The sequence below is a fragment of the Perissodus microlepis genome, chromosome 8 (assembly GCF_051167445.1).
Source record: "Perissodus microlepis isolate ML-2025 ecotype Zambia chromosome 8, ASM5116744v1, whole genome shotgun sequence".
Lineage (NCBI taxonomy): Eukaryota > Metazoa > Chordata > Actinopteri > Cichliformes > Cichlidae > Perissodus > Perissodus microlepis.
Genome location: NC_140468.1, coordinates 21,814,875 through 21,875,822, shown reverse-complemented (window position 1 = coordinate 21,875,822; position 60,948 = coordinate 21,814,875). Strand labels below are relative to the sequence as shown.

At 41.3% G+C, this 60,948-nt stretch overlaps 5 protein-coding genes across 11 annotated transcripts; 3 read left to right on the top strand and 2 right to left on the bottom strand.

Moving 5' to 3' along the window:
• The first annotated feature begins 1,287 nt into the window (after positions 1 to 1,287).
• Positions 1,288 to 4,020, top strand: phf5a (PHD finger protein 5A). The gene is made up of 4 exons (XM_084938237.1): positions 1,288 to 1,436; positions 1,705 to 1,728; positions 3,551 to 3,717; positions 3,825 to 4,020. Exons 1-4 carry the CDS (start codon positions 1,385 to 1,387, stop codon positions 3,912 to 3,914), a joined length of 333 nt encoding a protein of 110 aa, XP_084794363.1. The 5' UTR covers positions 1,288 to 1,384; the 3' UTR covers positions 3,915 to 4,020.
• A 1,552-nt stretch (positions 4,021 to 5,572) lies between these two features.
• tefa (TEF transcription factor, PAR bZIP family member a) lies at positions 5,573 to 15,970 on the bottom strand. Of its 3 annotated transcripts, none has more exons than XM_084938235.1 (5): positions 15,793 to 15,970; positions 9,335 to 9,727; positions 8,692 to 8,912; positions 7,648 to 7,859; positions 5,573 to 7,145 (listed from the first exon to the last, which is right to left on the bottom strand). In XM_084938235.1, exons 1-5 carry the CDS (start codon positions 15,866 to 15,868, stop codon positions 7,124 to 7,126), a joined length of 924 nt encoding a protein of 307 aa, XP_084794361.1. In that variant the 5' UTR covers positions 15,869 to 15,970; the 3' UTR covers positions 5,573 to 7,123. The 3 variants fall into 3 exon arrangements, with proteins under 3 accessions (XP_084794361.1, XP_084794360.1, XP_084794362.1); XM_084938234.1 differs by lacking the exon at positions 15,793 to 15,970 and adding an exon at positions 10,522 to 10,927; XM_084938236.1 differs by having other exon boundaries at positions 5,573 to 7,859; positions 15,793 to 15,968.
• Positions 15,971 to 17,301: 1,331 nt separating this feature from the next.
• Positions 17,302 to 32,607, bottom strand: zc3h7bb (zinc finger CCCH-type containing 7Bb). Of its 2 annotated transcripts, none has more exons than XM_084938231.1 (21): positions 32,370 to 32,607; positions 31,510 to 31,571; positions 31,375 to 31,411; positions 30,868 to 31,065; positions 30,488 to 30,646; positions 30,205 to 30,345; positions 30,080 to 30,122; positions 29,753 to 29,991; positions 29,351 to 29,636; positions 28,860 to 28,915; positions 28,652 to 28,751; positions 28,278 to 28,439; positions 27,961 to 28,166; positions 27,758 to 27,858; positions 27,399 to 27,580; positions 27,090 to 27,169; positions 25,425 to 25,678; positions 25,199 to 25,304; positions 24,927 to 25,035; positions 21,930 to 22,063; positions 17,302 to 21,395 (listed from the first exon to the last, which is right to left on the bottom strand). In XM_084938231.1, exons 2-21 carry the CDS (start codon positions 31,566 to 31,568, stop codon positions 21,360 to 21,362), a joined length of 2,688 nt encoding a protein of 895 aa, XP_084794357.1. In that variant the 5' UTR covers positions 31,569 to 31,571; positions 32,370 to 32,607; the 3' UTR covers positions 17,302 to 21,359. The 2 variants fall into 2 exon arrangements, with proteins under 2 accessions (XP_084794357.1, XP_084794358.1); XM_084938232.1 differs by having other exon boundaries at positions 29,753 to 29,988.
• Positions 32,608 to 35,831: 3,224 nt separating this feature from the next.
• rangap1b (Ran GTPase activating protein 1b) lies at positions 35,832 to 42,588 on the top strand. Its single transcript, XM_084938230.1, has 16 exons — positions 35,832 to 35,938; positions 36,285 to 36,403; positions 36,529 to 36,656; positions 36,930 to 36,989; positions 37,461 to 37,640; positions 37,892 to 38,026; positions 38,172 to 38,330; positions 38,425 to 38,538; positions 38,625 to 38,724; positions 38,867 to 38,951; positions 39,041 to 39,224; positions 39,344 to 39,427; positions 39,530 to 39,632; positions 40,268 to 40,356; positions 41,282 to 41,403; positions 41,526 to 42,588. Exons 2-16 carry the CDS (start codon positions 36,292 to 36,294, stop codon positions 41,602 to 41,604), a joined length of 1,734 nt encoding a protein of 577 aa, XP_084794356.1. The 5' UTR covers positions 35,832 to 35,938; positions 36,285 to 36,291; the 3' UTR covers positions 41,605 to 42,588.
• An 8,335-nt stretch (positions 42,589 to 50,923) lies between these two features.
• On the top strand, positions 50,924 to 58,999 carry LOC146381992 (uncharacterized). 4 transcript variants are annotated; one of them, XM_084938228.1, is made up of 11 exons: positions 50,925 to 51,103; positions 51,857 to 51,948; positions 52,131 to 52,193; positions 54,659 to 54,817; positions 55,442 to 55,636; positions 55,763 to 55,918; positions 56,035 to 56,180; positions 56,292 to 56,487; positions 57,490 to 57,635; positions 57,740 to 57,917; positions 58,651 to 58,999. In XM_084938228.1, the coding sequence occupies exons 3-10, from the start codon at positions 52,131 to 52,133 to the stop codon at positions 57,882 to 57,884; spliced, it is 1,206 nt and encodes a 401-aa protein (XP_084794354.1). In that variant the 5' UTR covers positions 50,925 to 51,103; positions 51,857 to 51,948; the 3' UTR covers positions 57,885 to 57,917; positions 58,651 to 58,999. The 4 variants fall into 4 exon arrangements, with proteins under 4 accessions (XP_084794355.1, XP_084794354.1, XP_084794352.1 ...); XM_084938229.1 differs by having other exon boundaries at positions 50,924 to 51,103; positions 51,857 to 52,193; positions 55,538 to 55,636; XM_084938226.1 differs by having other exon boundaries at positions 51,857 to 52,193.
• The last annotated feature ends 1,949 nt before the right edge of the window (positions 59,000 to 60,948 follow it).

Below are 60,948 nucleotides of genomic sequence, written 5' to 3'. Positions count from 1 at the left end.
GCTGCTCTGGAGCACATGCAGGTGATTAGCAAGCCATAACGCTTTAAGGCAGTGTTGGAAAATAATGGTTGCCACACGAAATATTGATATTTTGGGGACAGTTTGGACATTTTCACCTAGGTGTGTACTCACTTTTGTTGCCAGCGGTTTAGATGTTAATGACTGTATGTTGAGTTATTTTGAGGCAACAGCAAATTTACACTGTTATTAGAGCTGTACACTGACTACTTTACATGGCATCAATGTGTCATATCTTCAATTTTTTCGATCGTGGCTCAAGAGTTGGCAGTTCGTCTTGGAATCGGGAGGTTTCCGGTTCAAGCCCTGGTTTGGACAGTCTCGGTTGTTGTGTCCTTGAGCAAGACACTTCACCTGTTGCCTACTGGTGGTGTCTGGCAGCCTCGCCTCTGTCAGTGCGCCCCAGGGCACCTGTTGCTACAATGTAGCTTGCCATCACCAGTATGTGGATGTGTGTGTGTGAATGGGTGGATGACTGAATGTAGTGTAAAGCGCTTTGGGGTCCTTAGGGACCAAGTAAAGCGCTATACAAATACAGGCCATTTACCATTTACCATATTTTCCCATGAAAAGATCACCCCACAATGGAAACAATTAAACCTTGTTGGCAGAAGGAGGTGAAGGAGTCAAAGAGTTTTGGATGGACAGCAACCCGGAAAACAATAGAAATCCAAATAGATCAAATTAATATTAGGCTGCTAAAGGAGATCAAGTTTACCTATCAGTATTAGCAAAGCTGAAATGAAGAGCACGATAAAACAGATAATGTGGGAAATAGGGCAAAAAGCTGTGGGAGGAGGAGAGGACAGGGAGATGGTTTTATTCTATTCAAAGGAAAACAAGAAACATGAGAAGCACAGGGAGGACCAGGAGAGAGGAGACAATAATATCTTGATTCAGATTTGGCCACACTGGATTAAACAGTACACTGTTCATTGTAGGGCAACGTCAAACAGGGAAATGTAATCGCATTGGAATAAATTAAACCAAAATCAAAATTATCAGGAAGAAAGAACACAAGTGATTCAAAATCTGGTGGGGATTAAGCTAGATATAAAGGATTTATTGCAAAGGAATTCTAGATGTGAACGTTTTATGGCTTTCTTTCAGTTTCTAAAAGAAACTCATTTGTGTGAAAGGATATGAGGATATATATATCCTGTAGTATTTATTTATTTATTTATTTTATTTTCCGATTATTTGATATGAGCGAATTCCGGCCCACACTCCAAGCCAGTTGGTGGCGGTAATGCACCACATCGTTGTTTGCCAACCGCCAAAAAACGACAAAGAAGGAGAAGAACCAGCTGCAGCAGCAGAAGAAGAAGAAAAAGAAAGAGAAGCGCTTTACCTACGTAAATCGAAGATGGCTAAACATCATCCAGATTTGATCTTCTGTCGAAAACAAGCTGGTGTTGGTAAGTTTGGACTCATTTTACGTTTCAGTATTCGGCACAGTGGATTTTGCTGCAGCCTGGAAGTCCCTTGTTGTTGTTTCGTAGGTCATAGCGTTAGCATCCATGCTAACATGGCGTGGATTTCATTGAAAATGTGTTAGCCTGGAAGTGTCTGCAGGTCTGTGGGCTCTGGTGGCTAGAAGGGTATCGTAACTAGAAGAAAGTGGGGTTTGTTTTTTGTGTGAATTCCTGTCACATTGACTGACTTTGTTTCGTTTATATCCCGCAGCAATCGGGAGACTCTGCGAGAAATGTAAGTGTTTTATCTGTGAGGAATATCTGGAACAACTAACGGCATGTATTTTAAACTAGTGTTAAAGTCTGTTTATGTCATATTTTTGTTTAATTTATTTAACTTCAAGTTTAATCACCTAATTTTATTTTTATAACCACGTTCATAACAATCCGTATTTAATCTGTGTGTGTTTTTTATTTATTACACCAGTAATATTTCCTTTTTTAATGTATGTTTATTGAAATTTTTTTGATACAAAAAAAGACACAAAAGACACAAAAACAATCCCCCACCCCAAAAAAAACCAATAAAACAAAAAAAACAAACAAACAGACAACACAACAACAAGGGCAAAAACACACAAATAATGCAAAAGATTACACTGCAACAACAAAAATACTACTTCAACACTGGCAATAAACAGAAATAAAACGCTATGGTGGTAGACTGAATTATTTGCGATTGATCAAAGAGAGCTTTGTTTTAATACATGATCTAAAAATGGCTGCAACACAACAAAGAAATTACTAAGATTGTCCGCTAATGTGTGCCTAATCCTCTCCATGTGCAGTAGAGCAGTCAGTTCTATTAGCCACATTTTGAATTGAGGTACAATATCCGACTTCCAGAGAGTCAAGATAATTTTCTTAGCAATTACTATTCCGAACAAAACTGTAGTTTGTGCAGCAGAGCTGAGGTGTAAAAGGGAAGAGGAAGATCCAAACAATGCAGTTATTGAGTCCGGATCTAATGTGCAATTGTAGATATCAGAAAAACATTTAAAAATGTCCAACCAATAGTTATGCAGTTTGGGGCAAGTCCAAAATAAATGAGTGAGAGAGCCTTCTCCAAGTTTACAACGATCACATATCGGACTGATAGAAGGAAAAATCCTATGCAGTTTAGTTTTTGAGTAATGAAGTCTGAGAATTACTTTGAATTGAATTAACTGATGCCTTGCATTTATAGAGCAAGAATGGATCTTACTCAGACTCCTCTCCCACACCTCATCTCCAATTTGCAAACCAAGCTCCTCCTCCCATTCCATCTTCAAAAAGTCAGATTTAAAATTTAAATACTCTGAAAAAGCTTAAACAAAACCAGAAACCAACTTTTTAGAATCCGGGGAACTCAGGAGTGCAAAAATTGACCCCTCTTCCGGAAGAGATGGAAAATTAAGTACACTCTGACGAACATAGTTTCTTATCTGTAAATAATGAAAAAAATGTGACGCAGGGCGAGAGAACTTGTTCTGCAACTGAGTAAATGATGCAAATTGCCTGTCAATATACAAGTCTTTGAGAGTAATAATACCTTTCTGTGTCCAGACCTCAAAAGAGGCGTCTAAACATGAGGGTGGAAATGCATGATTACAATATATTGGTGTATGGATCGAAGTGTCTGGTAGAGCACAACCTTTTTTGATCTGACTAAAGATTTTAACGCAGTTCGAAACTATAAAATTATTGACCTTGGTTCGCTGATTAGAGGACGAAGAAAGAAGAGCAGGGAGGGAACTATTCTCAACCCCACCACTCTCTATGACCACCCAGGGGGTGTATCGGCAGACATGACCTTTTTGCACCCTTCCTTGCCAGTAAGCAAGGAAGGGTGCTTTTGAAAATAAGTCAGAGTATAGATGTTAATCTCTAGTTTTAATCATTAATTTTATTGCTGTTGTTTTATTTGTAAACTCTACAGTCAACATAGTCACTATATCTGTAAATTCTTATTGTCTCAGCTATTTAGTCCAAAAAACCCCAAAATGCACAAACAAGTCTAAACTCAAATTCCTCCAGTATAAGTTTAAACCTTTCTTCTTCCTCTCTTCTCTGTCCAGGTGATGGAAAGTGTGTCATCTGTGATTCCTACGTCAGACCCTGCACACTGGTGCGTATTTGCGATGAGTGTAACTACGGCTCCTATCAGGGGCGCTGCGTCATATGTGGGGGACCTGGTGTGTCCGACGCCTACTACTGCAAAGAATGCACCATCCAGGAGAAAGATGTGAGTTTCCCGCTCCTCTCTTCACTTTGACACTGGATACTGAAGCAGCAGCATATCCAAGAGACTTGTTCTTTAAGATAAAAAATGTCTTTCTCTTCTCTCTCCAGCGAGATGGATGTCCTAAGATTGTAAACCTGGGCAGCTCCAAAACAGATCTGTTCTATGAACGAAAGAAGTACGGCTTCAAGAAGAGGTGAACGCGACCACGACGACCCAGTGCAACGTTTAGTCTTTCAGATTTTCTTTAAAACTCACAAAAAAACTTTTGTTTGATTTGTCAATAAAACTCAATTTTGTACTTTTTTTCTATGACTGCTTTGTTAGCGTTCAAGGTTTTTAAATAATCAGTGAACACGTCACAAAAATGGGCAAATAAAGAGCTGGAAAGACCTGAGCTGTTACCATTAATGGTATAAATACTCCCACTTTCTGTGGACTGCTGAACACAGGGGGCGAGAGCCAAAATGAAATAACATTTTCAGTGTAAAAAAAATATCGTTTTTTTTTTTGTTTTGTTTTTTTCAAACGTAAATCTGTTTTAATAATCATTTAAAAAGGTACAGATGGGTGGCGAATAAAAGAAACCCCCTTTAACCCTTGACCCCTTTCAGTGAGGGGCTTCAGTCTCTCTCTTATATTGTGGTTTGGGTCCATGTACAGCTGAGGAGTATTAGTTACCTTACACGAAAGCAATGATTGCGATGATTTCCTGTTTCTTACACTCTGATTATGCGTGCATACATGAAACTCCACTAAACACATCTGGTTTAAAAAAAAAAAACCCCACTCTTTATAGGAAACGACACAAAATTTAAAGAGTCGCTGAAACCAATACAAGATGTCAAGCCTGTTAAAAACCAAATAAGAAAATATCTATTTTTTAACAATGGTGATCAGCTCTTCGGTAGAATTAAATTTTATTCATACAGCGCCAAATCACAACAACAGTTGCCCTATAGTGTAAGGTAAACTCTGTACAATAGCCCCAGCCATCAGATGAGCTAGCACTTAGCAACAGTGGGAAGAAAAAACTCCCTTTTAACAGGAAACCTCCAGTTTCAGCTGTGGGTGAGGGAAGGAAAAAAGACAAAGGAATCAATCTGACATACTGCAGTAATATGTGAGATACGGAACATGTTTACTGACATTTCCTGTAGTTTCTCTCAGCAGCACCACCTGGGTTGCTTTAGGACGGGGTGGGAAATCCAGGCCTCAAGGGCCGGTGTCCTGCAGGTTTTAGATGTGTCCTTGATCCAACACAGCTGATTTTAATGGCTAAACTACCTCCTCAGCATGTCCTGAAGTTCTCCAGAGGCCTGGTAATGAACTAATCATTGGATTTAAATGTGTTAACCCAGGGTGATATCTAAAACCTGCAGGACACCAACCCTTGAGGCCTGGAGTTCCTGACCCCTGTTTTAGAACATCCACCTCCTCAAACTACTCTTGAGATAAGCAGATTAGTTTAGAGGCTCAGTGCGTCACTATTTCAACAATAGCTTTAAATCTGTGAAGAATCAGAATAGTCATTTTCATTCACTCAAATCCATGGATGACCAAAAAAAATCCAGTGAACTTTGGTCACTAATGTGCCCCCTGTTCCTGAGGTATGGCCTTAAATAACATCAAGAAAACTTGATTTTAATTATTTGATCTTAAGAAAATTGTGTGAACCCTTATAATTTATACAAAGTTGTGTTTTATGAGGTCCAGATGATTTTCGAACACCAAGCAGTTCATTCTCGGGTTCAAGTAAACGTTTGTACCAAAGTTGAAAGTTGTCCTTCCAGGTTTTCCTCAGATCCTGCAGTCATGACAATAAGATGGCATAAAAAGAAGCAAGAGACTCAAAGAGTTCGGTCAACAAGGCTTTAATCTTACATAATGTAAATACAAGACAAAAGATTGCCACACTCAAAGATGTTTCTTTACAAAGATGTAACCAGAAAGGTTAAAAAAAAAACAAAAAAAAAACCACACAACAAAGTTAGCTAAATGACCTGTTCCTGAGAAGCTGCAACAACCATTGCAACAAAAAAGAAAAAAAAAGCTTGGAGTGAATCAATTTTCTGTTAAAGAGGTCTGGAATATTTACACAAAAATCCTACTTGTAGTTGTACTTCACAAAAATGCACAGGCCCATTCATTAAGAGGAAGCTGTTTTTTAAAAAATGAAAAGAAAAAAAATTGTAAAGAAAACAATGTTCACTTTTATTTAGGTTACAAAGTGAGAACAGTTATAGATGTGGAAGCCCTGCAGCGAAAGAGAAATAAACAGCTTTCCCTTTTTTGTCAAAAGTGGACAGCAAAGTAACCGGCGGGTAAGTCACAGCTGTAGTTTGGATGCAAAGTTAACTGTACACTGGCAGACTGCTCGCTGCATTGAAATGGCTTTAGACGTAGAAAACACTCAAAGGGTTTAAAGAGGCGTCCCACAACAGTCTATGTTACGGAGACTGAAGAGACACTGTGTGTTTCGACAGAAAACCTGTAATACGGAAGCAGGTGTAAATGGTAAATAAAGATTCTTCAAAAACTCAAATAGCACTGTATGTATGGTCTATGATGCTAAATACATTTTTAATGTATTACATTAGCCTGAGTTATTTACAGTGCATGCATCAGTAGACTCTACACAGACACTTCTGAAGTGTTGCTGACAGAAAATGGACGAGTCCACATCGACAACCCGCAGAGAGGCAACAACTCTGTGAGGGACACAGCACGAGGGCGACAAGCACAGAAACAGGGAGGACCAAGCGTTTACGTACAGCTCTGAGCCGCCGCTAGTAGAAAGCTCATACATGAAGAAAAGTGAACATGGCTGCTTTTTTTTGTTTGTTTGTTTTTTCCTGCCAAGTCACAGAAATCCCCTGAAGAAGCTTTTAGGTTATTGGAAATGTCACAGTCAAAAAAAAGAAGTCTTTGTGGGTAAAGAAAAGCCCAACTCTTTGCACAATCTCTTATATTATGATATAAAACTGCTATGAAAACTGCTGGAAGCACCCTGCAAACCCCAATAAGGAAGCCATGTAGCCTAAACCATTACATGTGCCACCTAAAAAACAAAACCAAACCTACTGTGTGTAGAAATCAAAGCCCGAACATCACAAACAATCTCATCTCAGCATCAGTCGTACAAAACATGATAAAAAAAATGACACCTCAGAAGCGAGGTGCACCAAAGAAGCACTTGAATATCCTCACACACCCCTCTCACTTGCACAGATGCTAAATATAATACTAATGATGAAAAAAAAAAAAAGATATCTTAACATGCTATAACATCTCGCTGGCAGCATCGGCCCTCACACATGCTCGTCTGTTCTTCATCCTCTTCTTCCACGTAACAACCAAAGGATTTATTTATTCATTAGGAAAAATAAATGAATAAATCAACTGTTGTCTATTCGTCATCTGGCACCGCTCTTAAAAGAGAAGAGAACAAGGATGAATGACAATGGAAGGAAGGGGGGAGAAGAGAGGCCAGTATTAAGCAACTGGCAGCTCTGAAGGCTGGTGTGTGGGACTACCAAGAAGTTATTGTAAAGTAGAATATCCAACATGAGTGAGGCTTTAGGCTCCTCTCCCTTTACCTTCTTAGGTACCACATGGAAGGAAAGCCTCTGCTGTTTTACTCATTCTCACGTTATTGTGACTCAAATGTAAGCAGGTTTGTTCACCAAATACACTCACAATTATTCAAATCAACCCCCCTGACGGACTTTCATCACAGTGTAGGCTATACAGGGGTCTCATTCTCCCCTCTTCCAGCTAAGGTCATCCCTCTCTTCAGCGGTACGGTAGGTTTGTATCCGGTCACATGGCAAAAGATCAGGTCTTAAAAATATCTATCTTTCTAAATATTGACGCTGTCAGGTTTGCATGTCCTTTTGTGTATTTCGCATGTGTGTTTTCCTCGTCCCTTACAGTGGTCCGTATTTGTTTTCATATCGCCCCACAACGTTCTTGTAGCGGCCGCATTCCTTCCGCAGCTCGGCCACCTCCGTCCGCAGCGCCGTGTTCTCACGCTCCAGGAACGCAGCTCGGACAGTGATCTGGTTCTCCTTCAGCCTGCGGGCGTCGCGGGAACGTTTAGCCGCCACGTTGTTCTTCTTCCTCCTCTGCCAGTATTTATCATCCTGGGGGAGTAAAACAGGAAAGAAACAGCTTGCTTACTGCGTGTTCTTTATTCTAATCAACGCACTTTAGCCTGAATCTCGCCCATGTTTGCCTAATCCTGCAAATATGGCTGACAGCCAAGCTCCTTTGTCCCTGTAAACAAAACCAGCGTTCTTCTCGAGGAGCAGGAAGCAGGGAAAAAAACTGATTTCAAGATTATAACATCGCTGAGTCATGGTGAGTTGCAGAACTCAACAGCAGATCCTCTTTCAAATCTCCAACACTGATGAAATTCCAAACCGCACAAAAATAAATAGAAAGTTTGTTTGTTTGTTTTTTTTAAAAACATTTCCTGTTTATTTCAGGCAGTGACTGTAAATGTTTTCTAGCATTCCCGCCTTCAAAAATAAATAACATTTTTAAAAACAAGCTCACATGCCTCCCACTTTCATTTTTATCAGTTATTAACAGTAATCCCAAATTACCCCGATACATGAAAGTTGAGAGCGTGTATATTAGACACAGCATTGAATAAAGCGATGAGTGAATGATTAGAAAGTTGACATATAATTGCCAGTCTATTTATCAATTATTTTCCATGTTTTGAATCATATCTATTCCACAGTCACCCTTTCAGTACAAGCCGTTCTTCCGATATATTATTTAACAGCAGTCTAAGAAATGACAGAGTATCAGCAATGTTTCTAGTGTGATTATACAACCCTACATGTTTGAGCTCCAACTGTCTTCCTGTTTTACTGATTTGCCACGAGACACATAAACACAATGAAGCAGCCTGCTAGACTGAAAGCGCATTTTTTTGTGGTCTTCCTCATCCAGTTGCCAGCATACCTTCTGTTCGTCGGGTACAAACACCTTCTTGGCCTTCTTAATCATAGGCTGTGGCTTGAGATCATCTTCAGAGAACTTGTGTTTGCGCGGGTCAAACAGTTCGCCCCCGGGCACGCTCGACAGGACCAAATCTGTAGGATCTGGCTCGTAGTTGACCTCAATCTCAATTTCTTCAGGGCTGATGGGCTCAGGAGTCACCCTGTCCTTGTCAGTGGTCACCTCTGAGCACACAGATAAGAAACAAAAACAGTAATATGAGACACCAACTGTAAAGTCTGCCATCTCCAGTATGCGGCTGCACCAACTTCTATTTCTGCTGTCCCGCCAGAATAGTTACCACCCACAGCTTGTTTCAGGATTAGGTGACATTGTTAGATCACACCATATCCTGTTTCGCTAACATAGTGACACAACCAAATATGAAATATAAGCATGCATTATTACCTCTATTTAGGACAATTCAAGCAGGGATTTTATACTTCTTATACAATTATACTTATCTACAAACTCCTTAGATTTTGTCAGAGTAGCTTTGCATGAATCACAGTTCAAACTAAGCCTTATCTTCTGTAAGCAACTTCCTTCTGGCCCCTATAAACACTCTGCTCTCTCTGACATCATACAGAGCCAACAGGAGCCTCACCTGTAACAACATCACAGATGATGTCAGAATCACTCTTTGTGATGATCACCACTTCCTCCTGACTCTTCTCCAGCTCCTGAATGGGCAGCAGAGTCAATGGAGACACTAGCTTGGTGATCTTTGTCTTTGCAGAGTACATAGCCTTTTTGTTCTCCGTCTTCATGGCGCCTCCTTCTGGCGTGCCCTTTAAGGAGTTCCCCTCTGGTGACGTGGGAATGCCATTCTCCATGAGGAACTCCTCCAGGTCCATGTACTCCAGGTGGAAGCTCTCACCATCATAGGGGATGGTTTTCTCCCAGATAGCTGGGGTCAGAGCGGCCGAAGGACCCATGTCACTCCCTCCTCCACCCAGGTCACCGGTGTCTCCAAGACACAGCTTTTCCTTGTCGGTGTCTGAAACAGGAAAGATACACATGAATATACACACAGACACACACATTTGGAGTTTTCACAAATATTATACTATATATATTTTGCTTTGACATAGAAAACATGGCTTTATAGTGTATTCAGTGCTGAGAAAGAAGATCTTTTCTTCTCTCTGTTTCTACCCCAAACTATCCAGTGTGTTACAGTAAAATCTCCTTCCCCTCCCACTATCATCTGTCACTGTTCTGTAGAAAACTATTTTAAGGAACCTGACACCACTACATCCAGTATATAGTAGCAGCAACAGTGGACACCATTTAAGATGACTATGATTCAGTTATGCGGTTTTTAAACTGAAGGACTCATATCCACAGTGAACACACAGTGAGGGGAAAAAACAACCAGGCCGAGAATGTTATCACGTTTATTTACGTTCTTATTCACTTAAAACCAGGTTTTATCATCAAAATATTACTTTGTTTTCACCCGAGAAAGAGTGCCTCCTGTCAACAACAGCAAAATAATTGCATTTAAACTCAGGGGCGTGTCTAGAAAAGTCTGGATGCTGAGCAGAATCGGACCCAGGAGAAAAGAGGAGGCCTTTCTAGAGTATATAGCGACTGCAGCTAGCGCTGCAAAATTAATATGCCCTCAGAGGTATTAGCACACGCAGCACCAACCGTTTACAGGCTGCTAGACTGTTATGATGAGAAGACTATTTTTAATTATTATTTTTATTATTCGCCAGCCTCTTTATTCGGGTGAACTCGTTTTAGAGCCGACATCCGCCTCTTCCTCTTCGTCAGCTCTGCGCTTACCGTCGTCTCCGTCCAGTATATTCGGCGGAGGCATTTCCATTATTTTCTTCAAAACCAGCGGGAATGAACTCGGGGCCCCAGCGGCAGTCTCCACCGTGACGAGAAGTGGCTCTCCAGACATTTTTTATAATTCTTTTTTATTGTCTCTTTATTATTCAAAGTTCACCGCGGAGCAAGTGCAAAAAAAAGATGCAAACACGGCGGGTTAGCTCGTTAGCTTGATAACGCCAGCTCCTCAGCCCGCTGAACCGCCGTCACAGACTGCTTCAAAATCCACTGAATCCACTCAAACGAATTTTATCCACGAGAGCTTCACTAACCCACTTCCTCGGTAACTGTGACAGTCGAAAGGTTTGGTTTTTTGTTTTTTAGAACAAACCGCGCCTCCTTGTGAAAAAACCTCCTGCTGGCTTTGTGTTGATTGGCCGGCTGAGTCTGACCTCATGAATATTAATATTACAGCGCGAGGGGGCGTGTTCCTGAAAACTATCTGCGCTCTCATTGGTTGACCGAGTTATATACACGTTCACCTAAATAAGATATAAAAAAAACTATTGCAACACGTATTTTAACCGAGTTTTTCCCCACCCTTATTCGGTTATTTAGCTTTCTTTCCAGTTCTTTTAATGTTATACGATCACATACACACAGACAGCGAGGGTTTATAGCACCTTTTCTAAATTTACGAACAGGCAATAACTATAACCATCTAGCCCAAATCAGATATTAATCAGAAATACTTGAATATTATATTAATTGATATACTCTGACAGAAAAACCAAAAAGAAGAAAAAACTGCACAAAAAGTGGGACAAACAGCTCGGACAATGTCCTGACTAGGAAAGCCTGCCCAGCTCACATGCAAACACACGTGCAGGTGCCGCTCTTACATATCGCCCGGTTTCGTCCAATGACGCCGCGATGTGTCTCTGTGGCTCATGCGCAGGCGTGAGCAAGAAGGGCGGCGCTGCAGTGCCAAAGTGTTATTGGGCTGAGGAGCAGCACCTTGAGGTTTAGTTTGTGTGGGCTATGCTGCTGCAGCTAAGCAGAAGACCCAGGGGCAAAGATGTGCATGTCTGTGCTGTACCGCAGAAAGCTTAATCACGATCGTGGTCGCTGATAATTGTCCCACATCGCCTTTAAGCATACAGTAAACAACTTTTTTTTACTCCTGGTGAAAAAAGTGGTGGTAAAAAATAAATAAATAAACAATAATCTGAATGATGTGGAGATTGAAGCAAATCATATCCTGCGGAGAAAGAAGGAGGATTTTTGCATTTCACTCATGGAAAACAAACTGAGCGCGCTTGGACACAAAACAGGATGTGCGTTCATTTGATTTTCATCATAAACACGGTTAAAATCTACATCCTGTTTTCTTATGCAAAAAGGCATTTAAATAGACACATGTTATTGCCCTCCAAAGTGTGCACTAACATGAAGCATTCAGTAAGGCAACCTGTGAAAGGCAGCTACATGCATGCTTTCCTCACACAAGGCACAGTTTTATTGTCTTTAGTGGGAGAGGGAGTTTTTCTCCGTGTTTGTGTCACAGCGATAAAAACAAATACAATCCCCCAAGGTCATCTGCTATAGGTGGTCACACTGAACTTTGTCCCACTTATTATATATGACACTTAACCACAATGATAAACTATTAGCTGCATTAACAAGTAGAACTAAAATCTTGTCTGTGCAAAATTAGGGAAACAAATTAGGAAAGTATCTGTTTGTGGTCTGTACAGCTCCATGTGATTTTAGACTAGAGAGTTTGCATTGGAGCTGCTGGACAAGACCCTATAAGAAACTAGTTTATTTGACCTTCATGTCATGTCCTCATGTAGACAACTCCTACAACTTCCTAATCTAAAACATACCCCAGCTAAGAGTGGGAGAGAATAAAAGCATCTTTGCAGTCCTCGCATCAAAATCTTTGGCTTTGGAGCAACACACACCAAGACAAATGTGAGATCTGATCCATCCTGGTCATTTGCATCTGTCTCATGGTACACACGGGTTCTATTTATGATCAGTATGTACGACAGAACGTTATTATATATGTCATCATGAAATTTCTACGTCCATATAATGATCTGTTTTATACTGACCCTTAGTGCAGTCCTTCATCATCCTCACTCTGCCCCTCTGGTCATGTTAAATATTAAAATACACTATTGTAACAGTGTATATAGGACAGAAAGTTTGAAAAGAATAAAAGGCCCAGCTAAAAGTTTGAGGTTTTCAAAAATGTAGCAATGAACCAAGGCTCAATTAATTTACACACAGCATCAATAATGCCTGTGCATAAACCAAAACGCTCTCTTTCGGTCTTTCAACACTTGGCGGAAGAATTTTCGAGCATGAAAGACATCAAAATTTTACTCGTAAGTCACACATGAGTTTACAAAGAAGAAAAAGAAAAAAACGTGAGCTGACCGAGCATGACGCCTGACATGAAAGCAGTAAATCACCATCAAAGGTATTTTAAAGAAGGAACACAGCCCCTCTAGCAAGGAACAGCTGGAGAGTGGCTCATTCCCTGACCACGATGGTGGGGAGGATTTAGTCTCTGATCAAAACTAAAGGTGGAAAATATGGAGCTCCTGAATCTCTCTAATGAAAGGTGCTCTGACTTGAGCTGCATTAAACTACTTAATTGGACACAGAACAGCAGAGTACTCTCGCCTGCTGTAAATTTACCACTTGCTCTCTCATGGTCTGCAAAGACTGAACACCATTTTCTTCTACTTATCCAGTTCAGGGAGCTTGAGGTGGGGCTGCAGACTATCTCAGTTGTCACAGGACAACAGGCAGACTACTTGACAACCATTCACACCACATTCATTACCTATGGACAAGTTAGAGTCAACTGTCAACTAGAGATGGACCGATCCGATATCACGTATCGGTATCGGTCCGATACTGACGTAAATTACTGGATCGGATATTGGAGAGAAATAAAAAATGTAATCCGATCCATTGAATATTAAAAAAGCACCTCACAAAACTTGCGACACGGTGTAACTCTGCTCATAACCGTAGCACGTTGGAGCAGTGTGCTCACATGATGGAGCGGCTGTGTGTATTTGTAGCCTGGCTACCAAACCAGCATTTCATCTCCGAGGAAGTTATCCCAGAGAGAAGTAAAGCAAGTGTGTAAGTTCATCTCTGAATGTTTGTAAAGCATTCCCACGTTAAGCTTAACAACCGATATATGGAGCGACTGCGTCTTCTTGCTGCTACTTCAATCGTGAAACTGATTAATGATCAGCTGATCGGCTTTTCTGTCGCGACTCCGTCTCTCTTCTTTGTTTTTGGCCCACCTCGCGCCAGAAAGAGGAAACCAGTGGCTGAACAACAGCAGCACGTTTAACCTTGATAAGCTGTTGTTAGAATTTATTTAATATTACTTTCTACACCAGGATCTTTTTCTATGCAGCTGACGGCTGGTAACTGTGCAGGGGCGGATCTAGCAAAGTTTAGCCAGGGGGGCCGATAGGGCATTAACAGGGAAAAGGGGGCACAAAGACATACTTTTCTTTCTTATTCTCATTTAAAATGTCTAGCTTTTAATAAATAATTATCTGAATCTTACACCCAAAGTTTTAATCTTATGTAAAATATATAGAAGTCCATTACTGTATATAGTAACAGTTAAGTCTAATATACCCCAGTAAGCTATAGTACTTTTTCCTTTGGGAAGATACCATCTGTGCAGTCTGCAATTCTGTTGAAGAAAGATGTTGAATCTATTTAATTATTCTTGAAAAGTAATTTATTTCTGTGCAATTTATTTTTCACACTGCATCAAATTAAAGTTGATTACGTCGATTAAGCATCATGAGGTGGGGGGTGGTTCCCTATTTTTTTTTTTTTTGCTGGGAGTTTGCAACCCTATTAGTTAGGTTGCTTAATATTTCTGCTAAGTACTCTTTAAAATACCAGAATAGGAAGGATTGAGTAGGTTTAAGTTTATTAGATTGATCAGTTTTGCTGAACTATGAAATATTTTGGGTGCAGTGTATTTTTTACATACAGGTATAACAGAATAGCTTTAGTGTTGTTGTTTATTTAAACTTGAGTATGAACTTATACAAAATGCAGCAAGATATTAAAAAAACAGTTTTATAGATTAAAAAACACTATATATCGGATTCATATCGGTATCGGCAGATATCCAAATTTATGATATCGGTATCGGACATAAAAAAGTGGTATCGTGCCATCTCTACTGTCAACTAACTACTGATTCATCATGCTGCATAAAGGGGCAGTTCACCCAAAAATTACATTTTAAAGCACTTGGAGCCATAACCTAATCTAACTTCTCTCCTACAACAACAAGTCAAACATACTGTGCAGCACAGCAACAACAACAACAACAAAAGGACTGCTTTTGCTTCATGAGTCATGTTAGTACTGTGATGGCCCCATTTAAAAACTCAGCCTGAGTGACTACTGTGCAGTCCTGTTAAAGTGGCAGATTTTGTCTCAATTTGAAGATATTATATCTCTGTGATCACTTACACGGAATGAAAACAGAGCCACGCTGAGATTGTTGTGTTGGTGTTAAACACAAAAACAAAACGGTGAGGCATCATCTCCCGAGCAGGCTCACTTAAAGGGCCCACAGTGGTCTCACACACCTGCATGTTTCAGCGGTCACATACCAAACATGCTTTCCTGACTGAGACGTTGTCAAAGTGCAATTGTGCAGCAACAAAACCACCACAGGTCACAGAGGATCAGTGGGTGTTAGACACTGATCTGATTTGCAGGTCGATCTGAGTCTGCTTACTGGAGCTTTCAGTCAAAAGAGGCGTTGTTACTAATCCGTTACAACCATGAATGACAGCATTTTTATTAGCCTGCAACGCAATGATCATTAAAAACAGCAGGTGTTTAGCTTTATCAACATATCTCCTCTTTCACACTGAGCGGTCTTTACCACCGCAATGAAAGGATCAGTACCTGCTTTGTATGTGTTAGAGTATTGTTTTTTAAATTATAAGTGTCTATTTAGTAATTTAGTCCACATTTTCTGTTAAATTCCTCCAACTTTTAGCTTCTAAATCCAGCCAAGGAGAAGCTCCTTGCTGTCTCATGCGGCTCAGCTGACGAGGATTACGCAACAAACACACAGTTTGCGCAAAAGTTCCCGAATTTCCTCAAAATCAGTTTGTCGCTTCAGATAAACGATCTACGTGGTAAATCTGTCTCTTAATTTTCGGAATTTTAACTAAACCAGAGCTACGTTTGGCTGTCACTTACCATTGTCGTCAAAGTTTGGAAGAGCGAACGGATGCTCAAGAAGAGCCCTGAAAATCTCTGGGATTTCAGTGGTCATGTTTTCTCCTGTGAAAGTGCACAATCCTGGAGGGCCGGGCAGTGCTTGAACGGGTGTGAGCGCTCCCGAAAAGCGTCGGGAAATATTAGAACTTAGGCAGGTCTCACACTCTGAACTCGGCCGAAATTACTTAACGCGGCCCGCCCACTCCAGCTCCGCGCAGCCAATCGGCAGCGAGCATTCCCACGCAACCGACGGAAAGAACGCCCATTGGCCATACCTTATGCTAATCACAGCGCTGCCAGCCAATCCTGGGCCGCACCTGTGTTACCTAAAGTTAAAAAAAACAAACGTGACCCATAGCGACCCGTTACGTCGGGTACAACTGGTTTTAACGCCTACATGCTCCCCACGACTGAAGAGACTTTAGTAAGATGTGAGTTCGGTGTTTTTTGTTTTTAAACCTGGCGTATATTATCATAGAGTAACTCGCTTAGGGTCACCGTGTGGGGGACTTAGGAGCAAGCATGAGGCTACGAAGTCCTAAATTTAAGCTAACCCGCATTTACGTTCCAGTTATGTGTCTGGAATAGCAATTATGTAAAGTATAGGCCTTGTAATGCTCGTCTATACACACGTTTTACACCAACTAAGACAGAAACAGTCCAATAGGTGTCAAATATAAGCTCCAGGGGCACGCCTCAGTCCTCAGTGTGGTGTGGCCCGCTGCAGCTTTGGTAAATGTGAGTGGAGGGGTTAAGTATTGGATTTTTAACTGTATTCTGCGAAAGCTGTAGCTTCCCACGGTCATTTATAGTACACCAGAGAAAATGAGTAATAGATTTTAAAAAAAATGACAGAAAAGTCTTTTCCCGTTTTTTCAGCATCTACTCTATAACTTTATCATTGTTACTTTTTCTATAATTTACACATTTATTACTTAGATCAAGTCTAAAGAGTGCTGTGGACATATCTTTCATTTACTAGAGCGGGATCTCTTTATTATGCAGAAAAAGAGAGATGCTGTTGAAATTAAATCTCAGGAATTAAGTGTGTAGTTTTCTATCTTCTTTACTTTCACTGATCCGACCAACTTAAGATCAAAATGAGCTGCATGCGGCTCAGTGTAAAATGAGTTTGACACCCCTGTATTATACTAATTATGAACTTTTATGGAGTCTATTCATGCAGTTTATGTTTGCTGAGAGAAATGTCTAAATTAAAGGGCAGAGGAGAGTCTCCATTTAACTTTCACTGTGGCTCCAAAGTGCATCTAAGGCCTCAGACTGAAGAGCAGGCTCTGCAAAGGGTGTTTTGTAAGATCTCTGTAAGTCACGCGTCGGACTCGTTAAACTCTGAGCGTGGCACAGTCAGACCGGTTTGTAATAAATCCTGTCACCGTTAAGTTTCAGCGTTTCACATTTTGACTGCCACCAATCATACTCATGGATTAATGTCAGGGTGCTTAATTTTAAGGAATAGAATCCACTGGGTTTTGTTTTTTTCTAAAAGTTTATTAAATGCTTTCAAGAGATTTGGTCCACATGTGTGATCATCAACTTCCAACCAGGGAGGAGAAAAGAGAAAAAGTCAAGAAGGAAAAAAAAATAACAACAAAATGTTGTTTTTTTTAAAAAGAAAAACATACAAAACAAACAAATAAACAGAGGCCTTGTTTTTTCCACTTCTTGCATCCCTGGTTTCCTCATTCGAAGTTGCCGAAAACAATAACCCAAAAAATAAAAAAAAATTCTAACCTTTTGAAAACTGATTCGTTCAGTCTTTTGTAGCTGTGTAGGTGTGTGTTGGTGCTGCCAAACACATGACACAAACTTCATCAGAGGGTGGGGGAGCCGGAGTGGCAAAGAGGCAACAGGGGATGGTAGGTCACTTGAATATTTCTTTTTGGAGCAGCAACTGGGCAGCGTGTAACGTCATTTCACTGCAGCAAGATGCATTAAAGTGAAGTGATTGGATCAGGACACTTTATCAGAACACACAACTTTGAAGTCAGGTGACATTCAGAAGAAGCATGCCTGTGTGAGCAACAAAATTCATTATTTGACCCCCTTTACTTTAAGAGGGGGGTAGAGAAAAGTAATTTCTTCCACATATGCGCGAGCAAATCTAGCTGTTTTATCAGATGCTTTGGCACCAGAATCCGTCACACGCTCGATAAGGTTGTGTCATGATTCTTCGGCTTTTAAACGGCACGCACACAACAAGCAGCCCAGACATTTGCTTCTTTGTTTCCCCGACCTCTCTCACAAACACTAGGGAGAGGAGCCTCACCTCAAATGATTTGCTCTCTTATTTAAACAGCAAAAATCTAAATCCAGATCGACAAATTTTAGTCTATGTTGGCCAAATGGGATTTTTAAAAAAACTCAAATTATATTTTCTTTGGGTGAGCGCCACTCTCCTTTATAGCCTGTCCCATTTAACTCTCAAAAGCAAGATGAGAACACATTTCTGACCACAGCACACTTTTCAACAGCCACGGAAAAAAAGACAGCCCATCATCTCTTATTCAGATTACCTTATAAGGGTGTCTAAGTATTATAATAGGTATCAAGTATCATATACTGTATATAGTAAGGAGGGTTATACAATAGGGGTATGTTATCATCTTATAGGTGAAGTATATTGAATAAGGCGCTATACGGGAGTATATAAGCCTCTGTGTATGCGGTCGTTTCCAGATCTGTCCTTGCCCGGTGAATCATCTCAACCAAAGAGGCAAAGCAAAGACAGTGAGCAGTGAGTTCTGCTGGTAGGATCAAACTGAGACACTGCAAGAAGGAAAGACGTTACAGTATATATACTTTAATCATCAACTATCTAGTTTTACCCTTTGGTCCTACCAGAAGATCTCAGATAATTCTACAGCTGTTGGCAGCTGATAAATGAAATCTACCAGAATCTGTGTTTTCTGCTCACTGCCTTCACCCCCAAACAGAGCTGTGCACTAGCAGCATACACAGATGCATATTATATTCATACATGGATACATATATAAAGAGAGAGTTATACATTGCAATTAACATACATATATCAATAGCATATAGAAGAGAAATCGAAATAGCAATCATTATAGTCATCATATTCATCATAATACTAGGAGCAGTAGTAATACGATCCCTCGAAGAAGCTAATAAGAGGGCTGTTCCAGACAAGGCCTGATCTGCTGCCACGCGACCTGCCAGACTGACGTGCGAGCTGCGTTTTTGGTCAGCTCGTTCAGTGGTCAGCAACATCAGAAAACTCATGTAAAGTAAGTATCCTGTGGTTTGATGCTCTTGTTTCTTTAGGTCTCTCCTTTGCTCCTCTTAACCACAGCGTTCTCCCGTACTAGCAGAGTGTACAACTGGAAAATTACAGCATCCTGCAAATCCAGTTTACGCTGGTCTGATTGCGGAAAAAAATAATAACTTCAACTTGACTGACTTGTTTGACTTCTAGCCCTCTGCTCCAAGTGCAAATATTTAACCCTCTCGGTGATCCATCTCTCCATATTCAGCCACTTGTATCTAACCGTGTCTGGAACAACCCACACTGAAGGAAAACTTTTCAAAATAAAAAGAATCTTTAAAAAAAAAAATTTCACTATAGTCATCTAGTTCAGCGATACATGTCATATAGCAATACCTCAATAACAAGAAGTTCTATGTAATCAATACAGGTTTTCAGGTTATATATTTATTAAGCTTAACTGCTAAGTTATCAATTATTATTAGTAGTATAGCATTATTTGTAAATATGTATAATATGTATGTATCTGAACATAGACATACCTTCATCGTGTCTATCCACATTAAAGGCTAGAATAAGATGGCAACAGATATCCTGCCTGTGTGTGTGTGTGTGTGTGTGTGTGTGTCACATGTGGTGCTGTTTATAGGCACAATATGTGGTGTGAATTCTTTCCCCGTCTCAAGCTAGCACGTTTCCCCCAGGCGGGCTATCGTTAGCTATCGGGAACAGATACATTTGGGCTCATATGAGGAACACCGGTCTCCATCTGAAGGATGTGGGAGTGCAACTGGTTTGTGATGAACTCAGCTGGACTGAAGGAATGCCCACTTGCCTTTGCATTCAAATCTTCTCAAACAATACAACTTTAAACTAGAAAAATATAGTTTCAATCATCCTTATTATATCTTTATGTTTAAGTTATTATTCATCTGGATGTCATTCTTTCATCTTGAACAACTACAAAGCTATTTTTTCCCCTCTTACAACTCAAATATTCAGCACAGGCAACATTTTCACTTTGCTTCAGTCCAAGTGAGATCATTACTTTTAAACAGCCACCCTCAGTCTGATCCATTACAGAAGGGCAACTCCAGCTGGGATTGTGAAATGCTGCAGTCACTTCTCGGTAGCTCTCCAACACCAGCTTCACCCGTCTGTCAGCTGCATGCCAGTACAGTATTTTATGAAGAATATAGCCTCGAGGAATCTTAGCCATCAGCCTTGTGTACTTTAAGGGGTTTGATCAACTATGTTGTGAAAGCATAATTTTACCTCCCTCTTTTGTCAGCCTGAGAGAAAACGACATTCAAGTTGACTCTCTGTGGGCAGCAGGTGTAAAGTTACCAAGTAAGAATGTGTCTGTGCTCATCCCACTCAGGAATCGTTGGTATGATAACACAACCAGCTACTAAGGGGCCTTTTTTTCTATAAAAGAGGGACGAGAACTGTAATTAAACCGTTTTTGGGAAATAAACTTACATACATTCCGCCACAGCAACATGTTACATGACTAATCTTCTCTTTATGAAGGCCCATGCAGGCATTACATTCATAGCTTCTACCAATATGGCAGACAATAGAACAAGGAACCGTGTAACTCTCCTTGGAAAACAAAAATGTTGCTCAGAAATCAATTGAATTTATTCTGATCCTCTCACTATATTCCCACAAAGGAAGAAGAGCAGGATTTGGTTGTTGCAGAGCTTAGCGAGGCATGTCCACCAGGAGCCTCTTTCTCCAATGCTTTACAGTTTCTTCACTTTTGATAGCCATTACAGCACTGAGAGCATTTGCCCGCTGGAATGGCGAGCATTTCCTGGGTTTCTGAACTATCAGCGAGAAAAATGTTAGAGCTGCGACCAGCGCGCTCACCCAAGAACTGCTCCAGTGCAACAAGGATTTGGAAAAACAAAGAAACAACCAAAACATTGGATTCTGGTGGACAGAGCTGCTGCATGAAAACACTTGGGAACACTTACTTTAGTCAAAACAAAAAAAGTTGTCTCTGGAATTTCTGGGAACCTAAAGGAGTCATATTCTGACTGCAGCACGATGGGAAAACAAAAGGCTTATGTCCCGCACTGTATTTACAAAGCTTGAATTGGCTCCTGTGATTTGTGTGTAAAATGTTTGTGTGAGGGTTTTTCATGTCAATTTGCTTTCTCGCTGCTGTCGAGATGTTAGAGAAGGTCAGACTGGTAAGATGACAGACTGTTCGGTTGTAGCTGGTGTGGCATGCCCATCTTTCTGATGCAGTTCGGCGGCGATTGGCTGCTTCTATTCAACACAGCTTCGCCTAAAGGTCGTCCCCGTCCGATAACTGCCGGCCTCCCTGAAATGACGCAAACCATCTGTTGTGTCACATGCCAACAAGCTGCACAGATGTGGCGCTTGATGCTGGCTCCAAACAGTCCAGACAGACTTTAACATTAAAAACCAACAGTAAGCACTAATTTGTAGAAATGTGCCATGAGCATTAGCTGATGACTAATAATAATAATAATAATAATAATAATATAATAGCCCTTTTTCACTAGTATCTGCTTAGATCGACTCTGTTTTGGCCGTTTCCATTACAAGTACGACATAATGTGCGTGGCTTGTTATAGCAACAGGGCCAGCTGAATAGGTACTAAAAAAAAGTACATGGAAAAGTACACGGTACCAGGTACTGCCACCTAATGGAAAATCCTAAAATCTAAAACTATACCGTCAAAATGTGGAGACCAGAAACCAAATGTTTTTGCCTTTCATATACAGTCTGTTGTTGCAATCTGCTCATCATCATATTTTGCTCAGTGGAGATTAAGAATAGGAAAATAAGCAAGGTTTGACCTCGGATATTGACGTCTTTTTAAACACTCACCATGGCTTCTGTGTAATCTGCTGTTATGGTGACCTGCTTGTCTTCTGGGGGCGGGGTCACAGCAGAGTTATCTGAGCGTCTGCTCTGATTGGTGAGCTGCAGCCACAGTTCATACATCTGCTGCATGTCTCTCACTAAAAGGATCGAGGGAAGACAGAAAATTAAGATAATATCAGTAACCTTGAAGATGGTTATCAAAAACAGTCAGTGCAAATGGAATGCAAAAAAAAAAGAATTAGAGGCTTTTATAGTGGCTGCAGTTGAGGGCAAAGGGACAGTGGATATGAGAGCATGATAAGAAAATTAAAAACAGATCCAGCTAAACAAAGCCCGTTTTCACTAATGTAGTATTTTTCCCAAACTAAGTGGAAAATAGTGTCTGTTTTTTTAGCATTATCTTTATAATAGTGACTACAGATAAACCTGTTTGTTTTGTTTTCATGAAAAGTGCATCTTGCATATAAATATCCATTAAATTCATTTAAAAAAAGGAAAAGAATGAGAAGATCCAGCCATTTAGGGTCTGGACAGTCTGCCTCGGCTAATTACGCTGAAGAGCAGTGTGACGCAAAACAAAAAGCTGGTATCAAAGAGTCTACGATCAGAGGAGAGTGAACCAGTTTGGCCTGCATGGGAGCCATATTGTATTCTTACTGTAGATTTTTTTAATCTACAGTTTGTTGCAGCTCTTTGACTGGTTTCAACAAGTTAAATAAAATGTGTGTGAAATCCGTGACTCCTTTAATACTGCTGTACACACAAACACTGGCCATAATGTTACTGTGTAGAGTGGGTCATGCTGGGGCCTGGACTTTGGTAGCACTCTTGATGTGAATACATAAGTTTGAGGGGAGTTTTTTCCCCTCATTCAGATCTTGCTGATCATGAATTTACCGATACTACAATCTCATTTTCTGGAAAAGTTGACACCTTGTGTAAAATATAAATAGTGTAATCTTTTTTTCTTTTTTCTTTTTAACTATTTTCGAATAAATAAGGTGTTTGCCAGACAACAGGCTTGATCTGCACGTCATAGTTTTCTATATAGAAACTGAATTGTAGATAAAAGTAATGAGAACAGACATATTCATAACTTTTTCAAGAGGTCACAAGGTTTGTGAGGAGATCACAATTCATCGTATCGTCAAGTGAGTCAGTCAAGTGTATGAAATGTTTACGCTTCCATGTTTCTTCTTGTTTTGTTACAGTGGGATGAACTCAAAACAACAAACAAACAAACAGAAGTTAATGGAGTTATACCTCCTTTAGATAAGTAACCTAATTCCATAATCCAAACAATTTTGGAAACCTGACTGCTAGGGGTGCAACAATACTCGTATCGATATTGAACCGTTCGATACAGTGCTTTCAGTTCGGTACGCATATGTATCGAACAATACAAAATTTTTAATTTATTTTATCAACTTTCCTTCTGACGATGCTGTCTGTGTTGAGCGCTCAGTGGATCTGCGCTTGACAGTGCAGCCTAGGCGGAGTAGTCGAACGCAGATTCACTGAGCGCAGGGCAAGCTAGCAAGACAGAAGTTAAGCTCTCGTTGCAACATGGCAAATTGAACCTCCCCCACCCTCATTCAGATGTGGCGTTTGGAACTACTTTGGTTTTCATGTGATGTATGACCCTGAAGGTAAGTGCGTCATGGACTAAAGTAAAACAGTATGTCGGATGTGCCACGCAATGCTCAATTACATTGGTGGGAACTAGTGTGTTAGCGCAGTTAGCTTGTTAACGTGTTGGCCGTCCAGCCCCACGCACGGGGCGATCCGCGGTAGCTCGTTAACGGAGATTTGCCGTGTTGTGGCGTTAACGTCATTTCAACGAGATTAAAGCTGACAGCACTAGTGGGAACACAACGAATATGACTGCACATTTACGCTGACAGCATCCTAGTGCAAAGACAAGTGGAAGCAGACAAAAACAACAAGCACGCATGCTACAAACTTTACCCGAGTCATTTAGACAGCCGTTAGCACATGATTCTCCTTATGGGGACCTGATATGTTTAATATGCTGCTGAGAATATAGCCCAGAAGAAGCGTATAGTATAGCTTTTATTTTGGAAAGAGCCATTTCTCTGTAATAAACTCTCTTTTCCAAAGATGAGTGATTTCTCGATCAGATAGATTTATTTTTTTATTACTTTGTTGTTTCAGCAACATTAAATTTAAAAACTGTACTTTCGAGTTAAAATATATATTTATAATTTTAATAAATGACAAATTAAACAGGCATGAACATTTTTTTTGTATTGAAAAAATATCGAACCGTGACACCAAAGTATCGAACCGAACCGTGAATTTTGTGTATCGTTGCACCCCTACTGACTGCATTGTACTGCACATTTAGGGTCTTACATTCAGACGATCTAATAAAACAAAATTCAAGGACCTGCAGAAGTCTAGTTCTCAGAAGAAGCATGGGGGTGGAAATGTTATGGTTTGAGGTTTGTCAGCAGCCGCAGGGAATTAGATGGCTGCAGTTATTGAATAAACAACAAATTCTACATCATATCAAAGAGCGCTTGAAGATGATGTGAGGTCTGAATGTTGGATCTCTCATTACTACACTAACTAACCCACCATGGCTCAATAAGGGACGCTGGTGGATAAGGGAATAAGCCCAAATTCAAATCCCATGCAAATGAAGTCATTTTGCATAATATAGTCTTAGTAGTATTGTCATTGTTGTGTGCAGCTAAAGGCTGCAATACTTCTTTTTAGAGTGAAGGGTGCACTTTTCCCAACACAACAATAGTGTTTTTATTGGATAAAGAACCTAATCCTTAAAGGGATTAAATGTTTATTTGTCCCAGTCTCCATTTGACTTTTTCACATGACAAACTCCAACCTGAATCAGCAATCACTTAATCTACATATGAAAGTGTAAGGTGGAGCTCGCACACCGCTGCCTTTGTATATTTACAAGCTCTTAATGGCCTGATCTCAGTACAGTTGTCCTAGGCTGAACCAGAAGCTTACAGCTGTTGTTTTTCATGTACGTCCAGACGTCCCTCTCCTCAAGACTGTGGGCAAAAGAGCAGTTCCCAATATAGTGGCACTTCTTCTGCTTCATCACGTGCACGCACATCTGGGTGAAATATGTAAAGCAAAGATTCAAGTGTGTGAGTTACAAAAACGGCTGTGCCCCGAGGCAAAACCAGTCAGCTGGATTCTACATGTGAGAGGTGGAGGGGCAGAAAGAGGGTGGAGTAAACATGAACTGAAGAGGAAAGAAAAACAGAGGAACTCACATCATATTGCTGTGGATAGGTGCGGGAGAAGGGAAGAGGCCGAACAACAACCCACTTCTTCTTCTCAAATGACTTTACCAGCAACACGCGGCGTTCTTTCGTCCAGCTGAAGAAACAGAGAGCAAACATGGGAGCCTTAAAGATACCGTGACATAAGGTCATCAAACTTGTTAGACCACCTGAGAAAACACGGTCAGCACGTGTGCATGTGTGAATGGGGCCTCACCTGTGCCGTGCCTTGGCAGTACAGTACTTGAGGTTCTTGTCCGGCTCGTTGACCTGACCTTCTCTCCAGCACTGACCGCACACAAACTTCATTTTCAGGTTGAGGGGGCGACCTCTTCCTGCTCCTAACCCACCCACTGGGCTCACACCACTGCCACCTATGCAATCTCCTCCTACTCCCACTCCACCACCGCCACCCATTCCCCCAAGCCCTCCTACAGGAACACTGCTGCTTGGATGGGGTATATGGATGGGCTGAAACAAAACAAATTAATTCATTAAATATGAGAAAACAGAGGAATTAATTCCTGCATTACCCATAGAAAGCTACAAAATGCACAAACTTAAAGACATTTATCCAATTTTGGGTCTAACCAGGAGTCTTAGACATTGTACACATTGGAAGAGAAAGTGAATGATATTCCACGTCGTTAAGTGACTTCGGACAAAATAACCATTGGTGACAAAAACTGGGCGAAACCCAAGAAAAACTTTTCTCAACTTCCAGGCAAGCAACTGAAGTGATTACCAATGAGAGGGAAGAATACCACTGAATAACGTAGTAGTAAATACATTACAAGGTCACCTAGGCCACCAGACCCTGGAGTATCTGCAATAGACCAGCTGTCAACTTCAAAGCAATGTGCAACGGGAAAATCACTTCTAGAGCCTATAAGTGACAAATTAAAGCACCAGTTCTAACCACCAAATACAACAGTTTCTTGTGCCCAGTTTTAGATAAATTAAATTAAATAAATATTAAATAAAATCACTACTGGCAGCATGAGGCGATATCTGGATCCTACAGAAATTGCACAGGTGGTCCAACTCCTTCGGGATAGCACATCATCATTGCCAGAAAGTTTGCTGTTTCTCCCAGCACAGTCTCAAGAGCATAGAGGAGTTTCCAAGAAGCAGGCAGTTACAGTGGGAGAGCTGGACAGGGCCATAGAAGCTCGTTGACCCATCACTAGGACCGGCATCTGCTCTTTTGTGCAAGAAGGAACAGGACGACAACTGCCAGAGCTACAAAATGACCTACAGGAGGACTCTGGTGTAAATATCTTTCACCAAACAATCAGCACATGTCCCAAACATGAAAGGGTCTGGAGAAGCAGTGGAGAAGATTATCCTCCCTGTATCATCGTTTAGAATTAAAGGTTTGTTGGTGGGTTAGTGATGGTCTAAGGAGACATATCCATGAAGAAACACACAGAACTCAACAGAATTCAGGTATCAGGATGAATTCCTTGGATTCACTTTCAGACCCTACCCTGGTGCAGTTTCTTCGTCTGAACTAAATCCAAGTGGACACGTCTGGGATATTATGTTTCGGTCCATCTCACACTGCCAGCCTGAACTTTAGACTCTGCAGAGGAGCTCACGGATGCCCTCATCCATCATCCATCTTCTCATTAGGAGCATGCCCCTACAGTGTCGGGCTGCATGTATCAAATGATGTGGCATTGTTTAATTCCTAACACATTACCCAGTGCATATCAGCGTAGATATCCAACAGGATTTTTTTTCCCCATTAAGATCTGACATGGTTTCAAAGTGTTCCTCTAATTTTTTTTTACCATGCATTTAAAGACATTTAAAACTTTTTAAGGACTGTGATCACCCAAAATGTATCCAAATGTCTCAGGAGCTTTTACAGCCTCACCTTCTGCTGCTTCTGTGCATTCTGCTCCAGTCGTTGCCAGTGCCTCTTGGACTCTTGCACCATCTCTTCATGGGTGATACCTACAGGAAATGTTTGTCACAGCTCAGTGAAAGCATCTTTATTTGATGCTCAGTTAATAACTGCTGGTTAGTGCTGATTGTCATTGTGTTTACAACAGCTGCTTTTCCATAACATTCAAATATGTCAGACATTTGTCAAGAGTGAGCGCTATTATTAATGACTGTTTATTGGATTACATTTAATATCTTGAACAAATTAAAATTGCAGCTAAGTCTGGTTTCTACCTACCTGTGTCCTGCTGCAGAACCCAGCATTTGAGCTCTATGACAGAGTGCGCAAAGGAGCAACTGTCCTCACGCTGGCAGCCATAGCGAACCTCATGCCGACAAATATCAAACTGGCAGAGAGGGTGAAGAGGACGCACCTTACTGTATCGCACATTGGCTGACCTAACCACATGCACCAGGCACCTGCAGGAGAAAGTAAGATTAAAGCACATGATGACACACTTGTCTCTTTTCTGTACAGTGACCAGCTTTTACCATTTAAAGAAAAAAGTCAATCAGAATTTTATTAGAAAAAGCTAAACTGATTAGAAAACCAGTTACTTCAGCAAAGTGAAGACGCGGTAAACCTGTTACACTCACTTGTTATCGTCAAACGGGTGTCGAGCTGTGAGATTTGAACAGACCGCCAAGTTTTCTTTGCTGCGTTTGCTGATGATGCGAGGTTTACTGTCAAAGCATTCCTGTTAAGAAAGAAAGTAAAGGCAGATGAGTGAAGATCCATTTCCACTTTTCCAAACGCCAAAGAATCTAAAGAGGAAATGTGTAGCAGACTGTGGTCTGACCTCACAGAGGAACATGAACATGCCCATGTGGAGCTGCAGAAGTCTGGTGACACTCAGTGCCCGCCTCTCCGTGCTGCCCAGAGGATCAAACAGCAGCTCTCGACTCAGAGCGCCTTTCCTCTCCTGAGTCCACACATCGATCTCCTCCTGGCAGTACGCAAACGTGCAGTTCTCCCCATACTGGCACTCCTGACGCTCCTGTACCTCTGCGGGACCAGGCAGAGAGAGAATACTCAACAGAATATAAATGTAATGGTGATCAAATGTGTATCTGATAGATTACATTTTCCAGCGTTAACTCCCCACGGGAAACATACCCTTACAGAGTACAAAAGCCCCCAGGAAATTGTTCCGTGCAGGCCGGGGCCGAATCCTCTTCCAGGTGGGGTCTTCTGAATTTTTGAGGCGACACAGCAGCACATCTCTTTTACAGCGATGTGCTGCCTCTGGCTGATACTTATAGTCCATCACTCGTGGACCTGAGTAAGAGGAAGAAATAGTTAGATACTGATTATTTCAAAAAGAGCAATAAGTGGTCTTCTGTTAACATTTTGTCAGCAACTAAGTTAAAAATTCCCCAAGAAATGTCCGGCAATTCATACATTAGACACAGTGATGCTGCAACACCCTACTGTGAACATTCAGAAAATTCAGGACAAAGGACAGCATGTCAAAGGCTGGTAATACAAACCTATTCTGCTGTAACAGGCATGACAGGCCTGCCGAAACTCGTGTGTGGCAGCCAGAGGATTCCTGGAGAGCAGAGACAGGTTGGTCCCTGCTGGACCATTCTGAAAAAGAAGAGCAGAAAGAGATGTGATATAAAAGAAAGACAATGTAAATAAACAACTAAAAAAATAAAATGGATTTCTTGTAACAGATATGTGTGTTTTGCTTACTGCATGTGCACTGTGGTTGCGCATTCCAGGAATGAAGCTGTGACACACTCGTCCCCCTGAAGAACACAGACACAAGGACACTGATGTCAGACTTCACATTGTATTGTTGCTGACTCACACTGTCTGCTGATGATGCACATCTCAGGTTAAAGCCAGCTCCCTAGAAACTGTGCTCTGGCAGATAAGCAACTTAAAATCATTGTACTGGGTCAAATGTGCATCCTATTGGTATGGGGTAATATCGTCTATACTGTACTTAAATCACAGTTGGCATGCTTATCGACACGCTTTCATTCCTGCAGCCGCACTAAGTCATTTTAAGTGCAAACCATCAGATCCTAAACTGCATAAGCATCCTTATGCACATAAGCATTCCATGTGCAATTTATTTTAAACCCTTAAATGCTCTTTCTTCACAAAAGTTTTTTACTTAGATCAACGCGTGTTGTCAAGCAGCAAACCATTCATGAAAACTTTCCCTTTCTGCTCACCAGGGAGAGTGTACTCTGACAATGAGTCAAGTCCACCAGCGGCGACTCCTGCCTTCCCTTCTCCTTCCATAGACGTCGTGGAAAAGCCTCCCAGTGCGTCCTGCGCCTGGGTGGAGCCCTGGTCCCGCAGCGACGAGTAAGATTCCAGAGGAGGAATGTCGCTGATCGAAGAGCTAAAAAAGGCTTGGGAAAGCTGGGCTGAAGGGGCTGGAAGGCTGGGTGAGTAAGGAGGCCGGAGACCAACTGCTGTGTTGGGCAGGTTTGTGGGAATAGCACCCACTGGAGTCTGGAGGAGACACAGGAATATGCTGAGTTTAGATCATTCCTGGTGAAATAAAAGGGTTAGAAATACTGTCCAGTTTAGTCACAGTGCCGAGTGATATCGTTTTTTCCTGCACTCACCTCACTGACTTTCTTGGGGATGGATTCTAACAAGCTGTCTAGCTCATCCTTAATGACACTACTGCTGCATTCATCCATGTGCTCTGACACCGGGACCGAGTACTGCATGGGAGGCACCTGGCTGCTGGGGCTCTCTGAGAGGTCAGTGCACGAGGTTACCACAGTGGTCGTTGGGTCATCGCTGACTGGAATAGGAGTAGCCAAAGGAGCGGGGATGCACTGTGCGCTGGAGATGTCTGCTGGGGAGGAGGAATAAGAACATAACTGTCAGAAACAAGAGGGGCTGGGGATGAGCAGGTAAGTTCAACATGTGGCAGCCTGACATACCTGGTGCAATGTCACCCAGAGATTCAATTCCATTGGAGGACATCTAAAGAAAGGAGGAACCCATCAGGCTCTCACTCAGCCGCTTCATTATATTACAAACTTTACACAGTGACAGCAGCACCTACCTCTCCAGTGGGTGTGGAAGTCTCTCCATGACTGTCACCTTCAGTGGCCGTAGACTCCGTTTGTGGGCTGACGTAGGCCTTACGACCCTTTAGTCCCAGTTTGTTGGCTAGATCCTGAGCCAGATCACTCACCTGTCTGTCCTGGAAGATTAATTATTAAAAAAAATGATGCTCAGAATAGGTAAAAGCCATGAAATTATCATATCAGTAGCACAATATTCACACAGTATTCCATTCCGCTTCAAAATTAAATGATAAGTCTTTGTTTTAAGTGGTGGCATACATTTGGTGCTGTGAGGAGACATTTGGTTCCACATGTGTAAGCCTCTCTGAGTTGTCCCATCTCCCTCAGACAGAGCGCTTTGCGGTACAGAGCCCTGCGACTTCCTTCTGACACACACAGTGCGCTGTCACAGTCCTGAACGCCGCGATCGTACTCCCTCTGAGTCAGAAAAACACAGGAAAAGTTATAACCTATACCTCCACCAAAGGTGATTTAATAAGGAACAATTACATGTAATGACAATTCTACACCAATCTTGAAACTTGTATCTACAGGTTTACTTGAGACTTCACTCTCTACAGATTTCGAGTCTTCCACATGAACACATCTTTAAGTACTTTGGGAGGTAACACATCCATCCCACTCCCATTCTTTCTCACCATCTGGTAGTAGGCAGCAGCCCTGTTGACGTAGAGGCTCTCGAGCAGCTCATGGGGGATGACGAGAGCCTCAGCCTGGGCATAGCGAGCAACACTGATCCCCTCTCCATACTGCTGGGTCGCTTGATGCCAGTCTCCATCCCGAAAACAAGAATTCCCTTCATCCAGCAAGTTACACACCAACTGAGTGAGAAATGCCTGAAAGGGATGTGTAAGAAGTGGGTAAAATGATTGAATGAGCATTGAAATGAGGAGACATAAACAAAACAAAAAAAGACAGGCAATATTAGACAGAAAGAAAAGTAAAGGAATGTGGAATAAGAAGAGGAATGCGTAACAGATTGAGGACAAAATTAAAAAATGTCTGAACTCAAGTTTACACCTTGGCCTGGGTAAAATTAGAACAAAATGTGGGTACTGTCATGTGGCAGTCTGCGTGTAAATATTACATAAACAAAATGGTGATAATGAAGCTCCAAAAAAAGCATAAACCAGATCAACGCATACCTCATAACTCTCTGGCTCTGGGAAAGGCAATGAAGACCTATGGATAGGAAAGGAGAGGTGTCAAACATCTACACGTGCAAAATGTATATACTTTGGTATGAAATCACTGGTGGTCTCCAGATATTTCTCTCTTACTGGATAAAGCTCATGGCCTTCTGAATCTCCTCTCTTCGTTTCTGCCGTTCAGGATCCATATCCTAAATGTGAAGACAAGATTGACTTGCACCTATTTTTGTTTGTTTTTTTCTGAACAGTGTTTACAGCTTTGACAGCGGCAGCCTAAGCATCGCTCTCTGCTACACATCTGTGTCCCGTCCTACGCCAAGGCCTGGCACTACAACAAGCTAGACAAACAGCGGGGTCAGCTCACGGTGAAGCCTGCCATAATTGATGTTAGTGGGGTGAACATTTAGCGTAACCGGGGAATGAGACTCTACGCAAGAAATAATATTAATCGACGTACAAACTGCGGACATTCTTTAAAGGGAGGCATTTAAACGCCCCGTAGATGTTTTCAACGACAACCAAAACAATGTTGGGACTATGATGAGGATAGCTAACGTTAGCGTGTCATGTGAACGTGTTTCTCAGCTCGTACTGAATGTTGCACCATCAGATAAGAATATATATATAAGACATGCAGCTTGAGTCGGGTCAGCTACTAATGCAGTTAACGCTGAAAACCACTACAAGAGTGTTTCTACCGATAGTTGGGATTAGCCAGTGGACGAAACTAGCTAATTCGGCTACATGCTAATCACTGTAACTTAACCGTAGTAAAGAGGAGAAAAGCAAAGGGAGCTTTGAAAACTGTTTAATTCCTATAGAAGTCACTCGCATCGTACAGTCTCGTTTAGCTAGTTAAGGTGACACATATAAAGGGGCATTGGACGAAAGCAGAGTTACCTAGCTACCGGGTAAGTTAGCTGACTTCATTTACTAGTGGAGCTAAAGCTAACAGCTAAACCCTGTCCAGACAGACCACGGCAACTCACCGAGTTCAGTTGCTGCGCTTTTCAAAATCACAGATACCTTCATGCAGCGTTGGCGATAACGATGAGAAAAAGCAGCCAATTATCAATACATAACCTTGCGCATATTTTTACGTTTAATGTTCCTGTCATTGGTGTGTGGACGGAGCGCGACTTTTCCAGCTATTGCTACGGCTGCTGGTAGATACAACTCAACTACTGGCTACCGCTGCTAGCTGTTATGGCCAGTGCAGTATGGCAACAAGTATCCAGACACAAGAGACCTATGACCGCAGGAGGGCAGCAAAAACTGTGTCAAACTGTGTGTGTTGGTAAATTACTACCGTTCCCCTACGATGTTGTGTGCAGAAGTCTTGAGCCACCCCTTATATCTTTGCATTTCCTTCCAGGAGCCAGATCTTCTTGTAACGAGTGATCAGTGATCGTTCATTCACTGCTTTATCACTCATTTCCAGTTCAGTCCTTGTAGCTGACCATTTTCAGAGGAACACATTTATTTGTTAACCCATTTAACACTGACCTGTGAATCATTCAAGCGTACTAAAGGCAACAAACTCAAGAGAAGAGTTAGATTTGTCAACACATAACAGACAATGTAGCAAAGAACCTATTTTAAATTGTACCTTTAGTTACTTTGTTGCTAGCTGAATACCACATATAACTTGTTCTCATTTCTCTAGAGAATTTCTTCTTATTTACTCTTTAAAGAGATAAGAGTAGGTCAGGACTTTTGCATACTACTGTATATAGTTCATGTATCCGGACTTCCTCATCATTAATATTTTAATTTATTAATTAATTATTAAAAATTATTAAAAAAAAACTTTGGTCTTTATGCACAATTCATTAATAATAATAAGTTGTGCATCTAACAAATTAAGTAAAATGCTACAAATCAAGAAACACAGAAGGAATACAGGGCTTTTCCTCTGATCTGGGTGACCTGATTGGGTTGGACCAAATATAAAGAACTATATGCGTCAAATTAATAAACACATATAGTCATACATAAAATACATATATTATTATTTTTTTTTAATTTCAATACATTTTGTTCTCATGGGCTATTTTGTCCAGCATGAGGTCATGCTCGTGACGTCATCACAGCTCATTAAAGGGTTCACCTAGACATTTGGAGTCATGATTTTTGTTTTCTACAGAGAAGCAGTTCTTAGCTGTCTCTGTCTGTGCGGCCCTTTAGATTTTGGCATGAAGGGGACAGAGGTCTGCCTACGTGGGTCACCTTCTTTATCCTGTGAGGAGCTCCCGGGCCTACCGAAAGCTTCTCCACATTGACTCACAAAGCAACCCTATTAGTTATAACGTGAATGAGTCAGGACACCAACCAATTCCAAAGCCTGTCCTGTGAGTTTTTGAACTTCTTTGTAGAAAAAAATAACATTTTCAGCTATTGTTTACTCTTTCAAATATTGAATTACCTTTAATCTTTAACAAGCGTGTTTCCACCACTTGGAAAATAAAAATTGACTCACCAACTCAAATGTTTGTGCCAATAACTCGAAATTAAAAAAAATAATTTGATAATTCGATTTCTTATGTTGGAATTTTGATATAATAACCTGAACGTTTGACTCGTGGAAGGCTTTTTTTCATTGGTAAAAACAATCTTCCTTTACTGGTTTAAGCATAGAGAAGAAAAGACAACGCTCAAACTCCTATGGGCTCAAAATGTGGTCATAAATATTTTGTACTTGTAAAAAAGATTTGTATGTGTAAAAAGAATTTGTGTGTGCGTAAAAAAGATTTGTATGTGTAAAAAAGATTTGTGTGTGCGTAAAAAAGATTTGTATGTGTAAAAAAGATTTGTGTGTGCGTAAAAAAGATTTGTATGTGTAAAAAAGATTTGTATGTGTAAAAAGAATTTGTGTGTGTGTAAAAAAGTTTTGTATGTGTAAAAAAGATTTGTGTGTGCGTAAAAAAGATTTGTGTGTGGACTTAGCCCAAAAAAAACCCTGCAAGTTACAAGTACGAATTTTGACCCTATTTTTCTTCCTTTCACTGATTGGTCAATGTCATGTCAATCACAAATGTAACAATCCAATCAGAGAACAGATGGGTTTGGCTGTCGGAGGGGCGCTTGTTTTGAACTGCAGGTCTTTGAAGGGAATAAATGCCCTTTTACATGCCAACCCAGCGTTTTCCTTCATCACCACGAAGGAAAAGAGTCTGCGGTCGTCCGAGTTTGGTGATTTTTGTGTCACAGGTCTACGTGTTTAATATAGGGACTTCCACAGCCTTTTCAACAGCGCTGCGGACCGCGGGGTGGGGGCGGGCAGTGTTTTGGAAATGACAGTCTTCATTACAAAGCTTTCTTCGTTATGAATTAGCATAGATGTTTTTATTGAACATTTGAAGAACCAGCAAAAAAAACAGAAACTCTTGTAGAGGACATAAAGTCAGAGATAGAAAAGACAAGGAGCAGGTGCATCTAGTACAGGTAGAGCTGCTGCTAAAACCCACAGAGCCCAGCAGCCAGCGCAACAAATTCTGGATCCTTTGCTTTTAGTTAGCAGTTAGCATTAGCAGCACATCCTGCGTCCGATGTGAAAGGACTTTTATGCTGCGCACTGTGACTCACAGCAATGGTCCCGGGTCAGCCCTGACTTTGTGTTAAACTAATCCTAAAGTAATAATGGTATTTCTAACCACTGATATAGCACAACTTTATCCTTTCAACAGCTGCTGAAAGTTAGGGGACCTAGCTGCTATCGGATATTTATATAGTGATCCTCCAGCTTCAAACTGTATTACCCTTCAAGGACCTGCAGTTCAAAAACGCGCCCCTCCGACAGCCAAACCCATCTGTTCTCTGATTGGATTGTTACATTTGTGATTGACATGACATTGACCAATCAGATGAAAGGAAGAAAAATAGGGTCAAAATTCGTACTTGTAACTTGCAGGGGGGTTTTTGGGCTAAGTCCACACACAAATCTTTTTTAGGCACACACAAATCTTTTTTACACATACAAATCTTTTTTACACACACACAAATTCTTTTTACACATACAAATCTTTTTTACGCACACACAAATTCTTTTTACACATACAAATCTTTTTTACGCACACACAAATCTTTTTTACACATACAAATCTTTTTTACACATACAAATCTTTTTTACGCACACACAAATCTTTTTTACACATACAAATCTTTTTTACACACACACAAATTCTTTTTACACATACAAATCTTTTTTACGCACACACAAATCTTTTTTACACATACAAATCTTTTTTACGCACACACAAATTCTTTTTACACATACAAATCTTTTTTACGCACACACAAATCTTTTTTACACATACAAATCTTTTTTACAAGTACAAAATATTTATGACCACATTTTGAGCCCATACAACTCAAACCGAGGCCTCAAACGGCAGAGACAAGAGGAAAACAGCAGATGGCGATAATACTGAGACGCTGACAAAATCCACGAAGAAAAAAAAAAAAATCCACTCAGCGTGACGTCACGGCATTTAGCAACCGGCGCGCGGAAGAAGCGGCGTGTTGTCGCTTTATTTACCATTTATCATTTTCCCATTTGGTAAGCTTCTCTTGTTTGAAAAGTTGTCTGCGTTTTAAAGACAGCCGTCTGTCTCATAGACAAGATGATTCTCCTCAAACAGACAGAAAAACACTCAGTTTAGTGTAGTTTAGTCAGCGTTTATCTTGTTGCGCACTACTACTAGTTAGCACAGAACAGCTAAATAGCTAACTTGGTTGTTGACAGTACTTTTTTGACGTTTCTGTAACGCTGAATGTTCTTAACTCTTACTGAACAGCATTTGGCTTTTTTGTGTCTGCGCTAGTATTTATTCTTATTTATGTTGCTGGATAAGCTTATAAAATGTGTCACTTTTCCCTTCTCCGTAATTTGTGGATGTTTCTAGAGTCACTATGGCTTCAGATGACATTGCTCAGCTGGCTGATGCTCTCTCTAAGACCCATGTTGGTGATGGAGAGTTGAGCTACAAAGGCCTTGGACTGAAGCTTGACAATGCAGAATCAGGTGAGAATATGTAGCTCTATTTTTTTTTTTATTATTTTTGCTGTTATTCCCTTGTGTGTGCTGTAGACATGAAGGTGATCCTTGTTGACTGCTTAAATCTGACAAATTGATCCCTGTGCTTTCAGCGGAGCAGCTGGCCCAAGACATCAAGCAGTACCAGGGTTTGAGAGCTCTACGCCTAGAAGGAAACACTCTGGGAGTTGAGGCTGCCCAAGCCATTGCAAAGGCTCTGGAGAACAAAGACATGCTTCAGGTGCTTTCATAGTTCACCATTTCCCATCACAGTACAGCATCATTTATCATTAGAATTTGATTGTTAGTAAAATCCTTTTCAGATTATTTAATTAGTAATCTAATATTTCAAGTGCATTTCAAACTACAACGATTTTTGCTTAGTTGAAATATTTCATCAAAATTCTTCCATCTTGAATATACAATACTGTTACATTCCAACAGCATTTATACTTTACACTCTCCTGCAGTGTGATACATTCTGTTAACTGTTCCCATTTTTGGTGTCTTTCAGAGATGCTACTGGAGTGACATGTTCACTGGAAGACTACGCTCTGAAATCCCACCAGCCCTGGTGAGAAGCCACTGAGTTACACCCCCAATAAAAGGAAGAATCCATCCTCTTACATACTCTTGAACTGTTAAATATTCCTTTCATGCATGAATTATGAAAACCTCAATCAGGGTTTTTTAGTATTTTTTTCATCTTTAGGCATGAAAAAAAGATTTTTGAACTTAATTTTTTTAAACATGTACTTTTCAAAGAGTTTTTGTTACATGTCACTGCAATGTGTCACTGGTGGCAGGGTATGAAGTGACACATCAGTGTCTAACGTAGTGGTGGTTTATGTGCAATCAGCACTGACACAAATACAAGAAAACAGCCTTTGAATAGCTGTCCACTGTAGTGACCACTATGCGTGAAAGGGATATCACATCAGTTTTCTGTGTATGAATGTTGATGTTCTTTTACGCTTGTTTTCATACATGCACAATCTAATGTGCTTTATACTGTTCTGTATTTTTGTCTATTCTTGTGCTTCAGAGGTCCATGGGGAGTGCAATATTGAGTGCAGGGGCCAGGCTGACTGAGCTGGACCTGAGTGATAATGCTTTTGGGCCAGATGGTGTCAAAGGAATCGAGCAGCTGCTTAAGAGCCCCTCCTGCCACACCTTGAGGGAGCTAAAGCTCAACAATTGTGGTATGGGGATTGGTGGAGGAAAGGTGAGCTCTCAAACAGCTTTGTCAAATAATATATAGACAAAGACACACATTTATTTATGTTAGTTGCCCATCAATCACACCCTGATTGTCTTATTTTAAATTTGCTATGGTTGTGTACAGAGGCACAGGCTCAAATTATGTACGTAAATGTAGGCTTTTTAATGTAGTTAACAGATTTTTAAAAATGTAATACTTTATTGTGTATTTGCATTATAGTTCTAACAGCATCCATGTTTGTATGTTTAATATAGATCTTGGCTGAAGCCCTGATTGAGTGCCACAGACAGTCATCGTCTCTTGGAGCTCCACTTAGACTGAGAGTGTTTATAGCAGGGAGGAACCGCCTGGAAAATGAAGGAGCTAGCGCCTTGGCTAAGGCCTTTCAGGTACAAAATACTCCCACCTTGTTCAGTTTTACATTACCGTAAATGTGACGTGTAGTAAATGTAATGATATTATGGACTTTTGATTTGGGAGGAACAAAGACCATTTCTGTTTCATGATGCACTTTCTTCCTCGCTTTCACATCAGCTGATGGGCAGCCTTGAAGAGATTCACATGCCCCAGAATGGAATAAACTACTCAGGTGTGATGGCGTTAGCTTCAGCCATTCGACATAACCCAGAGCTTCGAGTCCTCAACCTCAATGACAACACTTTCACCAAGAAGGGCTCGCTGCCCATGGCACAGGTGAGTTCCATAATTTTTTTCAGCAACTTTCTGTAAGCAGAGAGGACCTTTATCCGGTGTTTGACTGTGTCCCCGAATTCACTTGGCCTTATAGGCTCTGAGGCATCTCAGGAACATCCAAGTGATCAATTTTGGTGACTGTCTGGTCCGTTCTGAGGGAGCTGTCGCCCTCGCTGCAGTCCTGAGAGAAGGACTGCCAATCCTCAAGGTCAGTGTACGATCGCAGCTCAGGACTTGGTTTCCCTTTGTGTCTCTTCCATCTCACAGTGCTCTCTCATGCAACTTTTTTTCCAGGAGCTTAATCTGTCATTTGGTGAGATCACTGAAGCAGCAGCACTAGTGGTGGCTCAGGCTGTTGCAGACAAAGCTGATATGGAGAAATTGGATCTGAACGGTATGCACATTGACCCTGAAATGGGTCTTTATGTGTTTGGAGAAAGAAGGTCCAGGTTGATTGAACAATGCTGCAGAAATGTAAAATAAAAAGACATTTTTAGTTTGCAAAGTCTGAAACTGGTTTTGTTTGTGGCTGATAGGTAACTGTCTTGGAGAGGAGGGCTGTGAGGCTTTGAGAGAGGCTATGGAGAACCTGAACAAAGGAGACGTGCTCGAGTCACTCAGGTAATGCAGGCTTTAAAAATCCATAATCATTTTCAGTGTTTAACTGCACAAACATGCAAACAATAGATTTAAAACTTTCACTGCTACAGTGATGATGAGGGAGATGAGGATGATGAAGATGACAGTGGAAACGATGATGATGATGACGACGACGATGATGATGATGATGATGATGTCAGTGATGACTGCAATGAAGAGAATGAAGAGGGCAGTGAAATCGCAAAGGAAAACGGCATAACAAATGGAAATAGTCCTGTTTCGCCTAACAGTCCTGTAAGTTGAAGCTTTATTAGACGAACAGTTGCTTTCATGTGATTGTTGATCAGTTAGTTACTTCACATAAACTGGGAAATGAAAAGAGTTCTCAGTGATGTCTCTATGTTCGTCCACAGGCGGAGATCACGTCGTTCCTCAGCTGCCCCTCTGCAGAACAGCTTCTCCAGCTGGGAGAGTTGAGGACAGACCTTCAGCAAGAGGTTACATGTTTTAAAGTAGTCAGCAACGTGTTTGTAGCATGTTGGTGTTGGCGTGTTTTACTTTGCTGGAATGGGTTTAACCTGTTGCTGTCTTCTCACCAGGTCGATGCATCTGAGCCACAGAAAGCTGCTGATGTCATTCTGAAAATCGGTTCCCTATACAGTGAAGATCCCGAGACCAAGACCGCTGTTCTGGATACTATCGGTGAATAAAGTCACACTTACATTAGACTGATTCTGCTCCTCATTAGTCCCACATTTGCAGGATTCAAAGTTCAAAATAATCCTTATTTGTCTTATATTGGACCTTGGTGCCACCTCTCAGTTCATCAAAAACAAGCTCCTCTTAATTTAAGCCAACTTTCTTCTGATTGGCTGCCCCTCACAAACAAAAGGATTAAACAGCAGGTGGAGCTTTTCTGCTCACAGCTACAGCTGTGTGTCTGAGATGACCATGTCCACTGACTGCATAAAGAGCCAAAAGTAGGAAAACTGAAGTCTGAGCATTTAACATACAAGGATCATCACCACAGACACTGCCGTCATTGTTTGAAACTTTTAATATGAGCAGGCACCATTGGAACAGTTTATATATGACTAATTAATGAGAACAACCAAATTAGGTCCTCTGTCACTTTTTGACAAACATTGAAATGCAACACAGCACACCCTTTTCAAAGCTTTGGCATGCAGAGATTCCTCAAATATAATTGCACTGAGTGGGCTGCTTATTAGTGAGGACGTCAAGGTGCAGTTTCTCTCTTGTCCTGTCCTCTTTTTCACGTGGATAGCTTATATTCTCTGAGATTCTGACCTGCAGTGTGCCACTGTGCTCCACAGATGCAATGTTGAAGAAGCTCCTCTCTGGCTCCACCCTCCAGTCATACTGCTTCCTCTCCACACTGCTGGTCATGATGGGACAACTCAAGGTAAAGCTTCGCTGCAGTGCTTCCTATTATGTAACACTTCACGAGAAACTATAAACAGAATATCAGTCATTTACATGCACAGAGTAGGTTCGGCAGACATTAGACATCCAAATATTTAAGGAACTTCAGCGATCCATAATTCTGTTATATCTCAGAATTTATCTTAAGAGAGCCATAGTACTTGATATTTACTAGTAATGTGTGATTGATCCAATACCGAGTAAATACAGGGCCAGTATTGATGATGCTGATACTTTAACCTGTAAAGGCAGCTTGTGTGGGGAGAGCATTGTGTCATGAGTTCTGAGATCAATAACAATCAATTAGCAAATTCTGAACACATTTAATGACCACTAAATCACTGAGTTTTACTTTTCAAAATAATTAGTTAATATAACAAAACTCACCTTTCAGCTGTTTATGTATTTTAAAACTGGGATTTTTGGAGACCTGGACTTTAAATGTGTCTGTCTCTAAAGCAGTTTGGGTCATCTTGTGTTGTTTAAATGTTATATGGGTTATAAATCAAACAGATGTGACAGTCAACACAAAGAAGTTCAGACATTTTTCATTATGCATGTTTGAAGTATATTTTTTTTTTATATTTTATTATTACTGGACAAAAGTAATAATAACATGAAGAGGGTTTTATACTGAACTTGGTGGTTAAAAACAAAGTATTGATCCTGTCATGCTAGTATTGATCCAATACCAGCATTGGTATTGGTACTATTTATATATGGGTCAGTCCATCCACCGTTCATACTTACCCAAAAGATTTTTATTTATTATTTTAACATATTCACATAATTCCTATTAAAAAGCTGATCTTTGCCCTGGAAAGTTTTCAGGCAAATCTGTAATGGCCAGGTTGTAAGTTGTTTTTAAATGTGGTGAGCCTTTTCTTTATTGTTTTTACTTCCAGGGAGAGGGGAAGACAAAAAAGGCTTTGCTGGTCCCGGGTCAGCTGCTATGTTTGGAACATGCTGTCCAGCAGGAATACTTCCCTAAGCATGATGCCTCACTGCTTCACATCTTCCTGTCCAGGTAGAACAGTCTTTCATCACCTCGACTTAGTTGAACTTCGTATTTCTATTTAAATGTGTGTTAGCCTGTTGCATGAGTGGGACCGCAGCCTCACACGTGCACATTTTTGTTTGACTCTTTAGGAACGGTGGGGTTCTCAAGTCATGCGGCAGCGCCAGAGAGAGGCTGAGCTCTGCTTTGGAGAGGAGGTGCCAAGATTAACATTGAGTTAACTGACACAGGGGCACACTCTGCACTCACATTCAGTTTTTCACCTTTGAAAAACTAGCAGGGATGTTTTTTTGGGGGGGGGTTTCTAGTCAAAGGCCAAGTCCAACCACTGATTTCTGCTCTTGACATTCATATTTTATGAAGGCTTCACAGAGACTGTCCAAGAATGTCTTAATTTTTATTTTTCTACTTGTGCTTGTGACTTATATTTTTATAGAAAATAGATACAGATGCTTTAAAAAAGAAAAAAAGTTCACATCAATCAGACTTGAGTTTAATGTGTTTAAAATGATTAATGACTGTAAACTGAAGTGAAGTGAACATCCTACATTTAGTAATTAATCGAGTTAAAATTTACAAATTTAAAAAAAAAAAAAAAAAAAAAAGACACAAAAAGGAATTTATTTCAGAAACATGCTTTTATATCTGTGGAAATATCTGGGTCAACATATCATCAGTGTTTCTGAAATCAATTGAGAAATTTGTAGACGAGATCCCACCAGTGTGGCAGGCGCTGATACAACTACTGATTTTTGTGAAAACCTGGTTCAGGAGTGCTAAGACAGAAATTGTGATGCCAACATTATTATACTCTATAAGTAAAATAAATAAAAAGGTGTCTTTTTGATATGTATTTGAATAAATTCTTTAAAGGGAAAGAAGAGCAACGTTAGGGAGAGTTTGTTTACTCACAGCTATAATTGTGCTGCTCATAGGGACCAACCCATACTGCAGGATCATCATGATCAGGGACCAGAATCACTTTTATTTGCAGTTTCTTATATGACTTTATGTTGCACAACGTCCTGTGTATTACCTCATATAGCTCTGTGTGTTGGTGGTATGAGAATGGAATATAGCATTTAGATCACCTGTTTGATTGTGCATCTATTCCTTGAGGATAACTTTGGTTTACCTGATTAGTAATTTGTACCAAATGTTCTGTCTTAAATATAGTTCATCTAACAAACCTGACACCCTCTGTGTTTGTCTGAGTGTTTTCACAGTCATGTCTGCAACAGCCGCCTTTGAACTCATTCTAACAAAAGTTAATGTTTTTTTTTGGGGGGGGGGGGGTTGAGTGGTGATGTTTATTAGTATCGGTCCACAGATAGCATCCATGTTGAATAAAACAGGTGAGATGAATAATGGAGCATCACAACAAAACACGATGAGTTCAATTTAAGGAATATAATCTGTCCCGTTAGGAAGCAGAAACTGTGATGAGTGTAGTTCACCTGCTTTGGTGTAAATAAAAGTGAAAACAGGTGCATGGGACAGACAACAGAGTAAACCCCCTCTCACAGATCATTGATCTTATCCCTCCTGACTGATTCTTCCCACTACTGCATGAGACTGGAACCTGAATCTGATTGGTAGCCAGTGCAGCAACTTTAAACCAGGGGTCATATGAGCACCCTTGTTCAAGCGGGTCAGTAGCCTCGCTGCAGAGTTTTGAACAACCTGTAGGCGGGCTAGCCCTTTCATGTTTAGACAAGTAAACAGGCTGTTACAGTAGTCAAGTCTTGTAGAGATAAAAGCATGTATTATCATCTCGAGTTCACTTGTTGACACGATGGATCTAAGTTTAGAAATGTTCCTCAAGTGAAAAAAGCAGGTTCTTACTGTCTGATTTAAATGGCCCTCCAAAGAAAAGGCTTCATCAAAAATGACACCCAAGTTTCTAAGGTTATGTTTCTGTGAGGAACCTAAGTCACCCAGTTGCTGTTTAATATCAGGTATTGCACTGTCTGGTGCAATAATCAAAGTTTCTGTTTTGGCCGGGTTTAGCTGTAAGCAATTACTGCTCAACCATTGTTTAATGTTGGTTAAACAGTCAATCAGATTGGAGAGCTTATGAGCTTCAGCAGGCTTAAAAGAATAATATAGCTGAATATCGTCAGCAAAAAGATGATACGATACTTCAGGAAACTGCTGTATTATCTGGCTTAAAGGAAGAATGTATATTAAAAACAGAATAGGTCCCAGCACAGAGCCCCGAGGAACTCCACACAACAACTCTGTAGATTCCGACATGATCTGGTTTGCAGACACACTAAAACTCCTTTCAGATATATAAGATGAAAACCAGTCTAGAACAGAGCCAGACATCCCAACCAGGTCTCTGTCTGTTTATCAGGATGGTATGGTTGACTGTCTCAAAGGCTGAGGTAAGGCTAACAAGACTAGGACTGTATTCTCCGGAGTCTGCTGACATCATAATATCATTAGTAACTTTCAGTAGTGCTGTCTCAGTGGAGTGCAATTTACGGAACCCAGATTGAAAACGGTCACCGATGTTATATTTCTCCAAGTATGCCATAAGGTGGACAGCTACTGCCTTCTCAAGGAGTTTTGACATAAATGGGAGTTTGGACATAGGTCTTACATTTTGAAGTCGTGTTGGGTCCAGGTTGGGTTTTTTGAGCCTTGGTTCCACAATGGCATGTTTAAAAAAGCTGGGGAACACCCCAGTCTGAAGAGAAACATTAAAAAGGTTCACAACCCAAGGACCATTGGTGTCAAAGGCATTAATAAAAAGCTTAGTGGGGATAATGTCTGAGGGGGTTGAGGATGGCTTCATTTTGTCCACCAGGGCTGCTATTTCATCATATGTTACAGTTGTAAAAGTCGACCAGGAGTACAAAGTTAGTGCCTGACTCGGAGAACAAGAAAGCTTTGGGGAGATTTTAGCATTGATGTCTTTAATCTTATCAACAAAAAATTGGAGGAGTTTATTATTATCTACTTTAGAGTGTACATCTAAAGGTACCACATCTGGGGAGACAATAGCACTGATTTTGTCAAAAAGAAACTTGGGATTTCTCTTGTTTTTTGATATGAGTCTAGAAAAATATTCTGATCTAACAGTTTTCACCGTGTCATTTAAGGAGAGCATGAGATCTCGAAGATGGAGCCTGTGTACGTCAAGTTTGGTTTTCTTCCATAGTCGTTCTGTTTTGCGGCATATTCTCCTTAAGTTTAAGATAGACTCGTTTATCCAAGGGCATGTCTTCTTTTGTAAAGCCGAGCTTGTTTTAATAGGTGCCACTTGATCCAAAATGGATGTGCATTCCCTATTAAAAGACTGAATAAGAGCATTTACATCGTTTCCGGTAAAAAGTAGAGAACTGTCAAACATAATGGAGAACCTCTCAGCAGTAGTCTCAGTTATTATGCGTCTATGAGTTTTTCACTTCACAGGCGTTTGTTTAGAGCTAAAATTGAGTTCCACGAAGATACAGTTATGATCACTCTAATGTACATCCTCAGCAAACACATTGCCAATGTTGAGGCCCAAGGAAAAAACAAGGTCCAAGGTATGGCCTTTTAAATGGGTTGGACCGGAGACATGTTGGACAAAGTTAAAAGACTCAGATATAGATAAAAGTTCAGCTGCAGAGTTAGGAGAGGCATCATCAATATGAATGTTAAAATCCCCAAGAATTAAAACTTGCTCCAGCTTGATAATAGAAGATAAGAAGTCCATAAAATCCTTTAAGAACTCAGTAGCAGGGCCAGGAGGGCGATAGACTAAAACACCCACCCGCCTTAATTGTTTGCGACTCAAAAGAAGAATAGTTTTCAGTTTGCTTACCTCTGCAGGTGAAACTGTCCTTGAAGACAACAGCAAGTCCTCCACCACGGCAACCTAAACGGGGGGTGCCCAAGTAAGAGCAGTCTGCAGGACGCAGTTCGTTTAGGTGAATAAACTCGCCATCCCTCTGCCATGTTTCAGTGAGAAACAGAAAGTCCAGGTTTTTCCCTGTGAAGAGCTCATTCAGAGAGAAGGATTTGTTTGCAATGGAGCAGGCGTTCAAGAGCGCAATTCGATTAAAAGCTGGCAGCGCAGGTTTCCCATCAGCTTGTCGGAGTGGAACTGACAGCAAACACCGTGTCCGCATGCGAGGTCTACAGCAGCGCCATGGAACCGGCGGGACCAACCACCGGTTGTGCAATGCAGGCTATGAGGGCGCAGCGGTGGGGAGATAATCAGCAAAATCCAGAGCATCAGATGGGCAGGATCCACGCTGTAGTGGCTGCAAGTACGTGTTTCCAACCAAATCCGGAAGGGTAACTGGCATCAGAAACCGGGGACGCCTCCAGACGAGTGGGGAAATTTCCGATCTGTAGGCTCGTCTGATGTGTACCTGGATGCCGTCCCTACAGCCTCTTTTCCTCGATTTCTTCTTGGAAGAATCTATGTATCTATGAAGCGCCTTGAGGCGACTTTTGTTGTGATTTGGCGCTATATAAATAAAATTGAATTGAATTGAATTGAATTGAATGGCTTAGGGCACGTTTCGCAGGTAGCAAGAAGTAATCCGGTGAGGTGGAAGAGTGCACAAATGGTGGGGGGAAAGTTTTTCTATAACTGTCCCAGTCATCATAAAGACGTTCCATAGACTCTTTGATGTGGAGCAAGGAAGAACGGTCGTAAATCACAGCAGCATAGCTCCATATATTAAACGTCAGGGCTGATATAAAAGCATAAAATACAATACAACGTAGGCAGGTAGAAGTCAAGCCGAGCAAAGGCGCCATCTTCCTGAGAGATCTCACAGGAAAGCATTCACTGTCAGGGCCATGCACATATGTTGTTTCATGGTACCAGTGCTGACAAAGACACTAACCCCCCCTTAATGCACCCATTGTAACCAAAGAAGGAGAAAAGGATTCATAATCATTTATGCCTTCTGATTTTGCATGTGTTATACTGTGATTAGAGTCCTTTCATATTTTAATGTCACTTTCATTTTTAGTGGTGCATAAGAAAGCTACAGTCTTTAGTGTTGGCTCTGAGGTGACTGAGTCTCCTCACTTTGGGCTGAACTGAGGCAGAATGCAGCAGTGGGGTTCAGGGCTGTGCAGAGATATTCGCTTGTCATCAGGTGGGCACAATGCAGCAAAAGTAGCCACTGTTTTATCTGATGGGTACAATGTTGCTGCTGAGGGGTTGATGCACCTGCTGCTGCTGCTGCTGCTGCTGTACTGGAGGGCAGGGCTGTGTTGATCTGAGATTGTAGACATTAAAAGGTCCATAGGAGAGATGGTTAAACAAGTGTTATGAGATAATAATAAAATACAAAGATTGGTGACATTGCTTGGAACCATAAGACAACAGATTAAGAAGAAAAAAAAACTGGGTGTGACGGATCGAGCAGTGAAGAGAAGTCAGGCACAGGTTTAAGTCCAAAAAAACACAAACTTGGTTAAATTATACAAAATAAATCTAAATCTTGGGTCCATAAAAGAGGTCAAAGTAACAGAACTGTACTCAAAAGCTGACAACAAACAATACTACAAACTGAAACTGAATGTGCGCACGTATTTTAGAATACAGTATTATGTGATTGTATAAGTAAATTAATTCTAAACCAAAACCAATTCTTTATTACCCTGTAAATTAAATCCTACATTTCAAGAAAGAAAAATATGAGTGTACTGTTATGTGTAAGCCTCTATTATAACACTGATGTTTGGTAGATATTAGAATAGAATAATCCTTTAATTGTCCCACAAGGGGAAATTTGGTTGTAACAGCAGCCAGAAAGACACATATACAAACACACAGGACACAGAACAGAAACATACACAATTTTTCTTACATATTTACATATGGACAATGGTTACTATAAACAGAGTACTGTGCAGTTATTAAATTAAATAAAAATAACTACAGATAAGAGGCAAACCAGGTTGTAGTGCGAATCGGTTAATTAACTTATTGCATTTACAGCGCAGATGTAAACATCTATGTTTGTTGGGAGCAATTCTGATTGTACAGTCTGACAGCTGCAGGGAGGAAGGACCTGCGGAAACGCTCCTTCATGCATCTAGGATGCAGCAGTCTGTCACTGAAGGAGCTCTGCAGTTCAGCAACATTTACATGCATGGGGTGGGAGACTCTGTCCATCAGAGATGTTATTTTGGCCAGAGTCCTTCTGTCTCCCACCACCTGCACTGGGTCCAGGGTGCATCCCAGAACAGAGCTGGCCTTCCTGATGAGTTTATCCAACCTCTTCCTCTCAGCTACCGATAAACTGCTGCTCCAACATACAACACTGTAAAAAATGACGGATGCCACCAAAGAGTCATAGAAGGTCTTTAAAAGCGCTCCCTGTACTCCAAATGACCTCAGCCGCCTCAGCAGGTAGAGTCTGCTCTGGCCCTTCCTGTAAAGAGCATCAGTGTTGTGGCTCCAGTCCAGTTTATTATTCAGGTGAACACCCAGGTACCTATAAGAGTCCACTATCTCAATGTCCACTCCCTGGATGTTCACCGGTGTCAGTGTGGTGGGTCTGCGTCTCCGGAAGTCCACCACCAACTCCTTGGTTTTCCCGGCGTTGATCAGCAGGTGGTTCTGCTGACACCAGTCCACAAAGTCCAGAGTCCACTGTCTGTACTCTGAGTCGGCCTCACCTGTGATGAGGCCGACTATGGCAGAGTCGTCAGAGAACTTCTGTAGGTGGCAGCGTGGGGAGTTGATGGAGAAGTCTGCAGTGTAGAGGGTGAAGAGGAACGGTGCCAGCACAGTTCCCTGTGGGGCCCCCGTACTGCAGACCAGCGTATCAGAGACACAGCCCTCTGTCCTCACATACTATGGACGTTCTGTGAGGTAGTCCAGTATCCACTGGGACATGTGGTGGTCCACTCCCGATAGCTCCAGCTTGTCTCTCAGAAGTCGTGGCTGGATGGTGTTAAAAGCACTGGAGAAAATCAAAGAACATGATCCTCACAGTGCTTCCAGGCTTCTCCAGGTGAGTCAGAGTTCAGTGCAGGAAGTAGATGATGGCGTCCTCCACCCCAATGCCAGGCTGGTAAGCAAACTGTAGTGGATCCAATGAAGACCTCACCAGGGGGTGCAGATGGTTTAGAACCAACCTCTCGAGGGTCTTCATCAGGTGCGATGTCAGGGCTACCGGCCTGTAGCTGCTGAGGTCCTTGGGATCGGAGGTCTTTGGTACCGGTACCACACAGGATGTCTTCCACAGCTGTGGTACTTTTCCCCAGTGACAGGCTCAGGTTGAACAGATAGCCTAGGATGCCACACAGTTCATCTGCGCAGCATCTCAGGAGCCTGGAGCTGATGCCATCTGGACCTGCAGCCTTCCGCACCTTGATCTTGCGAAGCTCGTTCCTCACTTGAAGTGCTGAGATAGAAAGAGTGGATTTTGGGGGAGGGGGGTGTATGTTGGAGTCCACAGAAGCCGGGGGTGGGTGACTGGGAGCTGGGAGGTGTGAAGCTGAGAGGTGTGAAGTCCTGAGATGAAGGAGATTGCAGCAGGGGGGACAATGCTGTGGGAGGGGTGGGTGGTTGATCAAACCTATTAAAATATTTATTTAGGTCATTCACCCACCCCAAGTCTCCTGCAGCCTGGGGGGTTGGTTTTTGTCTTGAGATTGTCTTCAGGCTGTTCCAAACCCCTCTGATGTTGTCCTGCTGCAGCTGCACTTCCATCTTCCTCCTGTAGTTTTCCTTCCCTTGCCTTATCTTCCATTTCATCCTCTTCTGGACAACTCTCAGCTCCTGTTTGTCTCCAGATCTAAAGACTCTTCTTCTCCTTAATTGAATCCGCCTTAATTTCAGGATTTATCCATGGCTTGTTGTTAGAAAAACACCGTACCTTTTTGATGGGTACGGTGTTGTCCACACAGAAGTTCATGTAATCCGTAATGCAGTCTGTGATGCTGTTGAGGTCATCCTCCAGGGGGCTGCAGAGGTTGTCCCACACAGTAGAATGGAAACAGTCCCTCAGGGCCTCTTCAGTCTCTGCCGACCATTTCCTTACTGTGCGTTTCACAACTGGTTCTCTGTATACCAGAGGTTTATACACAAGCTTACCACTGTGTGGCTGTAACTGCAGCCATCAGACTCATTTCATGGACTTTTATTGGAAAAAAAAAAAAAGTGTTGTAGTGTAGCTCTTGAAATGAGTGTCATTTCATTATGATGATACAAATAATAAAATATCAATGTAAATCCTAATACACACACACACACACAGTAATATACGTCACGTAACCAGTAGTGGTTTTTGATACGGGCGACATGGGCGGTTGCCCGGGGCGGCATCGTGGTGGGGTGGTGGCATCACGGGCATCGGCAAAAATAAATAAATAAATAAAATAAAATTGCTCGTACTCATGCTGCCCCGACATCAGTCAGCGCATATCGGGAATGGCATAGGCACCGATCGGTTTTCTATCGCCCATTTGCTGGGAGTAAGGGCGCCCTCCGTTTGCAAGGTGCGCCTGCTGCTTGCGGCACAGGGAGGAGAGGGTGGGGTGGCGGGGGACTTAAAATTTGCACCGATGTTTTTCTGAAATTCTATACGCGAAAAGTGAGTGTGAGAGCCCTCGGTGCGCCTGCTCGCTGCTGAAGTCAAAGTAAACTTTGTCATCTCCGCAACATACAGTCCAGTATATAGAGAGACGAGAGGATGAGGCTCCAGTTACAGCAGTGCAAGTAAACAAACAATAAGTATAAGAAGAGTAAGAAAATAAATATACACTTTAGGACTCGGGGTAAAGGGATCAATAACAATTTAAAATTTATATTTTATATTTTGATGATTTAAAGTCTCACACACAACCCGTGGAAAGGGGAGGGAGACCTGCTGCCTCCAAATAGAGCACATGTCATTCATAATGATGTAAATCCAAGCCCATTATGTATTCATGATTTGAATCCTGGGTTGTGTGAAATCCCAGAAATACACCTTAGACAAAGTGAATCTGTGAACTAGGTGTAGGTCTATTAGGTTAAGTTGTGGTGATCCTCGAGTTGGGGGATGGGTGTTCATACTGGAGTGCAAAATTAAAACCAATGGAAGATGGACAAGAAAAGGTCAAAGCCATCAGCTGCTCAGTTTAGAAAAAAGAGAAAAGAAGAGGAGGGGAAACGAGCAAAAGATACAGATAAGAAGATGTGTCATTGGATAATGGCAGGTCATCCTGAAACAATCAGAATACTTTATTAATCCCTAAGGAAATAATGTGGATTACAGTTGCTCCAAGAAGAAATGGTAAAAATACTAACAGTAACAGACTAAACTCCAAACAATACATTATGTTACAGGTTTTAATATTAGACATTGTCAATTGTTGATTGTCCTGTTCTAAATGTATGACGAATTATGATGGCTTTTTGGTAGCCGTTTGCATACAATGCATACTCTCCCTCTCTTCGTGTGTGTGTGTGTGTGTGTTTCTCTGGTGAATTTCGCCAACAGTTTTAAGTTAATGTACAATCCTTAATATGTTTTGTGTGTGTGCGCGTGGGGGGGGGGGGGGGGGGGGGGGGCGTCAGATGGAGTGTTCGACGGGGCGCCAATCAGGCTAGGACCGCCACTGCACGTAACTTACATGAGGTGGGCGTAACTTGCCCTGTAGCGAAGTGCTGTGCGGATCTGACGCATCTGGACCCGACGTCGCTGCTCCCTACCTGCTAAAGCTGCATTTTATCAAGCTTTCCCAGAGAAGTAAAGTACGTAAGTTCATCTCTAAATGTTTGTAAAGTATTCCTGCGTTACAGATATATGAAGTTCCGACGTCTGTGTGTTGTGTGTGTTGTCATTGGCTTCATACCGCGACACTTCCACGGTTGCCCGGTCATCCTCACCATCATGGAAGTGCACAGTCTTAAAAAAAAAAAAAAAAAAAAAAAAAGAGAAATACTATGAAAAACACTTTTTTCATTAAACAAATTTCAATCTTAGGTTAAATGTGATAGAAACTACTTAGACTCTAGGCCTTAGACCAGGGGTCGGCAACCCTGGGCACGCATGCCACAGCTTGGACGCGAAGGGCTAATGATGTGACGCTGCAATCAGGCATACCGGGCATGTGACCAATGGCGCTTTTTCACGGGCGGCTCAGGGGACTGGGGGTTGTCCACTTAATACTACACTATATGGTTAAATGGCATTTTAGTTAATATAAAGCATAGGATTGGGGCACTTCAAATAATTTTATCTCAACAATAGTCAGAAAATTGAATCATAAAGACATTTTATATTTATTACTTTTAAAAAAAAAAAAAAAATTCCCATTACTTTATTATAGCACTAGGAGTAAATAATACGTGGAGTATTCTGTATCAGCACCATGATGCAAACTTGTGGCCATAGTATATACAGTATTCTGGAGAAGGTATAAAATGTTACTGTGTGTGCCTTTTATGTACAGAATTTTATTTATTTATTTTTTTAATTATTACTAATGATATAACATTGTCCAGAACATACCTTGTAAGGAGGAGGAAACTGTGACAAACGCAGCTCTGTGAGGCTGCTAAAGGCAGTGGATCCAGCTGGTGAGGGATCTGCACAGGTAACAATAACACATGTACCAGTTGTTGCATTGCAAAGATATTCAAGTATAATAAACACACCTGCAATGTTTTGATTGTATAACATTTTTCTATCATTACTCTATTATGGATTAGGTGCAAGAGTTGTTAAGTGTGGATAATTCAATAATTAATGCAATACCAAATTTTGCCTTGTTCTCAGATGGACCGCAAGTCGAGAGTGAAAGCTCAGATGTGGAGATGGAAGGAGGAAGAGAGGCAAAGAGTGAGTCACAGGCAGAGCCGAATTTATTTCCCACATTTTTTTGAAACCTCTTGTCTTATGGTTTCAAGCAGTGTCACCAATGCTTGTTGCTTGTCAGCTTAAATTGGTCATGTGATTTGGCCGTGGATACGGCGCACCTCCAAAATCTCTCAAATGACATCCCGTACTTGTGTACAACTTAGCTTAGAGAATAACTTCACAAGGCAACTATTTAAACACAAGGCTGCGACACAGTGTATAGATGTTCCACGGAAGCCAGTGCTAAAGTGAAGTGAAAAAATAAATAAAAGAACTTCACCATGACAATGAAACTGCATAAAAGCTACAGAATGAAAGCCTTTTTCTCCACACAGTTTCAACATTTCATTCAATTTCCAGAACACACACACGCACACGAAGCTAGCCCCATGCCAACAGTTGTAGCACTCTCATGTGATGCGATGAGCAAATGATCACTCTGGATGTTAGTCCGCTGTAAAACTTTAATGCGTCCTCCAGCACACGACATAACATAACGGCAGTACCCGAAGAACAACCCCCCCCCCCCAAATACTATTTCGGTTGGGCTAGCCCCCACAGTTACGGCAGGTCTGCATAAACAAATATTGCTTGGTGATCATTTAACCAATGATCTACACCAGTGGCAACATGGAAGCTCTTATCTCTGCCCTGTGTTTCCATTGGACTCTTCGCACCACAATCCAGCTGTGCCCCACAGACAATGCTTCCCTGGCTCGCTGCAACAGCAGCCTCCCTCGTGGCGACGCCTTGTAAATGTTACTGGCGCCAGACCTAGGGGAATCTGGATGGGCAGCAAGCGGCACACAGGCTAGAGAGTACTGCGTAGCCAAGTATGAGCAAAATGTGGATTAATAGGGAGGACGACGAAGTTAGTGTCTTGCTCAGGCCAGAGCGCTTTTATTTCTGAGCTGCGGATTCACTGAGCCTGAGTCCCTCTGGTAGTTCCACAGCAGTGCAAGAACACCATCTACTGACATAATGAGGTATAACCTCAGGATGGCAACGCATAACAGTGTTAGAATAAGGCTACGGTCACACTGCAGGCAAAAGCGCATCAATCCGACTTTTTTGACCCCATGCGACCCATATCCAATCATGGTATGACCGTGTGAACAGCACAAATCCGATCTGGGTCACTTTCGTATGTGGTACTGAATCGGATACATATCTGATGTTTTAGAAAGCGACTGCCGTTTGAACGGTCATGTCGCATTAAATCCGTCTTTTACGTCACCGACACAAGACAGACGCCAATTATCAGCGCCGGAGAAGACATCGTGAGCGCTTCCTGGCCATCCGTGTAGATGTTAGTGAAATTGTTGGGAAGACAACGTTGGAGAAACGTGAACATTTTATTTGTCCTGTATAATCTGCAGATTCTGACAAATCTGCAACTATCCTTTGAAGCACCGCTCCTCTCTAAAACAGCAATGAGGATCATTATTAGGCCATATGCAAATCACAAAATAACTTTATAACTTAAAGCAAAATTACAAAACGTAAAGTCCGAAACAAGTCTTTATATTAAGGGCCATCAGTCAAACAATACTGTTTGGTCTGGATCTAAACAGAGCGCGTTGTGTGTGACGTCTTCTTTTGTGCATGCGGGCCGCTTTGAGCGTTCACACTAGAGCGCGTTTGCTGTCACATTTTATTTGTAGTGTGAACAAGCAGACAAAAAAAATAAATAAAAAAATTTCGGATTTGATTGGGGGGGGGATGTTCTTACAAAATTAAACATGTAGCGTTTTCCAACCTACTACATAAAGAAAGATACTGACCAGAAACATTGTCTGTGAAGCTGCAACCAGTGAACGACAGTGGAAAACAGTATTCACGAATGCAGGCAAAGGTTCACGTCTTTTAATCACGCACGCTGTTTTCCACCGGTCGCCTTTTCTGTGGCCGGAATTGGACACCAAGTCGCACCAATCAGCCCGTCTTTACGCAAGCCGTTTCATCTAGCGTCTACATGCTCCTTCCTCCTGGAATCTGGGCCTCTCCCTCATTGAGGTGCTCTACCCAGCTTTTCAACAGATCCTTTCAGCAGCTGATAGGCCACATCAGGGCACTCCCAACACCTCAACAGGTGCCTGCTATTGACTAATTTGTCCACTGTCCAGTCGGTCCATAGTGGATTAAAACAATGTCATACATAAACACTAAAAACATGCATTACAAATATCAAAGTGAAATCATGCAAATAAAATCAGAACCACACATACAAATAAACATTAAAATCAGCATAAAACAGACTATAAAACAAATACAAATTTCCACTGTGTGGCAGTAACCAAGCACAGTGTCTGACCTTTTTGCGGGCTAAAGAATTACTAAACTCTAATCAGCAGTAATTTGTTGGTGTGTTTGCACCTTAAACATTTAATGTTACTGTTTGAAATATGTAGCAAAACTAAAAGACTGAATGAGTGTTTTCCATGCAGATGCGCCTTCATCTTACTCGTAGGATTCTGCTGATCAACCTGCTGGTCTTCTGGGTCTCTGCAGTCCAAGCAGCAAAATGCCCACAGGAGTGTTTCTGTGTCCAGCTCAATGTGACCTGTGTCAACAACAACCTGACCCAGGTTTCTCCTAATGTTGAGGTATCTATAAAAATATACACTTACTCATCAGTTTGTTAGATACACCTTGCTAGCAACTGGATACAACCAAGAGGATACAACCGCATCCTCTTCTATCTTCAGAACTGCCTTAATTTGTCATGCATAGATTCAACAAGGTCCTAAAACATTCCTCCCAGATTTTGGTCCGTATTAGGATGATAACATCACACAGCTGCCTGCTGCACATCTAAGATGCAAATCTCCTGTTCCACCACATTCAAAAGATGCTTTATTGGACTGAGATCTGGTGACTGTGGAGAAAATATGAGTACAGTAATTTCAGTGTCATATTCATGGAACATGTTTGAGATGATTTGAGCTCTGTGGTACGCTATCCTGCTGGAAGCAGCCATCAGAAGTTGAATGCACTGTGGTCATAAAGGGATGGAAATGGTTAGCAACAACAGTCGGGTAAGCTGTGGAGTTTAAACAATCCTCAAAAATGGGGCTGTTTAAACAATTCTGTTGAACAGGTGTTTATTTCGAGGCAAATACAAATTTTAATACCCCTGTTAAAGAATGATAAGGCTTCGGCTAAACTTCTCAAGCTGTAGTACCTATTAAATACTTATTATTATCCTCTAATATGTAACCTCCATATAGAGAACAGTCAAACTGGACCTTCAAGGTAATGACTTACAGGAACTTCCCACTGGGGCTTTCATGCACATCCCCAACCTGACTCACCTGTCGCTGCAGCGCTGTAACATCCACGAGGTGAAGGAGGGGGCGTTCCGTGGCCTCGGTCGCCTGGTCTTCCTCGACCTTGCCAACAACAACATTGAGATCCTCTACCAGGTATTCTTAGACTTAAAGAACATGTATCCCATTATCATTTTAAGTGATTTTTAAAAAATAAAAATTAATTTCAAGAAGTCTGCCCAACCATTTTCAGTGCAGTCCTTTGTTTTTTTATGATTCTAGGAGTCATTTGATGGTTTGTCCTCGCTAAAGCGGCTTATTATTGACCGTAATCGTGTGAAAGAGATCCAGCCTGGAGCGTTCTCTCAGCTGGGCTCCCTCAACCTGCTCTCCCTCTCACACAATCAGCTGGTTTACATCCCTAATATGGCATTCCAGGTACGCACACTAAACCGTCTGTACAAAATACTTCGAAATGGGAAATTTCAAAGATTTTACAGATATGCACCTGTTACTGGAGCCTTAAATAAAATGCCAGCTTCCTTTGCTTTCAGGGCCTGCAGAATATCAAGAAGCTTCGTCTTAGTTACAACTTTCTAAACTACCTGGACACTGAAGCCTTTGTCAGACTGGTTAACCTAAAACGTCTGAACCTGTCCAGGAATCCAATCCTCTGCAACTGTTGCCTGCATCCACTAAGGTACGATGGGCTGTTGTTGGTCATGTACTGACAGCTTCAGGAAACCTCAGGAAAGTGATCAGCACGATTTTCTCTCTCTCCCCCCCCCCCCCCCCCCCCCCTATTCTGCAGAGAGTGGGCTTTCTATAACAAAGTGAAGCTGGTGGGGACTTGTGGAGGGCCATCCCATCTTTCAGGTGAGAGACTGAACGCTGTCCACCCTCCTAAGCTGAGATGCCAGAGTGAGGAAGAGGAAGCAGCAGGCATCATACCACGACCCACTGAAGAACCGAACAAGGTCAAGTGTCCTGCCAACTGTGTCTGTGAGGTGAGTGTCACTACTTTTTTGTATATTTATATTTCATTTAATGCCTTCAGTCAGTTCCTTCATCATAATTATGCAAATTCTCATAACCACTGATCAATGGCCATGAGTACCATTCACAGAGAGTTGGGTAATGGCTGCAATCACAGCATTGTAAGATGTCAAAAGATGTAACCTTAGGCCCCCTCCTCAAATTAAGGAGGGGGCCTAAGGTTACATCTGTGCGGCAGTGCCAGAGAGAGGCTGAGCTCTGCTTTGGAGAGGATGTGCCAGGATTAACACTGAGTCAGCTGACACAGGGGCACACTCTGCACTCACATTCAGTTTTTCACCTTTGAAAAACTAGCAGGGATGTTTTTTGGGAGGGGGTTTCTAGTCAAAGGCCAAGTCCAACCACTGATTTCTGCTCCTGACTTTCATTTTCTATGAAGGCTTCACAGAGACTGTCCAAGAATGTCTTAATTTTTATTTTCTACTTGTACTTGTGACTTATATTTTATAGAAAATAGATACAGATGCTTTAAAAAAGAAAAAAAAAACTTCACATCAATCAGACTTGAGTTTAATGTGTTTAAAATGATTAATGACTGTAACCTGAGGTGAAGCGAACATCCTACATTTAGTAATTAACTGAGTTAAAATTTACACATTTAAAAAAAAGAAGACACAAAACAGGATTTATTTCAGAAACATGCTTTTATATCTGTGGAAATCTCGGTTTACATGTCATCAGTGTTTCTGAAATCAATTGGGAAATTTGTAGAATAGATCCCACCAGTGTGGCAGACGCTTATTATTGACCATAATCGTGTGAAAGAGATCCAGCCTGGAGCGTTCTCTCAGCTGGGCTCCCTCAACCTGCTCTCCCTCTCACACAATCAGCTTGTTTACATCCCTAATATGGCATTCCAGGTACCCACACTAAACCGTCTGTACAAAATACTTTTACAGATATGCACCTGTTGCTGGAGCCTTAAATAAAATGCCAGCTTCCTTTGCTTTCAGGGCCTGCAGAATATCAAGAAGCTTCGTCTTAGTAACAACTGTCTAATCTACCTGGACACTGAAGCCTTTGTCGAACTGGTTAACCTAAGACGTCTGAACCTGTCCAGGAATCCAATCCTCTGCAACTGTTGCCTGCGTCCACTAAGGTACGATGGGCTGTTGTTGGTCATGTACTGACAGCTTCAGGAAACCTCAGGAAAGTGATCAGCACGATTTTCTCTCCCCCCCCCCCCCCCCCCCTATTCTGCAGAGAGTGGGCTTTCTATAACAAAGTGAAGCTGGTGGGGACTTGTGGAGGGCCATCCCATCTTTCAGGTGAGAGACTGAACGCTGTCCACCCTCCTAAGCTGAGATGCCAGAGTGAGGAAGAGGAAGCAGCAGGGATCATACCATGACCCACTGAAGAACCTGCCAACTGTGTCTGTGAGGTGAGTGTCACTACTTTTTTGTATATTTATATTTTGTTTAATGCCTTCCATATTTTCCAAACTGACTTTAACCTCTTTACCTGCGTTTGCCAATATAGTTATATATATATAGGATATAGTTGAACACATTGAGGAATACGCTGGATTCTTGATTAGGTTAGAAAATCAATGCCAAGTTTAAGTCTGTAAAAACTACGGCTGATTTGCTGTTTTTCCATGTTTGTCTTTTTAATCTACCAATTAACAGCCCTCAAGTTCATTGATTGAAAAAGGTTTTAAATTGAGCCAGGTTTGATGTTTTCCTCTACTTCGGATATTAATGTAAGCTACGATGGTTTCAAATTTAACACACATCAGAATGAATCAGTTGTCCTAACTAACTCTTAAGAGGTTCGTATTTGATCAGAAGTAAAGAAACAACACTTTTAAAATCCAAGTTAGTGGTCTGACTTTAGCTCCTCTAATGTGTGACTGCCCCCTACTGCCACTATGCATGTAAAACAGCTGCAAGTCAATAATGTAGTTAAATAGGACTGAGGTTTGGACAGTGAGAGATTCTAATATGTGGAAAAGATGTTTTGCATGTGTGAATGTTGTTTATTACAGGAACAAAACCATTTTCCAAAGATGCATCTTTATCTGTTAAGATTAGCTTTAAGGTCCACATATTATACCATTTGAACATGAAATAACTAACAATAGTAACTAATTTGGATCTTTTCTCTTTATCTAGATGGATGGAGAAAGTTAACCTGAAGGTGCGAGCCACCTGTGCCAAATGAAGGGTATTTCCTTCTGTATAGTGTTGTTTATTTTATTTTTAAGTAATCTTTTGACTTGTATTGTATGCAGCGTTTTACTTTTCAACCCATTTACTTGTGTAAATGAGTTTGTAATTAATGTTATTCCTGTTTCTTTGTTTAGATTGTATCGTTTGGTCTAACCTATTTCTTAATGGTAGAGACTAATGAGGTGCATGTGTGTGTAAAATTCTGTACAAAACAAGTAAGATTTTGACAGCCGGGGTTGTTTTAAAATGGTACCAGATGGTGCCAGAAAATAAAGTACATTTGTAAGAAATTTGACCAGTCTGCTGATGCTGTCTACTTATCACCTTCCTTACCACTTGCTTTACACTACCTCACAGCTAGCAAAGGCCCCCAAAGCAACCAAACCCAAACCGATTGACCTCAACGGTCATCAGCAGGTCAAGATGCTCAAGGCCAAATCCAAAATTTGTGGGAGTCCAAACACAAAGCAGGGTGCAGCAAAGAAAGCTGCTAAAAGCACAAATGTGTTTAAAATGATTAATGTCTGTAACCTGAAGTGAAGCGAACATCCTACATTTAGTAATTAATCGAGTTAAAATTTACAAATAAAAAAAAAGGGAAAAAACTGAATTTATTTCAGAAACATGCTTTTAATCTCGGTTTAATTATCATCAGTGTTTCTGAAATCAATTGAGAAATTTGTAGAAGAGATCCCACCAGTGTGGCAGACGCTGATAGAACTACTGATTTTTGTGAAAACCTGGTTCAGGAGTGCTAAGACAGAAATTGTGATGCCAACATTATTATAATCTATAAGTAAAATAAATAAAAGGGTTTTTTTTAATGTATTTGAATAAATTCTTTAAAGGGAAAGAAGAGCAACGTTAGGGAGAGTTTGTTTACGCACAGCTGTCATTGTGCTCCTCATAGGGACCAACCCATACTGCAGGATCATCATGATCAGGGTCCAGAATCACTTTTATTTGCAGTTTCTTATACGACTTTATGTTGCACAACGTCTTGTGTATTACCTCATATAGCTCTGCGTGTTGGTGGTATTATAAGAATGGAACATAGCGTTTAGATCACCTGTTTGATTGTGCATCTATTCCTTGAGGATAACTTTGGTTTACCTGATTAGTAATTTGTACCAAATGTTCTGTCTTAAATATAGTTCATCTAACAAACCTGACACCCTCTGTGTTTGTCTGAGTGTTTTCACAGTCGTGTCTGCAACAGCCGCCTTTGAACTCATTCTAAGAAAAGTTAATGTTTTGGGGTTTTTTTGAGTGGTGATGTTTATTAGTATCGGTCCTCAGAAAGCATCCATGTTGAATAAAACAGGTGAGATGAATAATGGAGCATCACAACAAAACACGATGAGTTAAACTTAAGGAATATAATCTGTCCCGTTAGGAAGCAGAAACTGTGATGAGTGTAGTTCACCTGCTTTTGTGTAAATAAAAGTGACAACAGGTGCATGAGAGGCAACAGAATAAACCCCCCTCTCACAGATCATTGATCTTATCACTCCTGACTGATTCTTGCCACTACTGCATGAGACTGTCCCTGCATCGCACTGAGGCTTCACAGAAAGTCCAACTCCAGGATGACATATCCATAAGTGCTATCACAAGAAGGTACAGACTAAAGTGTGGAGGAGATGTGAGGAGCCGTGGATAGGGCTGTAGAATAGCATCAACCTAGCAGCAGGACCAGTAGCTGCTCATCTGTATGAGAAGTAACAGCCCCATAATACCATCTAGCATGACCAGTGTGGCAGTGGGGTAGAGATGGTCTGTGTAGGCATATCCTTGAAGAGAACACAGACCTCGACTTGGTATCCTGACTGCTGTAGGTACCAGAATGAAATCCTCAGACCAAATGTGGGTGGAGAATAATTCCCAGCCTCATGTGACCAGTGTTTTTATGCTGTTCCTGAACAACAAAGTCAGCAATGCCATTGACTGATCCTCAAAGACCTCTGGGACATTATGGATCACTGCACCTGTCACCAAATTACACAAACTGGTTCATCGATCACCTGATCCAGGTCTGGTTCATCTGAGATCTCACAGATCCATTGTAACCAAAGCAGGAGAAAGGGATTCATAATCATTTATGGCTTCTGATTTTAACTGTGTTATACTGTGATCAGAGTTCTTACATAATTTTAATGTATTTTTTTAATGTCACTTTCATTTTTAGTGGTGCATATGAAAGTTAGACTTTAGTGTTGGCTCTGAGGTGACTGATTCTCC

What these genes read in the sequence shown, in the direction of transcription:
- phf5a (XM_084938237.1), top strand. Translation starts at nt 1,385, where the DNA reads ATGGCTAAACATCATCCAGATTTGATCTTCTGTCGAAAACAAGCTGGT. An exon ending in TCGAAAACAAGCTGGTGTTG is followed by an intron (nt 1,437 to 1,704) that starts GTAAGTTTGGAC and finishes TATATCCCGCAG; the next exon opens with CAATCGGGAGACTCTGCGAG. An exon ending in GCACCATCCAGGAGAAAGAT is followed by an intron (nt 3,718 to 3,824) that starts GTGAGTTTCCCG and finishes TTCTCTCTCCAG; the next exon opens with CGAGATGGATGTCCTAAGAT.
- tefa (XM_084938234.1), bottom strand. Translation starts at nt 10,642, where the DNA reads ATGTCTGGAGAGCCACTTCTCGTCACGGTGGAGACTGCCGCTGGGGCC. An exon ending in CATCTGTGATGTTGTTACAG is followed by an intron (nt 8,913 to 9,334) that starts GTGAGGCTCCTG and finishes CTGTGTGCTCAG; the next exon opens with AGGTGACCACTGACAAGGAC. An exon ending in TTGTACCCGACGAACAGAAG is followed by an intron (nt 7,860 to 8,691) that starts GTATGCTGGCAA and finishes TTACTCCCCCAG; the next exon opens with GATGATAAATACTGGCAGAG.
- LOC146381992 (XM_084938226.1), top strand. Translation starts at nt 52,101, where the DNA reads ATGCAATACCAAATTTTGCCTTGTTCTCAGATGGACCGCAAGTCGAGA. An exon ending in AGGAGGAAGAGAGGCAAAGA is followed by an intron (nt 52,194 to 54,658) that starts GTGAGTCACAGG and finishes TTTTCCATGCAG; the next exon opens with ATGCGCCTTCATCTTACTCG. An exon ending in TGTTGCCTGCATCCACTAAG is followed by an intron (nt 56,181 to 56,291) that starts GTACGATGGGCT and finishes CCTATTCTGCAG; the next exon opens with AGAGTGGGCTTTCTATAACA.
- rangap1b (XM_084938230.1), top strand. Translation starts at nt 36,292, where the DNA reads ATGGCTTCAGATGACATTGCTCAGCTGGCTGATGCTCTCTCTAAGACC. An exon ending in CTGAAATCCCACCAGCCCTG is followed by an intron (nt 36,990 to 37,460) that starts GTGAGAAGCCAC and finishes CTTGTGCTTCAG; the next exon opens with AGGTCCATGGGGAGTGCAAT. An exon ending in AAGGACTGCCAATCCTCAAG is followed by an intron (nt 38,539 to 38,624) that starts GTCAGTGTACGA and finishes CTTTTTTTCCAG; the next exon opens with GAGCTTAATCTGTCATTTGG.
- zc3h7bb (XM_084938231.1), bottom strand. Translation starts at nt 31,568, where the DNA reads ATGGATCCTGAACGGCAGAAACGAAGAGAGGAGATTCAGAAGGCCATG. An exon ending in GGCTTTTGTACTCTGTAAGG is followed by an intron (nt 28,167 to 28,277) that starts GTATGTTTCCCG and finishes CTGGTCCCGCAG; the next exon opens with AGGTACAGGAGCGTCAGGAG. An exon ending in CAGATTACACAGAAGCCATG is followed by an intron (nt 21,396 to 21,929) that starts GTGAGTGTTTAA and finishes GCGTCATTTCAG; the next exon opens with GGAGGCCGGCAGTTATCGGA.